Source organism: Alligator mississippiensis, chromosome 8, assembly GCF_030867095.1.
Source record: "Alligator mississippiensis isolate rAllMis1 chromosome 8, rAllMis1, whole genome shotgun sequence".
Classification (NCBI taxonomy): Eukaryota; Metazoa; Chordata; order Crocodylia; family Alligatoridae; genus Alligator; species Alligator mississippiensis.
The window spans coordinates 61,629,071-61,700,380 of record NC_081831.1 but is presented as its reverse complement, the minus strand read 5'-3'; the positions used below and the strand labels follow the sequence as shown (position 1 = coordinate 61,700,380).

Here is a 71,310-nt window from a genome sequence, read left to right as displayed (position 1 = left end):
TGGCAGTAAGGAGAAAACAACTCCTGAATGGCTACTTTGCTTCGGTATTTCACCAGGCCAAGGGGAAGATCATGCCAGACAGGGTACAGAATGAGCAGGACAGGAACGACCACCTTCCTACTATCATCATAGAACTGGTATGTGATCAGCTAAAGAAATTAGACATATTTAAGTCAGCAGGACCAGATGAACTCCATCTGAGAGTGCTGAAGGAGCTGTCTGAAGTAATCGCAGAGCCCCTTGCAAGACTCTTCCAAAATTTGTGGTGCTCCGGAGAGGTCTCTGAGGACTGGAAGAGAGCCAATGTTGTGCCCATCTTCCTAAGGGGAAGAGGGAGGACCCGGGTAACTATAGGCCAATTAGACTAACTTCTATCCTAGGAAAAATCCTGGAAAAATTCATTAAGTCTATGTGCGATAGGCTTGCAGAAGGTAGGATTCTGAATGATAGCCAGCATGGCTTTGTTGCGGGCAGGTCTTGTCTTACCAATCTCATCTTTTACAATCAGGTAACTCATCACCTGGATAAGAGAGAAGAGGTTGATGCTGTATACCTTGACTTCCAAAAAGCCTTTGATGTGGTATCCTACAAGGTTCTTGTGAGAAAATTGGAGGATTGTGGGCTTAACTGTGAGACAGTTAGGTGGGTACGATGCTGGATACGGGGTAGGACCCAGAAAGTTATGATGAATGGATCTGTGTCATCCTGGCAAGAAATGGGCAGTGGTGTCCCACAGGGCTTGGTGCTTGGTCGAGTACTTTTCAACTTCTTTAGCCATTTGTATGTAGGGGTGAAGAGCTCATTGGCCAAGTTTGCGGATGACACCAAGTTACAGAGAATCATGGTCACGCTTGAAGACGGGCTACAGATACAGCCAGATCTAGACAGGCTGGCAAGTTGGGCAAGTCGGAACCAAATGAAGTTCAACACTGAGAAGTATTAAGTGCTCTACCTGGGGACAAACAACCGCCAACACACCTACAGGCTTGGTGGTGCCAAACTGCCCAACACCACGAACAAAAGGGACCTGGGATTAATAATAGGCCATAGTATGAATATGAGCCAGTAATGTGATGCTGCAGCCAGCAGGGCAAATAATACTCTAGCATGCATCTTCAGCAAAACCAAGGAAGTGATTCTTTTGCTCTACTCAGCATTGGTGAGACCCCAAATGGAGTACTGCATCCAGTTCTGGGCGCTGCACTTTAACAAGGACATGGTAAAGCTTGAGAGTCCACAGAAGGGCCGCCTGTAGGATCAGAGAGTTGCACGGCAAGCCATACGAGGAAAGGCTGAAGTACCTGAGACTCTTCAGCCTGGAAAAGAGAAAGCTGAGAGGTGCCTTGGTGGCAGCTTACCACTACATCAGGGGAGTGCATCAAGGGCTTGGTGAACAACTGTTCACCAAGGCAGCCTTGGGAAAAAACAGGAGTAATGGCCACAAACTCATGGAAGACTGTTTCAGGGGCAACATAGGAAAAACTTCTTCACAGTTAGGGTGTTCAGACTGTGGAATAAGCTCCCTCCAGAGGTGGTGCAATCATTTACCCTGGAAATCTTCAACAAGAGACTGGACAGTCACCTTGCTGGGGTCACCTGACCCCAGCTGTCTTTCCTGCCTGGTGCAGGGGGCTGGACACGATGATCTCCCAAGGTCTCTTCCAGCCCCTTACAATCTATGAATCTATGAAAGAAAGGTAAACCTCAGCAGAAATCTGACAGAATTTGAGAAAATATTGGTCTCACCAATTAAACACACGGGACTATTGTCTCTGTTATATAAAGCAATTTTAAATAGCCACATAGAAGAGAAAAAACACCGTTTATGGCAAAGTAGGCTAATGACACTGGATCAAAAAGTAGGGCTCAAATATGGGAGACCATCTGGGAAAATGGTCCTCACACATCCATCTGCACAATAATAAAAGAGAAATATTTTAAAATCCTGTATCAATGGTATCTCACCCCACTAAAAATTAAACACATGTATGGCAAATGTTGTAGAATGTGCAGCCAGTTGGGAGCGTAGAGCCAGATGGCAGCATATCCCTCGGCCTTTGGGTGGTTCACGTCGTCCTGGTGAACTTTTCACCCGTTGGCCCAATTATGAACGGAGCATATGCTCAACTGAGACTGATGTTTTGGTGGGAAAGGTCTGAGGTAAATGTTACCTACCTAACCAGGTGCCAAGTGCACAAGAATGTGCTGTGAGCAAAAGATCATAAGTGCCAGGTGCACAAGTACTGGGTTGGCTATGTGAATGAGTGACGAGTCAGCCATGAATGGCTATAAAAAGAGGTTCCTGCATGAGTTCTCCTGTCCCCTGCAGTGCAAGTGAAGGTGATTAAAGGTGGTGTGTCCCTCTTGCTTGTATGTATGTGGGACTAAGTGTGGCTGGAGGGCCGGGGTGGCCAAAGGCTAGTGCGACTGTCCATGTACAAGAGGTGTGTGAATGGCAGGAGATGGGCAGCCGTGTGCTTGGTGAGAGCTGTGGGTGAAGTTGTGTTGTGTGAAACATTGTAGTATGTAGTGTGAATGTAGTCCCCCACAAGTATGCAGTGTGAGTGAAACATGGGAGTGGTTGTAGTTGTAAATAGTTTTAAGTCAACAGCAGACTTGTAGATGGCACTGCCCAAGAATGGCACTCCAGGTGGCACAAGCTTGCGAGTCTGTGGCTGCAAGTACTGCGTCTTGGCTGTTGCAATGGTTATAATTGTGATGGAGACTTTTTCTGTACCAAAACCCATCAAGGAGGGGACTATTGAGGCTGAAAGCCATAGTGTGTCCCCCAGGGTGGTCAGCAGGTGAACTTCTGACCTATTACTGGAGTTGACCTACTTAGAGAGAGTTCTGCTCCACAACAGCTGAGGTGGGAGGAAGAATGTTGCAACATCTGTGTGAGGTTATGTGAGAGGTGATTGGTGTAGAGTGTGAGATGACTGACAAGTGTCAGTCTATATGAAGTGATTGCACCTGAGAGGCATGATTGGGGTGTGGGTGAGAAGCGCTTGGTGAGGGAACGAAGGATTGAGTGTACTGTTGGTGTGGGTGTCCAGGGGACGCTGACCCGAGATGGGGTCACCATACCTATTGAGCGAGTGATCAATCATTGTACGTGGGCCAGAGTGGGTGCGGACCCGGGGCAGTCGATCCCCTCTGCTTGTGTATGTGTATGGAAGTGAGGGCCTGGGAGGCCAATATCCTCAGAGGAGTAGATACTGTGGAGATAGCGAGCATCGATTGGTATGAGTGGTGCGGCTGTCAGCTGAGTCCATATTAAGAGTTGAGTGACAGCAAGTTGATTATTGTTGTAGATCTTGTTATTTCAATAATACATTTATTATTCCTCATATTGTGCATTGTGTGTGTTTTATTTATTAATTAGTGTGGCATTAGGTGGGGCCAGGCCACAGGCCAATGCCTAGCAAAAGCAGCCTGCCCACTTCCTTAGAGAGGCAATTAGAGTGGGAATTAACAACTCCCATTTGTGTAATTAGTTTGTGTCCTCTACAATTGGCATCCCTGGGTGGGCAGTGCCTTATCTGCATATTTAATTAGTATAACTAATTAGTGTTGTTTTGAGACCTTAAAAGAGGTCCCAGATTGGGTGATTCCCTGATTCACTGCCGACCTAATTAGCAAGTTAGTGTGGCTGTCTGAGGGACCTGGACCCGAAGAGGAGTAGCCAAACCTTTGTGTAATTTTGACTGTGTGAGATCCGAGGAAGCGTCATTGGTTTTTTTTGTCACTATGGATAGACGATCCAACTCCAGTTTAGAGGAGTTAAAAAGTCTAGGAAATCTTAGAGCATCCTCGACTAGATGCCCAAGATAAAAAGTATTTGAAGATTTAGTTGAACCTGGAATTACTAGAGTTTCAACAACTTAGGAAACACCTTATTAAGGAGGGCAGATATGGACCTTATGGCAATCCCATAAGAACGTTAAAAGAGCAGCTAAACCTTTGGAAAAAAGGTACACCAGTATTTTGGAAACGGGTTGAAGTGGTCAATAGTTTACCATCAGGAGGTGACTATAGCAGAGGCTGTTGTCAAACTGAAAAAGTGTTAAGCACCCTCTCCCCCCAAGTTGGAGACAAAGAGAGTAACTGTAATGTGTGCAAGTGATTCGGTGTGTGTTTGTTCTAACCCACTGGAATGGAGTGAGTGTTTGAAAGCTGAGTCTGTGGGATCAGCAGAGCAGAATGTCATGGCAGCAGCTGGTGGCTCCAAATTGCTGACCAATGGTTCGGAGGCGAACACTGAAATTCTCGCAGATCCAGATAAAATCTACCACGTTGTTGTCTGAAGTCAATGCAGCAATTTTGACAGAGGATTGGAGATAGGGTCATTGAGTGGAAAAAGTGAGAACAATTCTTGGGGAGCTGTGTTATGGTGCTATGAGAAACTCAGCAATGGTTGTGCAGTTTCATTAGAAGTCGACAAGGTTATCGATTTCAGTAGCACTATTGAAGTTGACAAGGTTATTGACTTCAATAGCTTAGGAAAGACAACTTTGTCAGTTTCACTGAATGTGGCAGTAACTTCACCAATTTTGCCAGAAGCAATGCCAGTTTTGCCAATTTTGCCAAGCGTGATGACAATGCCAGCGAGATCAGAAAGTCGGGAGCAGATCACCTCTGAAGGGGGACTCTGTGACTGTGATTTGTGATCCCCAGACTGAATAGATATACATCCTTTTCAGGAGTGGGGAGGAACCCTTCTTCTGTGTGCCCGTCTCTGTTCGATGATCCATTCTCGCGCCGCCTTGGCATGGGCAGCTGGTCTTGAGCGCCAAGTAGCCTTGTGGAAACCCTGGAGAGTTCCTTGATCACCTTTGGAGAGGACCCCAAACTCGCCTGCCACGACTTCGGATAGATCTTCACTGTGCGGGGTCCCCGTTGAGGATGCCTCCAGAGTTGTCATGTCCCTTGGCAGATGTCCACGGGGCTCCAACCTCCCCTACACCCTGGCCATGCACCAACCTTTGAGACGAGCCTCAGGATCTTTTGCGGCTAGCCCTCAGATGATGTCTTTCTCGATTCCTATGCTTCCTCCTTTGCAGACAGGTGTCTGAGGCTCCAACTAGACCTGGGAGGGTTGAGACACTTTGTCTTCAGAGACGTCCCCTCTGATGCTCTGGATATTCTCAGATGGATGCCACTGATCGCCACCGCATTCCCGTAGCGCCCATGATCTCCCGTCAGGATCTTTGTTTTCCGAGACCCAGTAAGGGACGGCTGAGTAAGCCTGTGCTAGGCGGGGAAAGAAAATAAGACCAAAAGGAAGAACAAAAAGAACCACACCAACACAAGACAAACAAGCCAAGGGGAACCCAAACAAGGAAGGAAAAGGATCAGAAGAGGAAAAAAAGAAGGTAGAGGAGGGGAAACCGTAGAGCTGTAGGCTCTTCGCTCCCCCCCCATCCAGTGCCCTAAGCAAGTGCATCCCTTGGGCTGGGATCCATGCTTCCACTCCAGCTGGGGTTGTCGTCAGCTCCTGCCGGAACTGCCTCTAGCCTGGCATCTCTGCGCCGGCCAACACTGAAATATTCCATTTAATTTAATCTGCCCTCCTTAATAAGGTGTTTCCTAAGTTGTTGAAACCCTAGTAATTCCTTTATTTCACTCCCAACTTTGCCTCCTCGATCCAAAACTGAATCAAACAGCCCAGTTGGTCTGTGATAAAATTGATACACTCACAATGCCCAGCTGGCCTGTGACAGTAGTTCACCTAGTCCTGGTGAACTTTTGACCCATTGACCCAATTATGGATGGAGCGCGTGCTCAGTTGAGACTGATCCTTTGATGGGAAAGGCCTTGAGTAAATGTCAAGTGCCGAGCGCACAAGAGTGTGCTGTGTGCAAAAGAGCATAAGCACCAGGTGCACAAGCACTAGATTGGCTAGGTGGATGAGTGAAAGATGTCAGCCATTAATGGCATAAAGGGACTGGAGAGGATATTGTTGTTGCCTATTATTGTTGTATGATATATATTTGTTATCACCCCCTATTTTGGTGTCTTTGGTTATTCACTAATTAATTATTGTTAGCAGTGAGGTAGCACCAGGCTGCAGGTGTACACCTCATGGAGAGCAGGCCACCCACTCCTTTCAAATTACTGTGGCTAATTAAGCACTTCACTAATTGGTCCTTCAACAGGAGAATATTCCCTCATGTAGTGGACATCTCTCACAATTAAACTGTCCTGTAAGAAGTTTGGAGACATAGTGAAGGAAATAACAGGGTGCCAACCATAGGCAACTGGTGCCGCCTTAGGGACCAGTCAGCAACCAGAGGCAGAGGTCCCCCCACAGCCAATCTCACTGACTGGGGGGGGGGTCCCGCCAACTATCAGATAACCCCTTAGTGTTCCTATTGAGCTTTCCCGAGAACTCTGCAACATAGAAATGTCATAGGGAATTGATCATTCATTTGTTGTGGAAACACACACAGAGTACTTTTGGGTCAGGTCAGCAGAAGCTTTTATTCAAAAGAAACTACAGCTGTAGGGGGAGTTCCAAAATGACATGGATTTCCCAAGCACTTGGAAGGGGTCCCCCCCCAAGAGCAAAATCAGGAGGCTTATATACTTTTTAACAGTTGCTTACAACTCATGTGATTATATAGTGAAATTAGCATGAAAAGCGGCTATAATATTACTTCATTATTTCTTTGCTGTTATCAGGATGGGAATTATGGGGGAGATAGGGTTAGTTCACAAACCTGCTTCTTGCACCTGGAAATCTACTTTGTACATACTTTTTTTTTCTACCTTCAAGGCCGCGGTGAGCGAAGCATTTGCAGAAGAGTTACAAAGAACAAACACTTGCCCTTATCTGTTCTACTGTACCGAGCCAGCAATTCTACACAAAGCGGTTATGTCATCTTATAACTAAAAGAATCAAAGTTTAAGGCATATATTTTTTCTGATTCCACACATTTTATAGTGGCTGCAATAATTACAGTTGCAAAACCTGGGAAAAGTGACACACTAAAATCAGGGGTGTATGTGGTAGCCGTGTTGGTCTGAGACAAAAAGACATGCAAAAAACTAGACCTCTTGGTTCCAAAATGATACCTTTTATTAGACCAACTGGAAAATGGCAAGAAAATGTTCCTTTTCTGCAAGTTTTGGGATCAAAGTCCCTTCATCAGTCTCTGGGAAAAGTGTATATGGTACAAGATGGTAAAAAGTCCCCGTAGGTAGGAAACAAACTTCATTTTGGCACAGAGAGAGCTGAAGATGGAAGTCTGTCCCTCTGGGTCCATGAGTGTCTTTATGAGCTGTGTTGAGTAGCAATTCGATGTGTTGATCAGGTAGAATTCCTTCCCTGGAGGTGTCAGATGGCTGGCAGGGAGGCAAAAAAACCTCCTTGTTGTTCTGCAATGAAGTTTAAAATCCAAAATCAGCTAAAATTTGGCATCTTCCATGTTTCAGGGGTGTACTTGGTAGCCGTGTTGGTCTGAGACAAAAAGACATGTACTAAAATCATTGATTTATTTCAACATGTTTGGGAAGTTTTAGTAATGGAAAAGTTGTCATATCATGGTAGTGTTTTGCAGGAGAGACGGCAAACAGATGCTTGCTTGGAAAGCTGGTGGAAATTTTTGGAATTTGCTTAAAAAAAAAAAGAATATTACTCTGCCTCCAAACCTCTGCCTCCAAACTGAGAGATTTCTTTTTTTTTACTATTGAAGTGCAAGGTGTATGAGCTAAGACTTAGGAACAAATTTAGAATAAAATTAAAAGCAGATGTGATTAGAAGATAATTAGATTGGTAGTATGCAGAGTTCTAGGGACAAGAAGGGGATGAATTATTATATAGGGATGAAGAAACACAAAAGCTTAACGTTGAGGGAAGCATTAAAGAGCTGACAGAGACCTAAAGACAGAGAAGAAAAGCACCCAAGACTTTTGTGGACATTGATCTGGGTTATGGTTACACTGCTGACAGAAGGTAAATATAAGTTTTTATGTATATTTTAGGAGAGAGGATATATCTTTAAATGTTAAATCTGTTATTTGATAAGTTGGAGTCATTAATAGTTTTAAAAAAAGAAAGAAATGAGCCTAGACAGTGAACATAGCACCTTCTTTCCCTAGGCACGATGACCTCTGTAGGGCACAGAACAGCAGTGTCAACCTGAGGACAGGAGAGCAGGCTCCTGAGACCTTGTCTCACTGTCCCCAAGTGTGATCAGCCGCTTTGCCAAAGACAAAGACAAAGGCATCCTCAGGTGGAGGCCGCAGAGGTGTAGCTGTCCACAGGTTCTTTCCTGCCTTCAGCTGTCTCAGTGGAGCAGAGCCTATAAGCTGTCCCGGCTGCCATTCTCCCGCTATCAGACAACAACTGGGAGGTGCTGCAGCCACTTCTCCAATTCCTAAGCGATGCTGCCCCAGTGGAGGGGAACCAGATGACGCCATGTATTTGGCAGCGTGTTTGGCTCCATCCATCTTCCACTGGTTGACTGTAAAATGTGAAGCAAACCAGTGGCAGAATACTCATCCAAGCAAGCATGTTCTAATGAAGTACTTAGGTATCTAGACTGTAGCTGTATTGGTCTAGAGGCAAAAGGAATTTTTTTTAATAAACAATTTTTTAATAATATAAAAATAAAGAGGTTTTTGATAAATAATTTTTTTTTGTAAAGTTGGTTTAATAAAAGGTATCACCTCTACCATGAATGCAGTACTTAGTAAGACACACAGGGGGCGCTTTAGTACTTTTGGAAATACTAAAGCACAGGGTAGCAGAAGCCTGTACTGTGCTGTATGCTGGGTGCATGGTTATTTTTAGCCACTATTTTGCCGTAGCGGTGTGCTACAATGAGGGAGTGCACCGCTATGGTGAAGTAGCTGCTGGTCGAGTGTAGATGCACGTGTTTGCTATGTTGTGGTAGGCATTGCTACGGTGACGTAGCATCATTGTAGACGTGCCTAGTGAGTCACACAGGTCAAAGAGCAAAGTGTAAATCCTCCCAGCTCCCAACTCAACTTGTTGCTTGCTTGTCAATGCAAAAGAAGTGGATACAAGCTGAGGCAACTGCAGCGCTCCTTTCACCACAGGATGTCTCTGGATGTCATCCTCTTTCTCTGCCGCCTGAAAGTTACCCACAACTCATTTCTAAAACAATCTCTCTTACTCTTTTGGTGTCTGTGTGACACCAGTTTCTTTTTTCTCCTCTAACTCTGCCTCCTAATGCCTCCCTTAAAAAACATTTTGAATTCTAAATGGTTTGCTCCAAATTATGTTTGCTCTTCAGCTTCCCAGCGTTTCCTCACTCATAAGCTTTCTGCACTTCACCTTCAAAGCGTTATTCTCCATGAACTTTGCAAAGAACTTTTTTTCCAACTATTTAGTTGGTCTAATAAAAGATATCACATCTCCCCAGAGAAACTTGCCTGCTTATATTTCACAAGGCAAGCTGTTCCAACCCAAAACACATCCTATGGGCACTTTATCTTGGGTTTTGTAAAATAAACCTTTGCAAATAGACCTCCAGGGTCCCTCATGCTCTTAAGAGTAAATGGGTCCCAGTGGATTCCACCTCTCCTGGATACATATTTATCAACATCAACAGCTAAGGGGCTGATCACGCTGACTTTTTTTTTTTCCTTGAGTGCCTTAAATGAACATGCCTTCAGGTAAACAGCTTGCAAATCTGTCACCCCAAGTTGCTGCAACTCCCTTTGCTAGTGCTTAACTTAATCTGTCCCTTATCTGAAGTCTGGCCTGAGCCTGGAGTCCCATCTGGGTGGCAAATAAAATGACGGAAAACAACATTTAGGAACGGGTTTGGTTCTTCTCCCAGTCCATGGACTGACTTCCCAATGACACAGCTGTCCACAGAGCAGAGCCACCCCCTCCCATCCCCCTCAAAGTAACCGATGTTACAAGAATAAGGTATACATCAAAGCCCACTGGCACCTTAGCCCTGAGGCTCCCAGAGCTTGCTCAGGGTGCAGCCTCCTTAAATACTACTGCCCTTGACCCATCCCCCTCATTTGTATGCTCTGCTGTGGACCAATCGGGTCCCTGTTGCTAGGCCTCAGTCTACTGCCTGGAGCAAACCTGTTGCAAACTCAACTCCTGCTCAACTAGCAGGCTGCAGCCCACCCTGGTAGCGGTGCAAACCAAGTCCCTGTGGGAGCATTACATGCTCAGCATCAGACACTCCCCTGCACCACTGTCTTGCAAAAGCTAGGCCGCTGGAGGCACTGCTGCCTCTGCAGTCATGGCATTTGCCGAAACCTTAGTTCTCGCTTTGGAAAGGAGCCAAGAAGAGTTGTGTAGCAGTAGCAGGTGCCATCACCTTTTACTGGGTGCTTATTTGGCTTGCTCCCTGGGCCAGCCTGGCAGAAGAGTGCCAGTCTGGAGCTATTGCTGCTTGGATGGCATCTAGCTGGGTTAGGAGGCATTTCCCCTCTGAAGCCATTTGTCAGGGCTCTGGGATCACCATGGAGTGACATGAGAGGATTCTCTTCCCTTATGACCCTGAACACAGGCTGTCTTGTGGGAAAAATAGCTCTGGGAAAAATAGGCCAGAAGTCATAGTTAAGCCCACAAGTGTCTCACCTGCCATTGCAGAGCATGTAGCACAGGCCACAGGCACAGACAGACCACGCGGGGGGCCTGTATCTGTTTCTCTACTCTCTGCTGGCCATATTACATGTTTGCAGTTACCAGGTACCTTCCAGTGCATCAGTCCCAGGGGCTGGCTAGGCCAGGATCTTGGACTTAACGGTGCCCAGAACTGGAAACTTTAGAGAAACATGCTGGAAAAGAAACCTCCCAGTGGGCAGTTTTGCAATGATCTGCCATTGAACAGCATGAGACAACCACAGACTCCAAATGAGAAAGAAACAAGAACTTTATTAACAACGGAAGCTTACTACAAAGTAATGGACCCTCCAGCTTTTCCTGTTCCCCAATGCTCAAATGCACAACACAACCTGCTAGAAGGGACTATCTCTAGTCATTCACTTGTACATCACCACAGGAATATTTCTGTCTAGCCTCTTCACTTAGTGGTTGCCTTCTTTCCTCTATTCGACTTTTCTGTATCCTGCTTCATGTGACTGCTCCAATCTAATATCTAGGGCTGGCAGCTGGAGAGAGAGATACAGCCAGTCAGCCTCAGAATTACTGACACTGGTCTGTCCTAAGACTTGGGGTTTAGCAGTGTTTGTGACAGAGAACTTAGCACTGCATGAGCCTGTTACTACATGTAAGGGTGAGGTCAGAGCTTCCAGCACAGCTTTCAAGAAACCAAGTGTGTGAGGAATTTGTAGCAGCCCACGTTTGCTGTGTAGACCCCCAGGACATGATACTCCAGCTGGGGAACTCCTACCTGGCAGCAGATGCACCTGTGCTCTCAGAGGCTGATAACATCTAGCATCCGTGCTGTCTCTTGGGAAGTGTAAGTGGTGGCTTAGCACACCAGGGCCCAAGAGATCATGCAAGAAGGTAGCTGCCACACTGGGAAAGGCCTTGCACACATGGGTGGGCATGGGGAAATCAGTGGCCTGTTGGCTGGTGGTTTCCCCAGGGAATCTCAGGTACAATGCAACGTGGTCGTGAGCTGAACTGCTTAATCATCAAATTCTGATGCTCTTTTGACTGCGTAGAGCAGTTAGCAATCCTTTCCAGCACTTTCCACACCCTGTACCTGCTCGGTGAGGGGTTGAGAAATGAGTGAGCCAGGGGGAAGCACAGGGTCCTCTGGATCCAGCCTGCTTAATAGTTCTCTTCATGGGCACTAGACCAGGGGAGACTTGATACACGTAGGCCTCTCTCCAGGGGCCAGAGGAGTAGCTCCTCAGATTCTCCAATTACATTTAGAAAGTTGGGTCCCTTATTAGAAAAAACAAAAGCAAAAGTTTCTTACTTTTGCATGTTACTGGCATGCTGCATGTTTCTTACTGTTAGAATGTTAATATGTGTCAGGCAGTACAGCTCCGTGATGTTCACTCTTAACAGATGTGTATTTGTATATAAGGGACAAGGGTTTTGTACTGACACAGAATGCAGCTTGCATTTGCTCATCCATGCAATCATAAAATAATGGCATGCACTGCTGGGTGGTGAAGTCTTGCTGCTTGCTGCCTGCTGCTGTTTATGCATCTTTCCTATGCAGCAACATCCCAAAATGGGTTGCTGCAGTAGCTCATGTGGCCCCTGGTAGACTGAAGATATGAAGATACCTGGGGGATGCTGGGCTTTGACAGGCCCGTTTGCTGTCTTGGGCCTTACGATACTGGACCCAGCACCCAGGCTTAGGCTTAGGCTGTAGCAGTGCACAGAGGATGCACTGAATACTGCTCCTAACTGAGGGGATGACCAATGCAGCGGCCCCAGATGCCACCTTTGGGAGAAGCGCAAGAGTAGTCACCACTGCAGTAGCAGCTGACTGTGCCACCACTACCTGCACTGCAACAGATGGTGCTTCCCCATGCATTGCTGCTGCCCAAAGGGTAGAGCTGCCCTGCTACACCCCTGCTGCAGTCCTTCCTATGGCTCTTCCCAGGCTGCTTCTGCTAATTGCTCTTGTTCCCCTCAACAGGACTGCAAAATTGTTGCAATCAGCCAAATCTCCAGCCTGCCCTCTCTTCTCTCAACCTATAGGCTGCCAAATCCAGGGTTTGCAGCTCTTCCAAGGATTGCTGCAATGTTTAGATAGTTTGCCAGCAGGAAAAAGGTTCTGTGAACTGTAGAGACCACACCGTGGAGAGACAGATGATTATGAGATGATGACACCCACTCACTCCGCAGCAGCTGGTTCAGCCTTGTAGCAAAGACCAGATTAGATGTTCCTGCTGCTGATAAACCCATACCGTGAGAGTTCCTGAGGCAAGTAGTTCCAATGCTGCCACATGGGTTACTTTATGGAGCTGATCCCAGTTACAACGGCACTGATGAGAAGACGATAGAAGGGCGGCAGAGTTCAAGTCCCATAGGCCACCAGTGATCACTGGACAAAGTCATGATGTTTTTGTACCCAGCGGTTAGGCCTGGAGTGCATAAGTCAGGCAGTGCTGGTGTGTATGGATACTAGGGTAAAGCTCTTTTGGGATCCTGGTGCCTCTTGTAATGACTGTTGCTTCGTCTGCAAACACAGTTTGACCTTCTCCTGGAAAGAGGTGGTGGTGATGGTGTACAGAATAGGATTCAAGGCACTGTTGATGGGCAGGATGAAAATAACCACCCAAGAGGTTATGGTACCTGTTCCAACAAGGAGAGTAGGTTAGTAACCACAGAGGTTGGTGCCTACTTCCCAAAAGCCTCAGCTCCCCTATGTCTGTGGGGACCCTTATGCAGATTCTGTTCTCAGACACACAGGTGTAAGGACGATAAAGTCAACAAGAGGTATTCTACGCTTACAGCTGTGTGAGTAAGCAGATCTACAGGGCATTTATAGCCAGGGGCTGAAAAATGGAAGTTTCCCCTTGAAGCTTAGGAGGCCCCAAGCCCCCAAGACTTGGCATTTCCCTTCACAGGTCACAGTGTTGCCAGAGTAATGGTGCCTCAAGGCCCTGTGCTCAGAGCACAAGCATCAGCAGCAAGGAGCAACCACCAGCATGGTGTGCTCTTGCCTCTGTGTATGTAATGATAGCAGCTTGGGCCAGCCTGAGCTGGCTCTGTCACCTGGTATTTCCACCTGGAGCAGAGAGAAGAGCTTGAGGAGGAAGATGGGGATCCAGCAAAGGGCATCTGTGAAAACAATAAAGAAGAACCTCTTGGCAATGGCAACCTCCATGGAGAAGACACTGCGCTCCACCGCCTTGGCCGCTGTGGTGTGGACAGAGTAGAACATGCTGGTGTAGGCGAAAACAATAATGATGAAGGCGACGAGGTTCAGACCTATGGGGAAAGGATTGTGAGAACACTCTACGTTGTGCCAGAGAGACAGCCTATGCACCAGGGACAAGATGGGCGATGTATGTATGCATGCATGTATGCACGTGCATGTTCAAGGCTACAGGTACACTGAATGAAGGAGCAGCCTGTGGGCCCCCCCAGCCTTTCAGAAGTTGGATAGCCCTTCTTTATAGGGACAAGCTTGGCAGTGGGAGCCAGGCTGGCACATGAAGAAAGACCAACATTTTGGCAAATAAATTATTTCTGGGCAGAGAAGACAATTGGCACATACCACATGCCAGTGCACTGCAAGGCTGGTGGGGAGCATTCATCCCTTGTTCTGTGGCCTGTTGGCCTTGCTAGCAACAAAATTCTTCTGGGAGTGATTTGCTAGTAGTTTTCTCTCCTTCCGCTAAAAGCAGCCTCCCCTCACCCTACACAGTTTATGCAGGTAGTGTCACATTACCTTTATTTCATCACCTAGAAAGCTGGTTTCAAACCAAGCCAAAGGAGATGGCAACAACAAGCAGTCTCTGGGCCCATGTGGGTAGTTGCTGTCTATCTGAGACTGTTACATGACCCCAGTCCTGCAGTGTGTGAGCACTTCCTTGTGTAACTATTCTCTTAGCACTCCAGAGAGGTCACATGGGCAGTCTGTAGGGGAAGGTGGGAGCTGAACCTGGCCTCTCTAGTCTCCCTAGGCTAGTGGTCTGAGCACTGGGATTTCCTGCTGCTCAGTGCAGCTTTTTTCGCACTGTCCTGACATAGTGGAAGAGCCACCAACAATTAAAGCACATTCTGATCCACTGTGCAGAGTCCATGTCTGCCAGCATCACCAGAGCAGAGCAGGTGCAGAGTGGCTGTGTAGTCATGCCCTTACCTAGATAGATTCCAGTGGAGTAGCCCCTGGCTCCTGGTTTCTCAGTCACATCTGACTGGAGCGGGAAACAGACCCCATTTCTCCCGTAGTAGTTCCCAAAGGATTCCTTGCACCAGAAGGGGACAAGAGTGAGGGAAAGTCCTAGCAGCCAGATGATGACCAGCATGGAAATGGTCTGCTTTCTGCCAGTTTTGTAGTGGCTGAATGGGAAGACAATGCAGAAGTATTTCTCAAGAGTCATATATGTCAGGAGCAGGACAGATACTTCTGAGGACAGCATGGCCAGGCTGCCCACCAGCTGGCACTGAATGCTTGCCATCCACACCTGGGCATGCTTATTGTACTCGCCAGAGTATTTGAGGTCAAAGGCTCCAATGAAGAAGAGGTAGATGCCCATCAGACAGTCTGCACCTGGAACAGACAAGGCAACGAACACCAGCTCACAGAGTTTGTTCTTTGCACTAGTACCCTGGAAGCAGGGAGGCTATTATGAAGCTATTGTGAATACTGGGCCAAATTTTCTCCCTGAATATACAAAAGGCTTCTTCCATTGAAGTTGACAGGAGTGTTGTGCCTGCTGCTGGGAGCAGGGCCCCCCTTTAGTCTGCCCATAAGGCATAAAAGTATTTTGAGTCATTATTAACAAGCAGGCTTGAGTGCCTTTGTGCCCTCAGTGCAATGAGGAGTGAGGCAGCAACTGGGATGTAAAAGAGGCTCAGGAGCTCTGAGGACATTAACAATGAGCAGGCCAACAGCCAGCAGCAAGTTTACAGACAAGATTTGCTCTTGGACTGGGGAAAGGGTGGCCCATTTCAGGGATATTTGCTGATCATGTATTTGCTGCCTGTTTCCATTCTCTGCTTGCATGCACACACAGAGCAAAGACAGAGCCCAAACCAGATCCTCCCTTCCCTTGATCCCAACTCACAGCAGAGTGACTTGATGGCCATGGTGTGCTGGCTGTTCTCCGTGATGATGAAGGACCTCATGCAGATGACAAAAAGGTTCCCAAAACAGGTGATGCAAGCAATGACCCAGACAAAGACCCGAAGGATGATGTTGGCTAGGAGATTCTCAAAAGAGGAAATGCCGTCAGTGTTGGGCTTGCAACTGCGCACGTGCGGGGAAAAGCTGCAGTACTGGAACTTCTTGAAGTAGCTGCCAGATATAGAAAACTTCAGTTTCATGTCCACAGGAGAGGAGATCCATCCCAGTAAAACTAATCCTGTCCTCTTGTCTCTTCTCTTTTCACATCCTCTAAACCAGTGAGGGCCAACTTTTTTGGTAGGAGTGCCACAAATTAAGTCCCGTTTCCTCCCCAAGTATCACTCTGATTCCTTTTCCTGCCCAATGCATTACTCTGCTCTCTGCTTCTTGCCCTGTGCTCCCTGCCTGATGTGTTGCTCTGCTTTCTGTTCCCTCCAGTATCTGCCACTGTGCTGCCTGCCCCTTCTCTGATCTGCCACATACCACACACAAGTTGCCCATGCCATATATGGCATGTGAGCTACAAGTTGCTGCTCACCCCGATCTAACCCCCCACCACTTCCCTGCACTATATTCCTCTTCTACCTCCCTTTCAACCCTTTTCACCATCATGCAGCAGAGTCAATCTAAACTTACAAAAAATGTTCCAATGACTGGTAATTTATAAGCATGGGGGAGATGGGCCAGGAAGAGCCAGAAAACAGGTGAAGAGCAAACCAGAGCTTCAGTGTGTCACCAGAGCTGAAGCCAGTGGAGTTTGCACAAAAGCAAGTAGTGTTCTGGGTTCTAACTAAAGACCCAGCTCTTCAGTTTGGCAAGCACTGAATCTACTCACAAAACCATCAAGGGTGGTAGAGAAATTTGTAGGTAATGGCTCTGAAACATCCTCCAGGCCAATTTTATTAGCAGGGATATCCTAATTAGTTAAAATGGTTTTCATCCTACCATGCCCAACCTGCTTTCATCATGCATTCAGACACCAATTCAGTAAAGAATATTAGCACCTGAATAACTCTAAGGATGTACCTAAGAGCTTTGTTGCATCTCTTACTCTATACAGGTGCTTTTTGATCTACAATTAACCAGCACTTCAATAAATACAAGGGCATTTGCCTCCACCACTCTTACAAACAAAAGTTTAGGAATCAATTAAAATTTTTAAAATGTCATTATCAAGGATTCATCTTTCATGCAAGGATTATTTCATAGGAAATCCTTTCTTTTGAAGCCTTGTACAAGTAATCCCATGTGAGCTTAGCAAAATTCTATATTTTAAAAGGTCTTGCAAAACTGCAACGTGTGGTTCATTTCTGTTCCAATTACACATAAAAGGAGAGAAAATTATGCCCTTCTGCTGTTGCTCATTAACCATACCAGTACAAACTTACCAGGTTTTTAATCAAAACAGGCCAATTACAGAAAGCAAAACGCACAGTCATCTTTCATTACATGTGCTGTAAAATTTGTATCTGGGGATAAGTAATGGCATTTTTCTCTGACAGAAAAGATAAAGTAGCTCACTGTTTGCCGGTTAGTTAAAATTTCCTCATTTGCTAAGACGCTGCTCCTTAGAGAACACTCTGGTTGGTGTATCTATACATCAATATCATGCTAACTCGTTATCTCAGAGCAGCGTGCAAAAGGATCATTAATTGGGTTACTTAGCAATTATTTGTAGGGAATTTAACAGCTTTATATTTGTTGGCCTGAAAATGCGCTGTTTTCAGCTTCGCTATCAAAGGTGATCAAGATGTATCATCTCCAAACACACAACTTGCATACAGGCTCATATTTCTATCTAAAATACTTTACAATACAAGGAGACTATAAGGGCCCAGGATTTGGGCTTAGGGAGTGGCGTGAGATGCATGGGTGAAAGCCCGTTGCGCCCCCGCAACTCAAAGCCCCCCAGCGACCCCCAACAGCTGCAGAGCGCCCCCACTGACCCCCAGCACAGCCGGAGGTAAGTGGGGCCCGTGGTGGGAGGGGACTAGCCTAGCTCAGCTGCGGGGAGGCGGTTGATTCAGAGCTGAGGAGGGTCTCATCCTGCCCTGGCTCCTACTTCACCCAACCCCCGCAGGGAGCCACGCAACCGGACCCTAGTGAACAGGCTGCGCAAACAGGCACGCTTATCTGCCCGGTGCATGAGTTAGTGCAAAGTTTGTGCAGGACGGTGAGCGGTGGGGCCCGAGGCCCTGCCTATGCGCCCTAGGGAAGGCAGTCCCAGCCGGAGCTGGCCTCCCAGTGGCATCATGCGGATGGGCATGCACCGCACCCTGAGGATCCCCTTAGGGTCTCCCCCCCGGCTCCCCCCTCCCCCTTTCTGGTGCCTCAGAGGCCTCCACCCCGATGGATTACCTGGCTCTCGGCTGTGGGAGCTGCCTGTCACTTTTTCAGGCTCTGGGGTCCGGGAGCATGGCCACCTCCCCTTGTGAGGTCTTCTCCCTTTTGGAGTCTCTGGTGTGCCAGGTGGAGGAGCTCCAGGCTGCAGTCCAGAGACTGCGTGCCAGCAGGGATGGTGAGCAGGAGATAGACTCCTACTGCTAGGCCCTTCTCCCCCGGGAGGCAGAGGGTAGACCACGGTCACCCTCCAGGACAAGGGAGGACTTGGGGACCTCCCTTATTGTCCAGCCCAGGGGTTGGACCAAGGTGGTCAAGGGCCCCAAGGCCCACCACACCAAGGTCCCCACCCTACTGGAGCTTTGCAACAGGTACAAACCTCTTGCAGTCCCAACAGAGCCTGCTAAGCTGCCAGCTCCTGCAGGCAACACATGCACTACTGTAGCTACAACCCCTGCTCTCCCTAAGACAAAACTTCATCCTGAGGGGGACTGAGGGGGTAATCTGCCGCCCCAACCCCTTAGCCCAGGAAGCTTGCTGCTTCCCGGGAGTACTTATCCAAGACATTGCGGAGAAGATCCCTGAGCTCCTCCAGCCCACTGACCACTACCCTACGCTCCTTATCCATGTGGGCACAAATGACACGGCTTGGAGCGCTCCCAGCCGGTTCATGAAGCGCTACAGGGATTTGGGAGTGGGGCTTAAGGGGTGGGGGGCACAGGTGGTGTTCTCTTCAATCCTCCCAGTCTTGGGCTATGGGCTGAGGAGGGAGAGGAGGATTGAGGTAGTGAACCAAAGACTGCAGTGCTGGTGTCATCGGGAAGGCTTTGGCTTCCACGACCACAGTTCGCTCTTTCGTAAGAGAGGCAGCGAGCTGCTGGGAAGGGATGGCCTCCACCTCTCTCCACTGGGGAGGAGGCTCTTCTCAGCCAAACTGGCTGACCTGCTCCACCGGGCTTTAAACTAAGCCCCCTCAGGGGATGGGGGGACTACCGCCACTGCTGGCCCGCTAAGCAACCCGTGCAAAGCCAGCAGGCCATGGTACTCTAAGAGCTCACCCCTGCCCCAGCCCTGGAATGATCTGTGGGCAAGGCAAGGGCCCCCAAAGGGACACTTGCATGCCTGTACACAAATGCCAGGAGCTTGGGGAACAAACAGGAGGAACTTGTCCTCTTGCTCAACACAAACTATTATGATGTCATAGGGATAACGGAGACCTGGTGGGACTCCACCCATGACTGGGCCACAGGTATAGACAGCTATACCCTGTACAGGAGAGATCGAGTGGATAAAAAGGGCAGGGGTATAGCTCTCTATGTCAAGGAAAGCTATGCGTCCCTGCAAGCCAACATTGGCGCCCAAGGTGGATGACTAGAGACCCTCTGGGTTAAAATCGGTGGGGAATACAGCACAGGGGACACAACGGTGGGAGCCTACTACAGACCTCCAATCCAGGTTCAAGAGCTTGACCAGGAGTTCACCAGGGAATTGGCCGAGACCGCACACTCCCAGTCCATGGTTGTCATGGGAGACTTCAACTACCCAGACTTCAACTATCTCATGGGAGCACTCAGCCAAATCCGAACAGTTGCAAAGCTTTCTCACGTGCATGGATGAGCTCTATCTGACGCAATAAGTCTAAGGGCTGATGAGAGGCAAAGCACTGCTCGACTTGGTACTGGCAATGGGGGACAACCTTATCAGTGACCAAATGATTGAAGGGAAGCTGGGTGACAGTGACCACAAGCTGATCACCTTCACCATCCACCGTAAAGCTGGCAAGTCAGTCAGCAATACAGAAGTCCTCAACTTCAGGAAAGCTGACTTTGACAAGCTCAGGAAGCTTGTCAGTGAGGCCCTAAGGGACCATGACCCAAAGGGGAGGGGAGTTCAGGAACAGTGGTCGCTCCTCAAGGGAGTGATCCTGGATGCACAAGCCAAGTCTATCCCATCTTGGAGGAAAGGCAGCAAAAGGGCACAGCGGCCCCCTTGGCTCTGCAGGGAACTAGCAGACCTCCTGCATCTGAAAAGAAAGGCCTACAAAGGATGGAGGACAGGATCCACCTCCAAGGAGAAATATTCTGCACTGGTCCAAACCTGCAGAGAGCGAACCAGAAAAGCCAAGGCTGCGACTGAACTCCAACTAGCTACAAGTATCAAGGACAATAACAAGCCATAGATTTCATAGACATTAGGGCTGGAAGGGACCTCGGAAGATCATCGAGTCCAGCCTCCTGCCCGAAGGGCAGGCAGTCATCTGGGGTCATAGGATCCCAGCAAGATAAGCATCCAATTTACTCTCGAAGGTGTTCAATGTAGGTGCTTGAACCACCTCCAGTGGCAGGCTGTTCCAGACCTTGGGGGCTCAGACAGTAAAGAAATTTTTCCTTATGTCCAGCCTGAAATGGTTTTACAGTAGTTTATAACCATTAGCCCTCATTATCCCTTGGGGCGCTCTGGTGAACAAACATTCCCCCAGATACTGGTGGTCACCCCTGATAAACTTATAGGTGGCCATCAGATCACCCCTGAGCCTGCGCTTTTCCAGGCTAAAGAGTCCCATGGCTCTCAGCCTGTTGTCGTAAGGTCTGTTTTCCTGACCTCTGATCATGCGCGTGGCTCTTCTCTGGACTCTCTCAAGCTTCTTCACATCCTTTTTGAATTGTGGAGCCCAAAACTGGATGCAGTACTCCAGCTGCGGCCTCACCAAGGCCGAGTACAAGGGGAGAATGTTGTCCCGGGATTTGCTTGAGAAGCATCTATGGATGCAAGCCAGCCCATGGTTGTCATGGGAGTCCTTTTCTAGATATGTAGGGAGCTCGAGGAAAAGCAAGGGCAATATTGGACCCTTGCTAAACCAGACAGGACAGTTGTTTACTGACGCTCAGGAAAAAGCCAACTTGCTAAATGGGTATTTTGTATCAATCTTTCACCAGTCCCATGGGATACCCCTGCCCATTATGGGATGGGAAGGCCTGGGTGAGGGAGATTCCTTAGCCTCCATCAATGCTAACCTCATGAACACCTTGACAGGCTAGACACCTTCAAGTCAGCAGGCCCTGACAGCTTACACCCCAGGGTACTCAAGGAGCTGGCAAGCATCATAGCTCAGCCCCTGACATGGATCTTCGAGAACTCTTGGTGCTCTGGTGATGTGCTTGAAGATTGGAAGATGGTCAATGTGGTGCCTATCTTCAAGAAAGGGAAAAAAGTGGATCTGGCAAACTACAGGCCCATCAGCCTGACCTCTGTCCCGGGGAAGATCCTAGAAAAGCTTATCAAAGAGACCATTCTCAACAGACTGGCCGATGGCAAAATCCTGAGGGATAGCCAGCACAGGTTTCTCATGGGTAGGTCTTGCTTGACCAGTCTTATTTCTTTTTACAACCAGGTAACCTATCACCAGGACAAGGGGGAAGAGATTGATGTTGTTGACTTTAAAAAAGCCTTCTATCTGGTATCCCACGATCACTTTTAGCAAAACTGGTCAACTGTGGCCTCAGCTTCACCACAATCTACTGGCTGGGAAATTGGCTCCGTGGTTGGACCCAGAGGGTGGTGGTTGATGGAAGTCAATTGTCGTGGTGCACTGTGACCAGTGGGGTCCCTCAAGGCTCTGTCCTAGGGCCTATATTATTCAACATCTTCATTAATGATGTGGACGTTGGTGTCAGAAGCGGACTGGCCAAGTTTGCTGACAACACCAAACTTTGGGGTAAAACATCCACACCTGAGGACAGGAGGGCGATCCAGGCTGACCTTGACAGGCTCAGGAAATGGGTGGATGAGAACCTGATGGTGTTTAACACCGAAAAATGCAAGGTTCTCCACCTTGGGAAGAAACACCCGCATCATGCTTTTAGGCTCAGCAGTGCTATGCTGGTTAGCACTACAGATGAAAGGGAGTTGGGGGTCATGATTGACCACAAGATGAACATGAGCCTTCAATGTGATGCTGCAGCTAGTAAAATGAGCGAAATGCTGGCTTGCATTGATAGATGCTTCTCAAGCAAATTCCAGGGCGTCATTCTCCCGTTGTACTGACTTTGGTGAGGCCTCAGCTGGGGTACTGCATCCATGTTTTGGGCTCCACAATTCAAAAAGGATGTGGAGAAGCTTGAGAGAGTCCAGAGGAGAGCCACACACATGATCAGAGGTCAGGAAAACAGACCTTATGATGACAGGCTGAGAGCTATGGGACTTCAGCCTGGAAAAGCGCAGGCAAGTGATCTGGCGGCCGCCTATAAGTTTATCACAGGTGCTCACCAGGATCTGGGGGATTGTCTGTTCACCAGAGTGCTCCAAGGGATGACAAGGTCAAATGGTCACAAACTCTTCCATGACCATTTCAGGCTGGACATAAGGAAGAACTTCTTTACTGTCTGAGCCCCCAAGGTTTGGAATAGATTACTGCCAGAGGTGGTTCAAGCACCTACTTTGAATGCCTTCAAGAGACATTTGGATGTTTATCTTGCTGGGATCCTATAACCCCTGCTGACTTCCTGCCCCTTGGGCAGGGGGCTGGACTCAAAGATCTTCTGAGGTCCCTTCCAGCCCGAATGTCTATGAAATCTATGAGATGGCCCCTACTCTTTCCCTTTGTGCATGGCTCTGACTGTGGTGTGGGTCTGAACTCAGCTTGCTGGGGTACAGCCCTCCAGAGGCCTTTCTGCCCATGAAAGACTCCAGAAGCACAGTGCCTTTTGCCTGGTGCAGCTGTTAGTGCACTGAATGTAATTCCATCTGCTTTCTGGACCCTTTGTGCATGGGAGCTGAGCAACCTGTCCAGAGCAGGGCTGGGGATTGAGCCTGGTTTATCTCATTTCTCCTTGTCCCACCTTCCAGCTCAGCAGTAGCATCTCACAACACCCTCCCCACCAGCACTCACATGTGAGACAGATTGGTGAGTTTCTGGAACATGCGATTCTGGATGTTGGGGATCTCCAAACCTTCAATGCTCCTGTAAAATAAATGCAACAGAATAAATGACCTCCCCTTGCCCAGTCAAAAGGCATGGGGCTGCAAAGGGCAGAGAGCTTTAGAGCAGGCAGAGATGCTCAGTGCCCAGGCTGCCATACACACTTACAGAGAACGCAGATGGGGCAGGCTGTCAAACTGGTCAGCAAAGATCTGCTTCAGCGGGTTGTAGGAAATATTCCTGCAAAAAACAGAGTTCATAGAGTCTTTTTCTTTCCAGACACCTTCACAACACTGGAAAGCAGAGACATCCCCATAGGTAAAACTACTCCAGTCCTTCCCTGGACTCTCAAATTCTTGCTGTTCCTTGGGAGCTGGATACTACACTACTTAATAAGATATGTATTGACTGCTCTGGGGACAAGATGATCACCCTTTAGTGGTATGGAAGTGAAAGATTAGAATTTGTCCTGTATAATGGATAGTGCTGGAACTGGGAGAGGAACCTTGGGGAACAGGAAAAGCAGAAGATGCCATTTTGTGATAGTTCTCCATGACCATTCATGAGAAAGAAACCAAGAAATTAAACCTTTTAATGGCTTATGTTTTCTCATGAATCTTAAAGATCAACCCATCAATATGCCTCGGTGCTACTTAGCGGGACCAGATAGAAGCTGAGAGAATCACACTTCCACTGCTCCTTTACTGAAGTTATACTAGAATGGGGCCAAACAGTGTCATGGACCTAGGCCACTATTTCCTTTCCATTAACCAACAGTTGGCCAACTCCATTGACTTGCAGGTGCTGATGGATATGCACTGGTGACTGGGAGGCCACTGTTCTCAAGAGCCACAACTTCTTCATGAATAGTTGGCTGCCTAGGATGATTTCCTAGGTCCCTTCTCCCTAAATACCCTTTAAAACACCACCACAACGCCAGTTAAGGCCTGTGGAGTTTGAATACGCCACTCACAGCTGCTGGAGGTCATGGAGGCCAGTGAATAAAGATGGCAGGAGTTCCTCTAGTCTGTTGGAAGATAGGTCACTATGCAAACAGGAACAAGAAAGCAAATTAATACAGTTAAGGCTATGAGCTCTCCTCCAACCTGCACTATGACAAATTCCCAGCGCTCACTGTACCAGTGCCAGGCAGAAGAGGCTACCTTAGGGATGAAACCATAGAGACTTACAGCTCCACGAGTCCATTCAGCTTGGAAAAGGTCCCTTCCTGGATCCATCTGATCTTGTTCCTGCGCAGTATTCTGGAGGAGGTGAGAAAATCAATGGTGAAAACCAGGCTTTTAGGTGACTTGTTGACCTCAGAACTGGCCATAGTGTGAGGGAGAGACTAAGGCTGTAAAGACGTTCTGCAAATCCCAGAGAGGAAGGAGATAAAAGGCACAGTTAGCCATGTCACCCAAGACAGGCAACACAGCACAGCACAGCACAGCAGGCAAGAATAGCTGAGCTCTAAGATGTGCTGTTACCAAAACTTACTGTACCTGACAACAGTGGTGCTGATGTCTCAGGGACCCTCCCCACACTCCAGAGCCATGTGACAGCACAGCGCCCCTCAGAGACTAATTGAAAACTGCAAATTAGTTTAGTTAATAAATTGGTTATACAGAGTTCTGATTTGTTTGCTAGGCTAATGTTATTTGTTTATTGCTTTTTGGCAAGGAACAAACGATGTGGGAAATGTACATTTAAGAGACCCTGGCATCAATCAGTGCAGCTGACTGTTAGCCCCTTCTGAGGCTCATATGCAGTCCTGGTGTGCTAGGACACAGAGGCTGAATGAAGCAAACTGTTGTCAGGAGCCCTGATTCCAAGCAATCACCTAAAACAAAGCTCATCTCCCCCAGGCGGTGGGGCGCTGAGTACTTTGGGACACTGAGTAGTGCTTGAGGCTCCACACTGCATGAGGTTTACTCATGGCTGTTGCATCTGTACACTTATTGTCTAGGGCAGATATCCTTCATCCCAGGATCTGACTGCCCTCATTTGTCGTCCTGGCTCACAGGGAAGGGATAGGGATGCCTCCATGGGAAGGATGGCAAGAATGGCCAAATGTTTGATCTAGGACTGGATGGTCCATTCTGACCTCTAGTTATCCAACCCTGTGCATCTCCAGACCTCAGTCAAGCTGAGCGAGACTCAGAGAGGTGAGACGGGTGAGGGGAAAGTGCGTCTGAATGGGAGAGGTCGAGGGCTGTTCCCACACCATCCTGCTTACAAGCCTCATTTTGTCTGCTTCATCTCGTCATAAAGCTGTCATTGGTGCTGATGCCACTGGCAGGGCATGTTTACATCTCCCCTCTCACCCCTTCTTATGTTTCCATGATGCTGCTATAACAGTCCTTGGAAACACATTCCTGATCAAAGCCAGGAGCACTCAGCTGCCTGGCTTGAAGCAATGTGCTGTGGGGAGGGAGCCATTCCCTCTCCTCCCTTCGGTGGCGGGCAGGGCAGGGAAAACTCTTGCTAGGGGAAAAAGTGAGGCTCAGGCATCTTGAGATATGCTGCCTGGTGGCCTCCCCTTGTGAGCAGTACAGGTTGTGCTAGGGGCCTGCACCAAGCCTTCCTTGGCCAAAAATACACAGTCGGTCCTTTCAAAGCACTTGCACTCTTGAGAAGGTTACAGTGGGGTTTGAGATGCTTCCCCAGAAAACACTGCAGAATCCCAATGGGATTTTCATTTTGCCAGCTGCCTCCAGGTGAACAGGAGGCTCCACACATCCCTAGCAATGACTCCTAACTGGTTCCTCTCTCACAGGCACCCAGGGAGCAGCAAATGTTGGCAAACCCCACAGAAGGACTAGAGAGGGGGCAGAATCCAAGGAAAGATGAAGCTGCATGCCAGAGATAGGCCTCACAAATTGAAGGAAGTTCTGGAAGGCCGCTGGGGAGACCATATGACTGCCTGCTTTGGGGCCTCACCCTGCGCATTCACTACAAAGATGACTCAGGTCCACTGATGCTGTGGAGCTGAAGCCCTGCACAATACTGGAAACAGCAGGAGCTCTCAGGATCCAGATCCAGGCATGGATCTCAGAAGGAACAGGAATTCCAGGAACTGGTCCTAGCACAAAGCTCAGAGCAAAAGGCAAGTAATCCACACAGGCTAGGAACAGACATTCAAAAAGCCTGAACCTGAATTGATTCAATCTTTGTAGGTTAGTCTAACCTGCAAATCTTGAACTGATTTGGAGGTGGGTAGACATTTCTTTTTCATTCTAGAAGCCAGGCCGCACTAGAGCAGCCTTCTCTGCCCTTCCATAGCACTGAGCTGAGGGGGTTGTGGCCAAGCCTGGGCAGGATGCACTGATTAGCCCAGTAGGGAATTGATAACAGTGTTTACCATCCTTAACTCAGTGTTTATCACCCCATTAACAAAACAACAGAGGGACATTATCAGCTACCTATTGATTCTGCCTTTGTCACGGCATGGATGGTAGCCAGCATGTGGTCTGCTAGCTAATAGAGAGCTAGCTCCCAGCAAGGCAGAGGGGAGGGGGAAATTCTTGCTTAGCAGGGAGTGGTGGTGGTGGTAGTGGGTGGGAGCAGCTTGCAAGTCTCTGCCAGAGGTCCAGCTAGGGAGTAGAGGGGAGGGGCCAGCCCTGCTGTGGAGAAGAGAGCCCCACCCAGCCTAAAGAGCATGCCCAGATGCTGGGAGAGTCTGGTTTAACTTAACTGGTTGCATAAACCGGTTTGACCCAAATCAGTTAGGTATGATACTACATTCAACCAGGTTCATCTCAAATTGATTTCAGCCATTTTTTTTCAAACTGGTTTATGTGCACTGAACATCTGTTCTGTTACAGGTTTAAACCAGTTTCTGATCACTTAAACTGGTTTATGTGTAATGTCTGCCCCTAGCCACAGAGTCCAAACTTATGCAGCTCCACTCCCTTCACAGCACCATTACTGTATTATCCAAGACCAAGTGGCCACACCCACATTTGCATATGCTGAGGTCACTCTGGAAAACGTTAGTTATTGCAGTGAAAAATAGAATAATAATGGTATTTACAACTCCACTCTGCCCACCGTGGTGCTTGGTCACTCCACCAGCATGCTGCACTTGGGTGTGCAGTTACTTGGCTGAGCAGCTTAGATGACCATCTGCGCATAGGCTCAGACATTTCTAAACCCAGGACCAGTATATTCCAAGATTAATATTAGGCACTGAGGTCTTCAGACTTGCTTTTGCAGCTCCCAGGGACTGTGGTAGGATTTGAAAGCCATGTACCCTTCTGAAAGGCAACACAGGCCCAGTTTGATGAGCAAGGATCTGGGTTTTTCGTTTCCCACAGAAAAATGGAGTAAACTACAGATTTTACCTTTTAACAGAGTTTTACAAGAAAAACCCATGGATTTTGCCATTTTTCAATGACCTCCCTGCAGGCTGGCAGAGTTCCAGAGCTGCAATGTGTGGCTGCAGGGCCCCAGCGGGGATCAGGATGGGGCCGCGGGTGGCTCATCTGGGGAGGAGGAGGGCCAGCTTCCTGCTGCCACACGCACTTCTATGGGGCAAGGGGCACCCCCCAGATCTGTACCCTGGGCAGGCTCAGGCTACGGGCTTGGGATCCTGCCCTGCTTCCCTCCCCTGGGGCCTCTGGAGTTCAGCGGGCATGACCTGGCGTGGCTGGGGACAGTGACGCCACACAAGGATCTCCTTGCTGCTGCTCACTGCACCCACCTTCCACCCTGGCAACATGCCTACTGTGCCTGCTGCTGCTTGAAGGGGTGCAGCCCTGTACCGCTGCCCTCACTGCAGCCCCACGTGCAGGAGGTGTGTCGCTGGGGTGGGGGGTCAAGCAGCGGCAAGGAGATCCCTGCGTGGCCCTACTGTCCCCAGCCGCACCAGGTCATGCTCGCCAGGCTCTGGAGGCCGTGGGGGCAGAAGCAGGGTGGGAGCTCGAGCCCACAGCCTGTGCCAGCCCTGTGTACAGATCTGGGGGGCGTGGATACCCCCTCTCCCCCTGGGAGTGTGCGGGGTGGTGGGGAGCCCGCCTACCCAAGCCCACAGCAGGGCGGAGCGGTGGCAGGGTGCTGTGGACCCAGGTCCATAGCCCTGGCAGCTGGGGGCCCCCTCCAGCAGGGCTGGGGGAGCAGAGGGTGAGGGGCACCAGCAAGGCTCTTGGGGCTGTGGGTGGGGAGGGGCACTGGGGGAGGAGGGGGCTTTAATTTTAATAATGGATTTGGGGGGTTTTAGCAGAGAATTTTTTATTTTTTATCAGGGAAAACCAGGATCCCTGCTGATGAGTTTCATAAACTTTCCTGTGCTTACCAGATATGGTTACCTAATGGGCCTTCACCATTGCTAATGCCCACTTTTCTGTGGATTCATTATTTAAGCGTCCTAATTCCTTTTGAAGTGAGTCACTGGCTGGTCAAGGTGAAAGTAATGCCTTCCTAATTTGTGGGGATTAGCTCATTATTAACATGGAATCACTATGACTGTGCAGGGGGAGCACTTCCTATGGAGACCAGAGAGGATCTAGCCACAGCTAAGAAGTGGCTACTGTTTAGAGAAGCCCTGGATTTGGTTGCTGTCGCTGTCCTGACAGCTTTGGGAAAGAATCCAGCAACACATTCCCAATTCATTGGGTAATAGTCACCCCTTGCACTTTGGGACAGACTTGAACACACATTCCATTCTTTCTCTCATGCTGCTGTCCCATGGATGATTTGTAGCTTGTGTATCTGAGCAGCATACACATGACAAGTTTATTATCCATATCTCACAGGATTGCAGCAGCTCAGCTATGTGGGAAATATACAACCATCACATTCAGGAAAACTAGACTGGAGAACACAACTGCACATTTTCCAGGGGAATTTCTTGGCTTTGTCAGCTCCTGGAAGGCACCCATGCTATGGCTGGAAGCTGAACATGAGCCCTGTGGGCCAGATGTGAAGTGGAGCAAAAATAGGCTTTAAGGATGAGCTGAATAAACAGAGCTGGCTGGCGTTTAACAGGCTGAGAGCTGGCGAGACAATCTTTATAACATTCTTATTTAAATATATAGAGGAGATTTCAGAGGGTCTGGGGTGGCAGTGAGTCTGCTCATCCACATGATCCTATGGCATAGGTAACAATAAGAAAAGCTTTCTCCACATACTTCCCCCTGCTGTCCTGCCTCAGCCTTGCACCCAAGGGCTAGGGACAGAAGTTACACATCAAGCGGTTTAAGTGATCAGAAACTGGTTTAAACCTGTAACAGAACATAAGTTCACTGCACATAAACCAGTTTCAAAATAGCTGAAACTGGTTTAAGATGGACCTGGTTGAATGTAGTATCAGACTTAACTGATTTAGGTCACAACAGTTTATGAAACTTCTGTCCCAGACCCCTTCCTGGTTCAAATTAAATCAGAGTCCCCCAGCATCCCAGCATGCTTTGCATCCCTGGGCTGGGTTGGGCTGTGCTGTCTGTTCCAGAGAGCAGGGTTGGCCCTGCCCCTTACTCCCTAGCTGGAGCAGTGTGGGCTGGCTCCCTGGCTTCACTGGCTGGCTCCCTGGGCCCCACAGGCAAATCTCAGCTGGGGTCTGGGGCCACTGAGTGGGGGTTAAACTCACCTTCCCCTGAGTACAGTGCTGCCCTGCCCTGCTGGCTTACTTAGTGCAACTGTGGACCACAAATCCCAGAGGCACCTGGAAGCAGGAAGAGAAAGTGACGAGCAACCCTGGACAGTCCTGCTGCTCTGATTCTGGACTGGAAATCCCAGAGGCCTTGGGGGCAGCAGGAAGAGTTAAGTGAACACACAGCTCAGGCTGTGTTTATAGTTCTTCAGTTTATAGTTCTTCAGAGAAAGAACTATTCTTGTTCAAGCTTTTCTGAATCCTCCTCCCGCCCTTTCCCCTGGCTCAGGCAGAGCGTGGGCTAGGGCCTGGCCACACCCCCTCCACTCCAGCAGGGAGTGGGGAAAAGTCTTGGAGGGTTTCTGTCTTCTCTCCCCTTTGGCAGTGTCTGGCAGGCATGCTCCCTGGCTCCTGGCTTGAGCCACTATAGGCATGTAGCTACATTTCCTGAATCAAAAGTGGGTACCTGTTCATTTGCTTATTGGTTCAATCTCCGCAGTTTGGACTACCCTGCAGAGTCTGAAGCAATTCAGCCTCAGGCTTTTTGAGCATCTGTACTTGGAGCTACAGGTAGTGCATTATCCTTTCAGGAGGTATCTTTTCTGCTGACAAGAGCCACTCAGTGGTAGTAAGCGTGTGGTGGATGGGTACGGTAGTCAGACCCTGAAATGAAACCAGCCTGCCTTATAGCTGTCAATAGATAGCTGTCAAGTGGCAATAACTCCTACTCATGACTGACCTAAGCTGATATCAAACCAGTGAACCAGCAGTGAAAGGCTCTGGGAGCCCATCAGGAAGTCCAAGATGCACTTCCACAATATGTGTTTAAATTACTACTAAACTGTCTCTTCCATTAGTGCCATTTATACATATAGATGGTGTTCCTTGAAACACACTTGAGATGTGGGGGACAGAGGGGTATAGCTCTCCTGAGGCCACTGGGTCTGCATTGATTTCTACCGGCTGAAGGTCCAGCTCTAGGTCTTTGGTGTTGTGCTTCAACCAGTTTCTACAGGTTGCAGCATCCCCTGTATTGAGTGGGCATGTGTGATTCAACTTACACTTCTGAATCTTACCTGTGTGCAGGAAGTGGTTGTCCCTAGAGCCCAGCTAGTTCCAAGCCCCCACCCTGGCCTAGTGTGAGGCAAGGAGACAAGTTGTACTTACAGCACGGTGAAGGTGCCACACTCCTGGAACACCGAGCTCCTCAATGCATGGATCTTGTTCCCTTCCAGCTCCCTAGGAGAGAGAATTCATGGGCTCTCCTTGGGTGTCACTTGTTCACACTATTCAGCCCCTTCTGAACAATTAAAATATGGTGTTCTGCCTGGACAGAGGGCCATGAGACCACCAATGAGATGCCATCCATATGGCAGCGGGGGTGAGAACTGAACCCATTCCCTGTCCCATCCTGTTGCTCAAACCCTTATCTGTCCATCATGTGCTCCAGCATCCTCTTCTCTGGGCTCCTCATCCCTCCCCTCCAGTTCATCTATATCACTTCAAGCTAAGATCGCCCTCTTTTCTGACTGCTCCAACTGTGCTCATCACCTTCCCTGCACACTGCTAGGAACCCTCTCCCATAGCATCCACATGGACTTTCAGTCCTACTCTGTTGCCCTTGCTTATGAAAGTTCAGCCAGCAGGCAGAGTGAAAGGACTGGGGCAAGATGCCTAAACTACCCCAAAGGCAGCTTTTGCTATATCTGCTAACAGACTTTTGTTCCAGCAGGGTACTCACAGCCAGCTGAGCTTGGGTGTTTCTGCACAAATAGAAGCATTAGGCAGTTTCGTCAGTGAGTTGTTCAGCATATACCTAATTAGGAAGCACAACAGAAAAAAAGCCACCATCAGTGTGTGGTATTGTGTACTACATCCACAACAGAACTGGAAGTGTATTCATGGTACAGTCACTATATTTCAAAGCCTGAGATACAGTCACTTGTCTGAGTAGTTTCTCTGTCTCTGGTACATCTATACTGTAGTCCCTGTAGTGGTGGTTATATTGATTAATTTTCTTTAAGGTGCTACCACAACTGACTACATCATTTACAGATGAAGTTGATGGACCAGAGCCTCAGCTACAGCTTGACCCACAAACAGTGCAAGTCATGCATGCATGCTTTGAGGAGATGACACCCATGGAAATAGCAGCAGGTGAACCTTAATTATACCCTGTATCATATTGTATACACAAGAGGACTGCTGCATCGTAACATATACATAAGACTGAATTCATCCTGGCATTTCCTAACTTTTGAGTGTTTATTTTGCAGACACTGGTCTTTGTCAGAGTGTTTTGTTTGCTGTTTCCTAGTTTGTTTGTTTGTTTTAAAGCCAACTGTAAAAGCAGAAATGTCACTATAAGGAACCACACTGATGCCATCAGTAAAGTAGGATAACTTAGATCAGTGGTTCTCAACCATTTCAGACACACTCTGTCCCTTCCTCCCACATTGCTCTCTCTGCATCTCTCCCCCTCCCTCATTGCACGGATGGGCGCACACCCCCCCTCCCGCTCCTGGCCTTGGGGTACCGGGATGGGCCTCATGCTCCCACAGTCCAGCAATGTAGCTGGGAGCTATGCGATGCTGGAGAGGCCGGTGGGCAGGGAAGTGGGGAAATGGCAGCTACAGGTGTTGGGGAGTTGGCAGTGAGCAGACATGTGGGAGCACAGGGCCCACATCGGTGCCCAGGGGCCAGAGCTGGCGGGGCCCAGAGCGGGGTGGCAGGAGCACAGGGCCAGGCCAGCAGGGGCTCTATGGGCACAGCCCAGCCCAGCTCCACAGACCCCTGCTGGCCTGGGCTATGCATTCCTACTGCCCTGCTCTGGGCCCTGCTGATGCTGGCCCCGGGACACCGGCATGCGCCCTGCACTCCTGCCCAGCTGTAGCTGTGCTCCCGCATGCCCGCTCGCTGCGACTTCCCTCTGCCTGCCACCTCTTTCCCCACTTTACTGCCTGCTGCTGCTGCATTCCAGCACCACATGGTTCCCGGCTGCATGGCCACAACCACAGGACTCAGCAGGAGCTGGCCCAGCCCCGAGGACTGGGGCAATCTCCCACGGTCCTCCCCCTGGCCCCCAATCTCTTATCTGAATTTCCCTCTCTGGCAGAGGGAGGCAGGAACAGCTTCACAGCCCCAGTCCAGAAGCTTCTAGCAGGCAGAGGTTTCTAGCTGGGGGGGTGGCAGTTGCAGGGGGGTGTCTGGGGGTAGGGTGAGGCCCGGTGGCCCTTGCTGCTGGGCTGCTGGGTCCTGCCACCAGCTCCCCCTGGGTCCTACTGCCCCTGGCTCCTGTCATCTTTGACAGGCAGCCAGGAACAGATAAATATTAATTTTCCAAATTTTTAGGGGCCCTGTGAGCCGGATAGAATGGCCTGGCAGACTGGATCTTGCCTGTGAGCTGTATTGTACCTGCCCCTGCATTAGAGGGAGATGGGGAACTCTGCTGGGGTGCTTCACAGATACCTTCTGAGAGCAGGAAAATGTTGGGATTCAGGGAACTTGTGTTCCCTGCAAGCTTGTATAGGGGACTTTACTGTGGGATTCACAGTCCCTTCTTTCATTGGTCCCTGTAGCCTGTCCTGGTTGAATCTGTCTCTCATCTCCCTCCCAAGCAACTCATTCAGCCCTAGTCTCACCCTTCAAGTTCCCTATCCAAGTCTCTCAATTTCCACTGACAACCTTTCTTCTGGTTGCCCCCAACAAGCTCCTTGTCCCTGTACCCTTGTCCCATCAGTCCCAGATGCACTCCAGGCTCCTCATCTGATCAGTTTTTGTGCAGTCCTAATCCCAATCCCCATCTCCCACTTACCCAGCCTTAATTTCCCCCACCAGTCCCTCCTTTGCACCAAGGTCTTTTCAGAACCTTTTTCCTCTGTACCGCATCTCTCCCACATCTAGCTATTGTCCCTCTGAGCTGGATTCGCACACCTGCCCTCTGCTTGCTACCTGGCCATCTGCATTGAGAGCTCAGCCCTTGCAGCCTGGTGCCAGAGTATGCTTAGTCCCAGAGGCATAACTATCAGAGTCTGCACTCTGGGTGGCAGCAGTAGTGGCTGGGTTAGCAAAGGTGGCAGCTACTATTCTTGCACTCCCTTCTAAGTGGGTGCCCAGGGCTGGTCCTCTGGTTATGCTACATACTTCTCTGTGCAGACAGAATCTCTACAATGCAGCTGCCAAACTCAAGTAACTGTTTCCTGAGCACATGCAAGCCAAAATTTCCCTACAGATTAACACTTGGCCAAGTGTGGGTGGCTTTTTATGGGAACAGCAAACAATCACTGTCCTAACACCAGGGCCGGACTCTGCTGAAGTTCCCGTCCTTACTCCAAAGCATGGCTGTGTCAAAGCTTCTCAGTGAATTGACTATACTTTTTTTTTTTTTAAACATGGTTGAAACAGAATACCGTTCTCTAACCCCATTCTTTGAACTGGCCAAATATTTATGCCAAAACTTCCTAAAGGAAAGCTCATCTGGAGTCATGCACCTGGCATGGAAAGTTTCAACCCAAATGTTTATAGTCTGGCAAAACAGAAGAGTTTGCTTTCAATTACTTCTAAGTGGAAAGTGTTAGGCAACCTTAAACATAGGCAGTACTACCATCTCTTATATAACTCTTATATAATTATAATTATATAAGAGTTGGGTTATAATTATAAGCTAAATGCTAAGTTTCTTTTCAGGTCAAACTCCCAGCATAAATCTGTGTGTATTAGGACAAAATATAAATGGTAAGAATTGGGCTTAAATCCAGTACACTAAGGAAAAGATGTTTTAGAGCAGGGGTTTCAAATTTACTCACCCCCTCCCCAGGCCAGATCCTGAGGGCCAGATCCAAACCCACCTCAGGTAGTAGGGTAAGCTACTAGGATTAATACAGCTGTTGCTTGCACTGCTGCCAAAACAAACTGTTCCCAGTGGGGCTCCCTACTCTACTCAGACCATCAGCATCTTGCCCTGTCCTCAAATTCCCAGCCCCTCCTGGAGCCCCGCAGGATAAATTACACTGCAGTATAGGCCAGATTCTTTGACTACTCCAGGTTTATGCAGTAGTCTGAACACACAGCTTGTGGGCAACATATTCTGAGACATCCTCCAATGTTGCTGATAGCCACAGAAAGTTGAAAAGTCAAAGCTGAAGTCATTAGGGAGAGCAAAGTATAATGTTGCCCTCAGTGAGCCACATTCTCAGCTTGATCACCCAGTGGCTAACAAAGGTTGAAAGCTCAGATCTAGAGCAGCTCTTCTCAACTGATGGCTTGCAACCATTAAAGAGGTCACAAAAGACAATCTTAGAAAATGAAAGACATTAGACATTGTATACAAATTTAAAGCAAAGAAAATTTTGTTTCTGTAACCCCATGCAGCCTTCTCCTTTGAGGATACAACGTGGGACACTGAGGAGCTGGAAGTCTATCTTTCCCAGAGAACCTGTTGCACACTTACAGGAAGTACAGGGACTTTAACCCCACAAAAGCAGCTGGGACAATCTTGGCAATGTGGTTATTATCCAGCATTCTGAAACAAGGAAAGGGGAAGACAGTTACGCTGAAAGAATCATAGTTTAGATGGAGAGGTAATTTCACAGGAACAAGGTTGCTGGTGTATGGGAGATACCTTTTCATAGTCATAAAGCATTTACTTCTAAATTCCATCCACAGAAGAGGTGGGATTTTTTCCTTCCTGACCTCTGGCAGAAATCCCCAAATGCTGAGCTTCCTCCTCTTTCTCACTGCCTGTCTCTTTCCATCTACCTTCTCCCCCACTCCATTTCCGGGAAGACAAACTTACAGGCCACCCCTTCAAATTCTACCTGCAGGCTTTTGGCGGAAATGCTGGCTTTGAGCTCACAGTCTGGATTCTCTCTCGGTTGAGGGGCTGCTGTATTGTTTTTTTCTTCCCTTTTGCTACAAAATGAGGTGATAAATTAAAAGTCCACTTGGGGAATTTGAGATTTGGGGCTATATCTGGCTATGTCTCCAAAGACTCTGAGGCTGGTTTGCAACATGGACCACCCTGTCTGAGTTGCCTTTCAGTCTTTTTTCCAAGCTATTTAAGGAGGAAGTGGCAAATTAGGAGGAAGAGAATCTGAAGGCCTGGCAAGGTCTCTTTCCTGGCTGCACTAACAAGAATTGCTCTTTTAAGCTTAACCAGGAAGCCATCTTGCAAAGCAGACGTTAAACATTTCTCCTCTCTAGCAATCCTTTTATGAGCTCCATATGCCACACTCTCATCAGGCAGGCTCGGCTCAGCTCAGCCAGAAGCAGTGAGGGCCAGCTGCAGAGAATGGCTTTTTTTTTAATTTTTAAAATTTTGGTTTAAAATTTAGTTGGAGAATGGAGCTAAACTGGGGCTGGGTACCTCAGGGCTCACTAGTGCACCTCAGTGCTGCTCCAAGCCTCCCCTCCCTCAGCTCTGGTGATGCCTCTCAGTCCTGATTTGCAGCCATAGGACTGGAGAGCAGGGGGCACTCACAAAGAGTTTGTCCCAAGACCTGTAACTATAAGCTGACAAGCTTCTCCCCACCCTGCCTACTTTCCCATGTATGGCTCCATGGTGAATTTTGTAGGCAAGCCTCCATGAATGACTGGACTGAGAAAAAACAAACCTGTTATGCCCCTGAAGAAAGGTTCCCAGTTGTGAGCCCTCCTCTGGTCCCTGTGCTCACACCTTCTGAGCCAAGAGCTGCCTCAGTCTGACCTAACATTTCTCAGAGCCCCACAGACCTGATGCAGTGTGACAGGCACAGGCAACGTGTGATGGTTTCTCTTTTTTTTCATATTGGGGGTGTAAGAAGGCATTCTGCTCACCCAAAAGGGAAGAAGAAATAAAAGTTGGGGTGGAGGGGGACTCAACCAAGCCTTCTCCCCACAACAGGGGGTGATATCAGCACCCAGACACTCTGAACATTGGGAAAGATGAACTTGCTCCTCATTCCCCTCCTCCCCCATTTTCTTTCTGTCTGTAGCCAACTCTGCAGCTTTCTGCCTCCTGCATTTAGTTATGTCACACACCATTACTTCCTTTCCTTCCTTCTTCATATCCTTGTAACAAGGTATTTTGCAGAATTCGCCGATTCATTAGACTCTGACAAGGTTGTGCTGTGAGTGCTTCTGCTATGGCCTCGATCTTGCAAACTCTGGGCTGTGAACTCCATCACTGATGTCACACTGCAATGAATCTCAGCTCCCACCATGTGCCTACATATGCACACACAGTACCTGCAAATTGGTAAAGCGCAGCTGTTTCTATACCACATCATGCTAGGGCTTGGTCTACCTTGTCTCATTATTCCTCATTGTCCTCTTTTGAATTATCCAAGAGAAAGAGAAACTTACAGCCATTCAAGGTGATGCAGGTCCCTGAAGACCCTAGGCCTCAGCTGAGTGATTTTATTGTGACTCAAGAACCTGGAATTATTAAAGAAAAGAAAAACAACCTTAGATGAAAGCTCTTAATTACATGTAATTAAATCATCAACTGTTCTTTTTCAGCAGCACTTTTGATTCTTATTTTGGGGGTGTGAAGGAGAATCATCCTAAGGCATCTAAAGGTACAGACAGAAGTGCAGCTCCCCACTGTAACTCACAGTGCTTTGCAGGAAGCACTGTGAGTTACAGCGGTCCCTCAGAACCAACAGACCTTTGCTGTTGGGTCCTGGAGGTTGAGGAATTCAGCTGCAGTTTGGAGTGCCTGCAAATCTGGCACTCTCCCTGCCAGTCCCCCATCCCAGCCCTGGCTCTGCCTTCAAAATGTGAGTGGGGGAGAGGAGCGGAGGGAGTTTTGGTATGGGTTTTTTTTAGCTGGCACTGGATGGCGGAGTGGGTGGATTGGACTGGGGGAGTCTGATCTGGAATCATAGATATGGGAAGAGGATTATAAAGCAGAAATATCTGGAGGATGCTGAGGTCCCTTGCTGCATTCCTCCAAAATAGGCTGCTCCAGTTAAACACATTTTTGTACTGAGGTGTACAGGGACATTTTTTCAGTTCCTGGACTCTAGTGCCCTAGAGAAAATGCAGAAAAGAGCATCGAAGTCCACTGGCAATTAACTGAATGTATTCCAGCCCCGTTGTGAAGGGGCTTGTGATGGCCAAGCAGTTATGTGCAGGACTTCATATAAAGAGCTATGCACTGTAAAGCATTAACAGTCTTACTACTGCCCTTGTGAGAATCTGGTGACTGGCCTTGCTGCTTACTGGACACACTACAATCCCAGGAGCACATACTTTATGAGACATCTCTTTCCCTGTGCCCTGTAACATGAAACACTTCACTCACAGCATTTTCAATCCAGAAAGCCCTGCAAACGCATGAGTGGATATCGACTGGATTTTGTTGTGCTGTAAGAGCCTGTATGAAAACACAATGGAGAACAAGCACCATGAACTTAGCACTGAAAACAAAGTGTGCCCAGCCCAGGCAGGCCCTGAGGGAAGGAGAACAAACTTAGGCTGCTAACAAAGAAGTGCAGACCTGCAGAAGAGCAACAGTAGTGCCCACTGGGCAGGGAGATGATAGTTAGGAAGGGAAACAGTGTCTTGCCCAGTAACCTTAGCTCCCAGGGAGGACTGATCAGGTCCACCACATGGAGGGAAGTGGGGTCCTGGACAAAGTTCTAGGCTCTATCCCTTAGCCTGCCAGAGGTTTTCTATGCAACTCTGGGAAAGACAGCTCCTCTGTCTCTGCTTCAATGTCCCTTGCTAAGGGGAGAGAGGTTGAGAGCACAACTGCTAGGAAATAATTAATGGCTACTCTGAGATCCTTAGGCACTAGAGACAAGTGCAGTATTATTGCTTCCAGCTTGTAGCGTGGGCTGGCATCCAACCTATAAGAATGAAATCTGTTCTCTTGCATTTGGAGTGATCTCAGATCATAAACCAGCCAGCTGTGTCAGACTGGAAATGTCTTGTTTACTCAAGTGAAATGACTTGCAGAAAAACTTCAGAATCTTCCAGAATAGAGACCTACTATTTGCTCTTCTCTACTTGGTCATTTAATGGACATTTTAGACTTGGACCCTTGCTTCCCCTGTGCATGCATGACATGTTATGTGGGCAAACATTAATTCCACTTTGCTGGGCCCGTTTGATTACTGAGTGCCAGCTCAGTGCAGCAGAATGGAAGCAGTGCAATAAGGGCCATTGATGCCTATAAAAGACATGCGGTGGCCTCAATGGGCACTGGGCAAGCAAAGCCCACAAATTACTTCAAGAACAGCAGCAAAAAAAGGGCTTACCCAGCCCTCACATATTCTGCTTGTCTACGTCCAATGGCAAGTGCTTTACCACGGGAAAATGGTTGGGCTGTTACTAGAATCAGAAAAATTGCTATCTCTGGACACAGAGCTTTGGTTACATGAAAGAGGCCAGAATCTTCATGGCTTTATGTTCTCTTATACACAGCCCCTTGCTGCTGACTTGACATATTGTCTATGCTGTACTTCCAAAGGGTGGTACTTACAGCTTCTCCAGATTCTTGTATGCAACAAACTGGTTGTCCACCAGCAGGTAGATTTTATTGTTCTTCAGATCCCTAGGAAGAAGAGGAAACAAATCAGGGACAAATACAGGAACTAGAAAGAGACAGATTTAGAATTACATGTCTTCCTTGCCCCTGAACGTCTTCTCTTGGTAAAGCAATTCCTGTCTTCTTTAGCAGCCTGCAAGCCAACGATTGCTCAAGACTTGCATTTGCAGTCACAGTAGCAACAAAACCTTTTTACCAGTACTTTGCCAGCATCATTCAGTACATCTGGGCCTTTTGAGCACTCCAGCTTCACTGAGTTACCTATGCAGGTGGCACCTGTGTGTGCCTAGATTGAGAAGACTGTTGTCTGGAGTGGTGATGCAGGGCTCATGCTAGCACTTGCACATGCCAGGGAGATGCTAAAGGTGCAAATGGCCCCCAAACCTGGGCATGCACACCTTTAAAGCTAGGTTTAAGGTTCTTTGGACATGGGACTGTGACAAGAACTTGTACCATATTCATTGCAAGAGGAGAGGGGCTGCAGAAATTCAGAAGAGTTAACTAATTCTAACTATTCAAGTAAAGATGCACCAGCCTGACACAAGGAAAAGAAAGGGAAATTCATATTAATCTTTATCTTCTCTATATAGAAGACACTTGTAACTGGATCTACTGTGGGAAAATACAACCTGGGTTTTGGCAAGAAGAGGCTTAGAAGTTGCAGGGCACCAACCCAGCTATTAATAACTGAAAATCTCTACAGCTTCTCCTCCTGGCAGCTGCATCATATACTGTTCCATGTGGAAGCTAGGGGAAGGTAGAGATTGATCACCTGGGGTTTCAATCAGGGGCATCCTTGATCAATAAGACACGTTCTTCCAGTGAGCACACCCAGATAACTTAGCAAGGTGACTGGCACAAATCTCCCCCGTTATCCCTGACCAAGGTTCCCTTGCAGCCTTACGACTTGATGGCACTTTTCCTGTGATTATCCAGCCCAGTCAGAGTTATAGTGTGAACTGTCAGCATGAATTTCCCACCCGTTCACACTGAAAGGGACACATTTATCCTGTGGTAGCCACCATTACTCACAGCTTTGTCACATTGGAGGACACCAAAGGGACGGTGTGCAGGCCCTGGCCGGTGCAGTCTATATTTTTCGCCCAGCACTGGCATTGCTCTGGGAAGAGATCAAGCACTGGAACAAGCACAGGAGACAGTCTGAGACTGGAGACGGACAGGATGACAATGTGTGGACATGCAGATAGGCAGGCCAAGGGACACAGGTGCAGAGAGGTGGTACCATGCTGATTAGGCATGCGGAGGTGTAAGTCCCAGGGAAGGGAATGGCCAAGAGGCTTCTAAAGAAAACCTGGGGAGGGCTAGGAAGAAGGGGTGGGAAAGGAGAGGCCAGATTGTGTGAGGGGAAATGAAAGCAGAGAAGGGAGGGATAAACGGTGTCATGTCTGGGCTGAGAATTTCATGAGGACATCCCTTGGTTGAGGTACTTCAGCATATTTTGTCCTGGCTAGAATCAGGGACTGCATAAATCCTGGGTCATATGCATGGGAGCTGGGAAGAAGCAAGCCAAGCTTTCCCAAGCCACAGCAAAGCTCAGTCTGAGTTTGGAGCAAGACTTCTCTAGTTCCCAGGACTGGCCTGTGCCACGCCAGTGGGCAGTCCTGGGAAGGATGAAACTGGGTAAGTCTTTCCTGCCCAGTGCTGTTGACATGTTCCAGAGCTGAAGTTCATGGATGAGGAGGCTCAAGGCTTATCCCCAGTGCCAGCTTCAGGCTCACTGGAGGCCAAGGACTCGAGAGCCAGGCACCGGGGACAAGGCTCGAGCAGCCTTGTTGACAAACTTCTGGCTCTTCAGTGCATCAGTGGACTCAGGTGGGCACGTCATGCTCAGTCAGACACTCCTGGAACATGCTGCTATCACGGTATAGACAAGCCCCCAAGGGCTGACAACTCCCTGCAGAGTCACAAGGTGACACTGGAGACATAGGGTGAAAAGGAGCGAGAAAGAGAAAGTGAAAGAAAGTAAATCAGGGGAACACAGATGAGGCTGCAGGGAGAGGCACAGAGGGGTTGGGGCAGTAGCATCATGAGGAGAGAGAAGATGCTCTGCTACGGTATGGCAGGCAGGCAATGTGAGGAGTGTACTCACTGCAGTCCGTGGTCTCCTCTTCCTTCCTGGCCTTGCTGCTTTTAGTACTGAGCATGCCACCCAGGATCTGCAGCCACCCACTGTTATCCACTGCAACAAGAAACAGCAAGGACAGCAGTTAGATCCGGGGGGAAGCAAGTGGGTTTGTCCAGCACTTCCCTTTCTCACTTGTTTACTCCTCTGTGCCCAGTTTTCCCCAACCTTGCTCAGCCCAATCCAGTTCTTGAATCTAAATCAGGAAACCACCTTCTGTTTATGCCAAAGACCTGAGAGCAGGGTCTAAAGTGAAAACCCATCATGGACATGCTTAGACAAGGAGGGAGTTTAGCATCTGAACTGATCCTGGTTTCTGAACTTGGAGTCCACACCAGACTCCCAGATCCAATTATCTTGAAATACAGGGCATTCCTACTCTGCCTCAGACCCATAATATGTGACTTGGGGCCACCTCTAATTTATATCAGGTCCTGTCAATGTGTTTGTGAGATGGGAAGCAGTAGCAGACAACAGGTCCCATGCCCCAGATCCTACTGCACCCTTGACTTTCTCCTGCTTCTGGGTGTGGGAATCCTTCCACTGAAATTACCAGTGGTAAGACATTCAGCCTTGAGGTGTTCCCTGGCTGATAACCCTTTTATCTAAACTTCTGTGTGATTATTAGAAGGCCAGAAGGACCTTTAGACCTTTGGCATGTTTACAACTTCAAGGATAACCTGATTAAAAGACTCTATGGGCAGTCTTCCAGGCCCGCATATTCTCAATGGGCTGCATCTACTCTGCAAGCCACACAGTGGTACATCCTCTGGCCTACTAGCAAGTTATGTGATAGTTAAGAAGCCTGAGTAATAAGTTACATAGATAAAGTCTGCACAAGTGCTGTGAATAAAAGGTCCTGAAGCCTCGAGAATAAGTGAACTTTCTATCTCTAATAAGGTACTGACCTATTACCATATATTAAGCATGCACAGTAGGGGCTTAATGACAGGAGTTTTGGTGCCAAAAAGGTGGCAAACATCTCTGAGATAGAATGAACAATGATTGGCCTAGAGCATAGGAACTGATCGGTTTGTTTCGAAGAGACGATTGATGGACACAGCAGCTGGCTGAGCAGATGAGTGACGTGAGCCCTAGAGATGTGATTGGATGGCATATGTGGTGTGATGTAGGGACATAAAGGGGTCTGGGCTCAGCTCCGGTGTGTGTGTGGAGTGAGTTGCGAGTCTGTATATGTGGTATGGTGCGAGTCTGCAGGTGGTGAGCCTCTCTGGATCTGCGTGTGAGCGAGTCTCAGAAAGTGAGGTGTGTGGTGACGTGCAAATGGGTTAATGTCTGTGGAGAGCTTGGATCTGTGTATGGGCTTCTGAGGAGAGAAGGGATTGTAGTTGTGTGTGTAATCTGGGTGGAGCAAGGCTCCCCAGTAACCACTTGGGTTCCAGCAACAGACCAGTACCGTACTAGATGGCCAGCACCCTGTGAATGGTGAAGTATTACCCTTCCCTTAACAAAGGAGAAAGAGTACCTAGAAAAGGGGGAAATCTCCTGGGGAGTCTTCACAGACTTAATTGTGAGCACAGCAGTTGAGAGCTGGTGTCAGTGAAGCTGCCTGTGTGGGTCCAGCCACGTAGCTGCAAGTGCATGGACAAGGGGCTGCTTTCTGTCTCTGTTTTCTCTCTCTCTCTAATTTTCCACTCACCACTGTAACATATTTCTTGTATATATTCTTATTGTTGTTGTTATCTGTTAGTATTATAATATATTCTTGTGGTTTTCACTTAAATGAGTCTGTTCATTTTCTACTAATTACTTTAGCAGTGGGATAGCGCTAGGCTGTAGTTGAACACCCTGCTAAGAGGTGCCTGCCACCATTAAATATCCTTTCCTGGGCTGAATTTTGGGAGGAGTAACGCCTTCGATTGCATAATTAAGAATTCAGCGTTAACAACTCATTAAAGGCCCTGGATCTTGGTGTTTCCAGATCTAGCAATTCATTATTTTGCAGGACATTTTCCTAATGGCAAGAAGGCAAAGAAAGAGCCAGAAGGCTACGTGTTTTGCTCATTACCACAGTTCTCTTCGTCAGCACCGTTGTCACAGTCCTTCACCCCATTGCAGTGTAGGAGCTGGGGTAAGCAGACAGATAGGTTGCCACAGGGGAACTGTCCCAAGGGGCAGGTGTGGCCATCCAGCCTGGGATGAATCCTAAGAGAGTCTGCCAAGGGAGAGCAAGACAGTTAAAAACAGCATTCCAGTAGGCTTCTCCTCCTTCCCTGAGCGTATTTTATATGAGAATGACGTCACAAAGGGCCCCTTTGTGTTATTAATTCTGTTAATACCAGAATGCTTTAATGCCTCTCTGTGTTACAGGGGTATAGGTTGTAGCTGTGTTGGTCTAAGGACATAGGCAGACACGGTTTTTTGAGTGAATCTGATATCTTTTATTAGACTCACTTAAATACTTAGATGAATTTTTTTAGCAACCTTTCGGGTTTAAAAACCCTTTGTCAGGTTGAGGAAGTCTCTGCAGTTGGTGTACCTTTCCACTATTTAACTGCTACATTATCCCTCTTCTCCTTACCCCCATCTCACCCACTGACTCCTCAATTTACATCCTCACTGACTGCCTGTCTTGCATGCAAACCAACCTCTGGCTTCTTTACTATTCACTCTATTCAGGAAGAGCACACACAAACTGCAGAGACTTCCTCAGCCTGACAAAGGGTTTTTAAACCTGAAAGCTTGCTAAACATTTTTTTCCAACTATTTAAGTTGATCTAATAAAAGATATCAGATTCTCCCAAAGAACCTTGTCTGTTTAATGCCTCTCTGAATGTCAAGCCACTCCTGTCTAGCATGACTTGTCAGTGGGACTTTCTAAATGCCAGCCCATCTGGATCATGAAACCTTCATAGTGCAGCTGTCTCTCAGTCTTCCAGTAGGGTCTAAGAACAGCAGATGGGGGGGAACTTGGCATGGTTGGGGCATGAGGAGATGTCTTGCCACATCTATGAGCTATTTAATACAACCCTCCATTTGTCCTTCTGTTTATTGGGCAATTCTGCCTCTCTCCACAGAGTACGCTTGCCTTTGGTCTTCATACATCTCATAGGGGTCACACTCTTTTTAGTGCTAGGCCCTACAACTCCATCTTTCACACAGGAAAGCCCCAAGACTCTGGTGTTCCAAGCCTGGACCCTTGCCTTGGCTTTACCATTAGTGTCTCAAGGTGGCTATTTCAGCAAGTCTGAAAAAACCTAAATTCCTGCTCGCAAGTGTTTCCCTTTGGGAGCCCAACAGCCAGCCTACATTTACCACAACTCAAGACAGTCTTTTCAAAACAAGATGACATATATTAGGCAAGAGTAGCAAAGCTTCTGCATGTGTCTATATTACCTCTCTGGTCCAAACTGCACCAAGTTTCACCTCCCTCAATGCATTAGGTCTTAGTGTTTTTATCACAGTGTCCACAAACTTTAGTTATTTGTTTCACAGTCTAGTCATGGTGTTTGCATATGTTCTGCATCTCTTGGCTGCTAGACATGAAATGAATGGTCCAGTTTTTACGCGTCATAATATGTCTGAGATAACTACATTCTTTAATGTTAATTCAGATCAATATAGACATGCCCACCAGCTTTCCCCCTCTGCTCCAGAGTAGATATGGACTCCCTCAGCCCTAGTAAGTATCAGTACAAAAGGGAAAGGGCAAACTAGGTTATACATATATTTCATAAATAAACAAAAATTCTTCACATTTTCGATGCTCCCAAAAGAGAGAACAATTTAACAGCCCTTCACTACTTCTCCAACAAATAATTTGATCTGGGACTTTGGAGACCATTCAGGAAATATCCTCCAGGCTTTCAAATGCTTGCAGAAAACTATTCCAAAACGTCTTTGCTTTGAAGAAGAATTCAGCATAAGTCATTAGTGACCAGAACATGATCTTCTGACAGCGGTTCTGTGACTACTGTCTTGGAAGAGGGAAGCTTTTGGCTTAAGCAGGGGGGCGGGGGGTGTCTCATAATTCATTTTCAAAGTCATTGTTATCTGCTAGGTGAATTACTGCTGAAAAACCTCACAGGAGCAGAGAGAACCTGCCAGAGTATTTCATCTGGGCCACTGAGGTCAAATGTACCCTTTGTAGCTTAATGCCTTGGCTCTCCAGGTAATGGGTAAGGCAGTGCACTGGTAGGACTGGGTAGGGGGAACCCTACTGCTGCCCATGCTCTGCCTGTTCTGAGGATAACGTGAGCCTGTCACTCTCCAGCACTGTCAAATCAGTTCCTTTCTCTACTACCCAAAAGTTTAATAAGGTCCACAAATGACACAAAACCCAACACCAGCTTCTGGTCGGTGTCCCCTCAGATGATCGAAAACATCATTGCTGTTGGCTTTAGGTGTCAGGCCTGCTGCATTTTCCCAAATTGAGTGATGCAAAAGTGAAGGTGACTGTCAAGTGAATGACCCTCAGCCAGGAGGTCATACAGATACTGTTTTTCCTGATCTGTTCAGAGATATTCCAAGAAAGCATAAAATAAACTGGTGTTGGATTAAAAATCAGGTCTCCAGAGCTGGTCAGAACATTTCCAGCCAATTTTCCCATCTCTCCCTAATGAGACAAAAAAGTTTGTGATGCATGAAACTATGGAATGGTGACTTCTGTATCATTTAGGAGGAGGGAAAATGCTGATGAGTAGACCATGGGGAATAATCTTTCGCTGAGCATGGGGAAGGACTAAATGGAACCAAAGAGGATCAGGAGGGAGACATGGCTAAGCTAAGTCTTCCTGCTCCTCTAAGATGTTGGTGGCCTCAAAAGGAGGTGGAGTGGGACCTTCTGCTCTAGGGACTGACACCACTTCCCTTCTCAAGAATGGTACAGACGGTGGAGGGAAAAACTACTGAAGTGCACAGGGAAAACTGGGAAAGTCCAACATGAGGAATGCCAAGGAAAACAGGAGAGACCTGGGCACGACTAATTCCAGCATCACAAGCCAGACTCCACTGCTCCCTGAAACTTCAGTTTTCTCTGAGGTGCAGTTCATTGCCTGCAATTAGGACAGACTTGATAATTCAAGTCTCCACTTTGCTGAGTTACTTTCCATCAAACAGCTTTGAAAAGCCAGTTGGAGCATCAAAGAGATCTCACCATGAGCTTTGTTCTCTAATACCCTGCAGCTAATTATGTCGAAACCATACTTCAGCTCAAACTAAATAGTTCCATGCTCTCCCCTTTTATGAGGGCCAGGGAAGCAGTATCAGTTAATCAATTACTACTATGGAACACAACGCAGTGTGAATGGCCCCAGATTGTCATTCAAGATTTTCCTACCGCTAACACACCTGTAGAAAGGCACTTCACCTCAGCTATAGCACATGCTCCTTAGGACACTTGTTCATGTGACACCATTACCGTGTACACATGAAGAAAATGTCACTTTGTGTGGCTTAATAGTGTCACACTATACACATGCAAGTGTGTTGGGGTTTTTTAATGAGTTTGCATAGTTGCAAACTAAACTGCATCCTAATGCAATTTAGTTTGCAACACTGCAAATTGCAATGATGCAGCTGTCAGCTTCCCCCCCGCTCCCCAGCTGTGGGAGAGGTGGGCAGGTTCTACAGAAAAAAAGGATCATGCCGTTTGCTGCTTCTGTTTTCAGTGGGCTTCTGCAGCTGGCAGGACATGCGGGGCTGCCAGGAACGGGCTGGGTTGCCCCTGGGGCAGCACAGGGAGGTGGCAGCAGGTTGGCTGGGTTTGTTGGCAGCCAGAGTAGGTGGCAGGGACAATGCATCAGATGCTGGAAGCTTGAGCGGGCTCAAGGAGGGGTTGGATGAGGAGCCTCCAAACTGGCTGCACTTGGCCAGATGTCCTGGGCTTCCAGCAACCCATGTGCCATCCCTGTCTCCTTCTCTGGCTACCAACAAACCCAGCCACCCTCCTGCCACCTTTCTGTGTTGCCCCAGGGACAAGCCAGCCCATTCCTGGGCAGCCCCAGGTGTCCTGCTGCCTGCAGGAGCCTGTTGAAGGCAGAAGCAGTGAGGGACCCGATCCTTTTTTTATTTTTTTTTTGGCAGAGCCTCCCACAGCCAGGGGGCCAGCTACCTGCTGGCTGAGTGGCCCCTGAGCTGCAGGGGACCCTGGTCCTTCCCTCTGTGGCACCAGCGCCCTCTGGAACCATCTGGGTGGGTGGCTTGTGAGCTGGGTGCTGCCTCAGCTTGGGGTTGGAGAAGAGTTGGATCGGGCTGGGTCCTGCCTTCAAGTTGGGGCAGCACTTGGCCCGCAGCAGCCTGCCTGGGTGGCCCTGAGGAGTGCTGCTGCTGCGGAGGGAAGGACAAGGGCACCCCGCAGCTCAGGGGCAGTTTGGCCCATCAGCAGCTCACCCCCACAAAGGATTGGGCCCCTTGCCATAACATGATGGAAAAATTGTAATGGTGGGTTTCAATTAAAAAAACACCATTTCAATTTAGGGTTCATAGAATAAAACTCTGAGGACTAAACCCCTGTCATGTGTACAAGCACCGTTAAGATGTTGTGGCCTGTGGCTGAGTAATTTTTAGTGCTTTTCATTGCCTCTAGCAAAGATGGAGCCTAGGATGAGTGGCTCCATTCACTCTTCCACCCCTCTTCTGCCTTAGGGACCCAAGCTTATGCATTCGCTTCCCCTGATTTTGAACATAGCTGTAACAAGAATGTGAAGACAAAGCTCGAAGTAGGTTCAGGAGTAAATGATGATGTGTTCAGGAGATAGGACTGCAAAGCCCCTTCCTTTTCTTGACTGTCACATACTCTAGAAGTAACCTCCAACTAACTAGCTTCACAGCGAACATATCCTGTGAGCTGCAATGAATATCATTAGTTGCAGTGCTCCAAGTCTGCTAGACACTTTATTCATGATCCCTGTTTTGAAAAGATTACAGTCTAGCTGTCTGCCACGCCCCAAGCCACGACTGCCTTATTTTTCTCCAGGCTGATATTGCTTGTATTACAGGTATTTTTCCAAATTAAAGGAACAAAATCTTGTTCCATTTAACAGCCAGTTGGAGCTAAAAAAACCCAGCAAATGCTGGCGATGTCCCTGGCTATCTATCTGCTGAATGAGCCCTGGGGACTGACTAGCTTTTTATCAGATTTACTGGTATATGTGGGGCATGTGTTCTGGGGAAAGTGAAGGCCCTAAATCTTGGCAGAACTCCCTGGAGTAAATCAATGTGATTCAAAGTGTTTAAGAGCTGAAGCAAAGTCCATGAATCTTTCCTAAAAATTGGAGCTTTCCCAGAAGCCTCTGGAAGAGATCTGCATCCAGCCTAGACTATAAAACAGATCCAAGGGACACTTCTAACAGCTGCAGACCATCATTTGTCCCCTTGCTGCATCTTAAATTACAAGAGGGGGCCACTTGCAGAAGAAACTGCAGTTCCTTGGATTGGCTCTAGGTTGAGTGTGGGCTTTTCAGGCACATTCCAGCATCTGAGAAGTAAACTATAGGCTGGGTCAAGGGGGAAAAACAGGCAGCTGTTTCTTTTGTGCTGAAGGCAGAGTCTGACATGTTAATGGGGAAATATTCAGCATCACATGGCAATGTCTGGGTGTCTAACAGCTAGGTCTGCTTTCCCTTCTATCAGAGCTGGAGGTACCTCATGCTCCTATTCCAGCCTAGCCTTTGCTAGTAAGAAAGCAGGCTGTTTCGGAGGCCGTTGGGCTAGGTCAGGGCCTCCAGGCGTGTGTATTTATTCTGGTTCAAAACAGACATAAAAAAGTACCTATTTTGAGGTTGGGGACATCTCATGACAACTGTAGGTGTGTTGAAGAAGTCACTATACAGTGGCAAACTGGGAGTAGCATGGATTTCCTCCAATCGGTTAAGACCTGTGTCCTTACAATGGATCTGGGGATGGTACTTTGGAGTTTTCCTTTAGCAGCGATGGTGATGTGGGCTGAAATGTCCTCAACAGGACGAGCATGGCTGAATGTAATCCTAAATCAACAAGCCCTGTGACTGGCAAACAGCACCAATCTCGGGAACAATGTTCTGCAGTGAGTAGCAGCTGGCCAGTGAGGACATCTGGACTGCATGAGCGTATACACTGTGTAGAGGCTGCTAGCTTACTGGAGAGGTCATTACATGTTTTACGTTTGGCAACTGTCTTCTTCAAGTGTTCAGGAAAGGTCAAAGTTCAAGCTAGGGTCACACTGAGGTCTATCTGATGTAACTCATGTTTCAGATGCTGCTCCTTTAGATTTGCATTCAGTTAATGGGCAGTGGAAACATTGTGTAATTGGAACCTACTTGACCCTGGTATGGTGTCAAGATGCCACCTGTTACCGAGTTCAACCAGCATAGCTACATCAGCATTTAAGGTGGCATCCAGGTCAGAGAACAACCAGCTTGGGGACTCGGGCAGATGTCATCTGTGCAGGCACATTTTCATGGGAGAATGGTAGCTCCCATCACCACCTGGTACCTACCAGGGAAACTAATGATTCTGGCAGTGGAATAAATTCACTGAATCCCAGTCACACAGACCCTACTAACCCCAACGAAGTGCCACATGATGGCTTCAAGCTGTCAGGCTAGCCCTTTAAATTCAGCAACCTAACATCAAGGGTTTGCTGATGGCCCAGGGCAGCTTAATCAGCTGATGTCACACCAGAAGAAAGTCATCTCTCTGGTGTGCTTAGCCCAAGCTATTCAGGGGTTTTCAGAAGACAAAGCCAGAGAACGTTGCGCTCCACCAGGAAACTAAGAGGCGATAGGTAATACGAGGCCCAGGACACTGGTGTCAGGTGCTTTGAATGAGACACACACTAAAGAAGGGAGTTGGGCCGAATTGGGCCAAATCTCCTCTGAATCAAATCAGCACCCGAAGCTTTGCACAGCCCTACTGCCTGCAGTGCAATGGACAGGTTTCTACCCTCAACTATATCAAGTCATTTAAGGCTGAGAAAAAGGGTATCTCCATTGCCAGCCTGGTAAAACCATCTGGTCTGAAACCATCTGAAACCATCATCATGGTATCCCAAGCTAAGAAAGCATTTGTGCAGTAGGATTTTAGAGTAACCTTCATACTTACCTTTGCAGGACAGAGTCTCCGTTCAGGTTCTGCTCCTCCCACTGACATGGTGAAGCACTGAACAGAAGGCAAAGACTCTTTGCATTACCTACAAGCATCATTACCTGCCTATATATGCTGAGAGCTTGTCTTAGGCATTTTACTTCACAGCTGCCAGTTCAGATTTGCCATTGGTTAGCAGAAGCCCAAAGTCATTACCACTTGTTGTCTGCCTGCAATCTGCTGGTTGTGCTGTACCTGTCCTAAGGGGAAGAATATTTCTTCAGTGGCGAGGACTATCAGGCTGGCAACTTTCACCTTGTGCTGCTCTTTACTCACTTAGAAGACAAATTAGTGACCCAATATTCCTGTAACCTCATGGCCAATGAAGCCCCACAGTTAACTTTCCAAGCTCATTTCAAATCTGATTGTGGTGTCTGGCTCCCCAGAGGCTGCAGCCCTGGAAGATCAAATGATCTTCTTGACTGTCTGTCTCACTTCAATGCAAAGATAAAAGGAAGGGCTGAGCTTTGAGATTCATGCCTACTTTCATGGACTGCTGGGGCACACAAGAATGAGAAAAAGGATATGGCCTCAGATCTGATGTGGTAACACATATTTGCTTCCAGGAAAACTTACTTTTAGTGATTATATACCACCCTATGGATACTATAGATTAGAAAGACTACAGCTAGACTTCCTATATGGCCTTGGGCAAATGACTTGGCCTTTCTGTAGTCTGCATCTACAACATGGGAATAATAGCACTTTTCTATCTTACCAGAAGGTTGCAAGGATAAATATTTAAAGGTTATCAAATGGTCAGCGCTACTGGAATGGGGATAATTCACTTACTTAAGACAGGGAGGCACATTGCAGATACAATTAATATTTAGGATGTATACTATCGCCCAAAGTCATCAGGCAATCTTATAAGCTGTGGTTCCTTCACTCTATGTACAGTTAGATCTTGAAGAAATGCTCACTTTTAGTTGTGGTGCCATTCTTTTCACAAGCTGAGCACAATCCCTAGTTCATGGTATTGTGGAGCATCTTTGCCGGTGATGTGACCCAAGCCACACTGTGTACAGGTCAGATTCAGCTGCCCTCACAATCTGTGCAGGGCCGGGTAGCTGGTCACAAGTGCGTGTGTGTGTTGGGGGGGCAGGGGCAGGGGCAGGGCAGGGAGAAAAGGGAAGGGAGAACAAATTCCATCATTTGCTTTCAAAGGTAAAGCTTTTAAGAGAGCTGATGGGGAAGATCAAGCATGAAGGCCTGAGGATCCCAGAATAAACACAGGTATAAAAATAGTTTAAAGCTGTAAAATGGGTTATTTAATAGCTTGCAGGAAACTCTCTAAGGCAAGTCAAAGCAGGGACAAATAAAACTCTTATCTTCCAGCAAACTAAAGCTGAATTACTGAAGCCTCAACCTAGGGCATGAATCAATAGTCCCGGAAGACCCAAGAACATACATTCAAGAAATGAGTAGAGATAAATAATAAAAAGCTTTATTAACTATATATATGAAACAGGGGTTAGTGCCTGAAATTGACTCAGGATACAAAACGGTATGCACTAGAAGGCTGAGCAAGGCCGAATCAACTTCTGCTGGCTGCCTTTCATTACCTGAATCATTTGTCCTTTTGCCTGGTCAAGGCATCGAATAAAATCAGAGTTGAACTGGGTGGAAATGCACCATTCTGTTTCTAGAGGTTGCTGAGCCTTAATTTTTCTTCTTTAGAAGAGCTTTATCTTGTTTATTAAAAAATACTTTGGGTTGGCAGATAATAGCTGATAAGAAATGTTAACAGAAACATTAAATAAATAAAAATGACATTGTGTCAAAACAGTGCATGTTTGCACCATATACTGTAAAATTTTATGGACAGCTGGAAGCCATGCCTTGAAATGGGTCCTTGGCCAAAGCCTGCTTAAGCTCATCATCATTTTGATATATGAGGGACAGCAAGAAAAATAGCATTTTGTTCTGGATGCTGGGGGAGGATCGTAGCTGCTTTTTGGGAGGCACAGCACAGAGAGGCATTAAAAACCACTCTGGTGTCCCTGCACTTCTGGGCTGGCTGGAGATGAAACATCTCTATTTGCATTCTGGGGCTGTCTACAATGGAAAGTTTCACCAGAACGTGCCTCACTTTACAGCTGTTGATGTTACTGTGCCACTGGAGCGGATCCATTCTGGCATTATGCCAGTGGCTGCATGCCTATTGCAAGTTCATAGCCTTCAGGGAGGTGGTTTTATTCACATGACAAAAAGGCTGGGGGTTGCCATCTTCCATCAGTGACGTGTGTGGACACATGGAAACCAGTGCCCACAAAAGGCAACTTCTGTTGACAAAAGTGCCAGTGTAGACTAAGCCTTTGTTACAGGCATAAGCGGTTTTGCGGAGATGGCAAGCAGCCCAACGTAAGGCAAGGGTTGCTTGGGGCTTTTGCCAAGAGATGTATCAGCCATCATCCCTTTCACAACATCCCTCGTATGAGGAACTTGCTGTGGTTCTGAGCAGGTCCAACAGTAGCTTGTGCTGTGTTACAATCTGTGAGAGGAAGCCCCAAAGGCTTTCAAAGACATGGCCTCCTGTCTACACAGAGTCATCACAACTTGGGTTTTAGCTGAACTACTAGTTTTGATGCGTGTTCCTGAGACTGCAGTAATTAGAGCCCCAGCGTGAGCGCCGTACAAGCGCTAAATGAAACAACACATCAATTAAAAATTAACCACTCCATACTAGGAGTAAGACAACCCCTTAGGAGGTTCTAACAAGCGTAAAGAAACCTGCCAGACTGCTGGCCTCTCTGCCGCTCTTGTTTAGGGTGGTTCAGAAAGCTAGGGGAAGGGTTAATTGAAGTAGTAATGAGTAACAGATAAAGCAAGCTCAATCATCTCCACAAACTCCTTTCATCTCCAGCCCCATCATGGAAATGTAACTTGAAAACAACTGGGTAATGCTTTTAGAAACAAAAGAGGAACGTGAGCTAGCAGTGAAACCACTTTGTCCCTGCTGCCTGCACATTCGGGACTACTGTTCATGTGCTGGGGGGGTTTGGCATTCAACTTTTGCAGCAAGTCATTTTTCCATACCTGAGAGCTGGGTGGTGCTTGTGATTAGTCAGTCTTTATAAAGCTTTTTTTTCTCCCTTGTGTTTCACTGAGTTACTTCAGATCTCCCCTTGGACTTTCCCAGCTCCTACCATGGCCTCACCAAGACTGCCAAGGAGCAGTTTCCAGAGTGACCTGCACAATCCATGGCAGGAAATCTCAATTCCATTGACTTAAAGCATTCCCAAGAAAAAGCGGGGCATGAGGTGGCCATTGGCCATCAGAAATGCTCTAGAGCAGTGATTCTCAAACTCGAAAATTGCTGAGGGTCTCGGCAGACCACTTAATAAACTTTTTTTTGTTCTACAAATCAAAGCACACAACTCATATTTTAATATCAGTGGTCTTATCTTACAAGTACAGATATTCTCGATTGTTCCGCAGCCTTTCTGCGCACCACCTGAATGGAGCTTGCAGACCAGTGGTGGTCCACAGACCACAGTTTGAGAACCTCTGCTCTAAGTTTCCTCTTCTTCTGAAGGAAATATAGCACCTGCTCAGAGGAATACAGTTGTTAGCCCTCATTCAGGGGAAGCAGTTGCTATGCCAAGGAATAGCAATATTTTATAAAGCTTAAAATGTGAGGTGTCCTGATCTGCCAGTTATTAAGTAAAACATCCTTTTCAAGATTCACTGTATCAATGGGGATTGAGAGAGAAGTGCCATCCAAGAGTAGACACAAGTTAGCTGTGTTACTCTGAAACCAAGCAGAAGGCAGAGAGAATTTGCAGCTTATGGACTAAATTAGATCTATGTCACAATGGGGATTTTCACTTCGTTTAGGCCAAGACTTGACTCCCAAAACACATCTGAGCCTTTAGCTACTGAAGTACCTTCTGTCTAAATACTCTATGCGTTCATTTAAATAAAAAAAGAAACAGGAGCCTCCTGTTAGCAGATGTAACCCACAAATGTTTTTGCAAAGCTTTGCTTGTTGTATTTCATTTCCAACATTCCTGTCGAACCTGCGTTTATTCATGGCTTGTTTATACCCCTTTGTCTTTGCATCAACATTGTCTTTTGGCTTCAGTAGTTCTTTACTTTCCCTGGTTTGTACCTCCCACCAATGTATTTTACAGACATGCATTAATGCAATTTAGTTAATGCACATTAAAGCTAGTACCTCTGGGTGCCTCTACATGAGCGTGAGGCTGCTCCAATGTGCTGGAATTCCAGCACATTGGATCAGACTTAATTAATCCAGTCTGCTGACGTGTGGCAATTACTGTGCTCCAGCAACCTCCTGCATTTCATGTATCAGTGTCCCCACGCTTAAAAATGGTGGTGGAAGCACTTGGTCTAAAGCTCATCAAATGAGCTTTAGTTCAAGTGCCCCCCCCACCATTTTTAAGTGTGGGGATGGTAATACATGAGATGTGGTGGCACTTTAATTAGAGTGGTTCTCAGAGCCACTCTAATTAAAGTGATGCCATCCCCACCACCAGAGCATGTGTAAAAGTGTCCTCCATTGTGAGATACTAGGAAAATGCACATTAGCCTGTCTTAATACACTAAAGAGCACAGTTTTTAAGTGATGCTTAATGAACATTAGCCTATTTTAATGTGGATTCACTAAAAGCATAGGGCGTTTATAGATGCACTTTGGGGGGAGGGGAGGCGCTTTAATTAAAGTGGCTCTGAGAGCTGCTGTAATTAAAGTGCCTGAAGCATCAGGTGTACCAGCATCCCCATGCTGAAAAATGGTGGTGGGGGTGCTTTAACTAAGGCTTGTGGAATGACCTTTAGTTAAAGCACCTCACCACCAGTTTTCACTGGAGGAACGCTGATATAAAGGACACTGGAGTTTGCTGGAGCACAGTAATTACCATGCTCCAGCAGACTTGTTTAATCGAGTCTGCTCAGATGTGCTGTAATTATAGCATGTCAGAGCAGCCTCACTGCATGTGCATAGGTGCCCATATTTTTTTAGTGATGCTTTAATGCACATTAAAATAGCCTAATGTGTATTAAAGTGCACATATAGATGTGCCCACTAGGTAAGCAGTATCCCTTGAGCCTTCATTTTGTTAAAATAAACCAGTTAAACTTTCCTTGTAAAATGGGCTCTCCATTTTCTGGTCATTTTAATATACCTTCTCTGCACCTGTTCAAGATGGAGAGCTGAACAAACAGCTGGGAACTCCCCATAATGCACTGGGAGTGGACGTCTGGAACCAGTGGGAACAGGAGGAAGTATTGCCCTACCTGTACTTTGGATCGTGTTTTCATTAACTTTCTAACCCAGAAGGCAGATCTCCCCTTCACCTCCCAGTGCCTACTTTCATAAAGGCTGGAATATCATATACTATCATGATATACTGGCCAGGACAGGTGATAGTGTCCCCAGGCTCAATCACCCCTCACCATGACCCAAAGAGTATTGCACTGAACGGAACTTATTCAGTGTCTGGCCTGTGATTACTCAGGCACAAGTCCCAGCAAAGCCAGGAGAGGTTTGTCCAAGTAAGGACTTTGAGGTCTCAGCCATAGTGCTGGTAGGTAGCATTTTGGACTCCCTGCAAACACTATTTTTTAGGAGAGCAGGAGTTTAGACTGGTATTGACACTGCAGACTGCACTTGCAATGAAAAAGGAATTTCTACTGTAGCCAGCCTTTCCTCACCCCATCATCCAAGGGAAGCCTCCAGCCCAGCTTGATCTCTTTATTTTCACAAGCAGGAAACCTGTTTTTTCCCCTCTCCATTAAGGCCAGCGGAGAAAACAGAGCTACCGTGTCTCAAGGGGTGCCCACTGCATAAATGAGCTGCTTTGAGGCCAATGCCACTTTTGCATCATGTGAACTCTTTGTGCCGGTTTCAGCATTTCAAAGCAATTGCAAACAAAACATAACTAAACAAGTGCAGAGAAAGGACAAGTGGATGATTAAAGGGACAAGGAGAACTAGCCCTAGGGAGCGATGGAAAAAACTGCAACTGCCTCAGCCCTTAATAGATATAATACTTTCTCATTAACATTTAAAGCAAAAGGCTGGATTTAGAGGAGAGTGCATCCAAAGATACAAGGGAGAGTGAGAAGATTCAAAAGAGAAGCCATGAAAACAGTTCTTGACTCTTGACCCTCAACCCTCTTTCAACCCCATTACTTGAGGCATTCCAGGGGGACAGCATATACCAGCCTTTGTTTGTCTTGGATTAAAGACTGGTCCAAGACCAAATCTGAACCCTGGACCACAGCAAACTATTTAGACTTTGTGCCTCAGGCCCATTTCGAGTCACCCTTCCAGGCACTCTACTGGAATCACTCAAGTTGGTTTATGACCTAGTAGCATTAATGGAAAATTTCTAAATTCCTAGTGACTTCAGAGGAATTGGATCAGGACCTTATTTGCTCAGTTCCTGTTCTCAGATGCAGCAATATAAATAGAAATGAAAACAGTTTATTAAAGTGGGGTTTTTCCCAAGAGTGTAGATCCACTCACCATCCCAGGCAACACTGAACCCTGCAGTTGACCTTTTCTGGGATCAGTTTTTATGCTCCAAACCAGGGCACGCTAACTAAGACTTATAGGGAACATTTCTTATGCATGAGGGAAATGCTGAGTTAAGAGACTGTAAAAGAATGAGGATGGGTGGGGAGGAGATGAAAGAATAAATGAATGGAAGAAGGCGACAAAGCCAGTGAACCATCTGTAATGAATAGGATAAGGGGTGTATGAGAAAATCAATTTCTTTTTGACTATTTCTTCTGCTTCCCATGCTTGTGTCTTGGTAGTGGTAGCTTGATTGTTATGTGAACCTGGCATTATAGCACAGGATCATACTTTGTACAATTGTCAAGGTCAATGTGGATTCAGGTTGGAAACTGCTGAATTCCATCTGAGGTTCAGGTTGTACACGTGATGGTTGTCACAATGCACGTGACAAAAATGCAATTTGTGCGGCCTAACATTACATGCGTACCAGTTTTGGGGGTTTTAAAGGACTTTGCATCATTGGAAACTAAACTCCATGTGGATGTAGTTTATTTTACAATGTTGCAAAGTACAACGATACAGCCGTCAGCTTGCCCCCCCGGCCACGATGGAGGCAGGCAGGCTCCACAGAAAAAAAGGATTGGGCCCCTCGCAGCTGCAGCCTTCAGCAGGTGCCTGGCTGCCGCAAGCCTATCAGGGGAGCACCTGGAAGACTTCCAGCAGGTGAGCTCGGGGAAGAGTTGGATTGGGCTGGGTGCTGCCTCTGGCTGAGGGAGCACTCACCTGCTAGCAGCCTACCTGGGTGGCCCCAGGGGAGTACCGCAGCTGCATAGGGAAGGACTGGTTTCCCCTGGAGTTCAGAGGCTACTCTACCCAGTGGCAGCTTCCCCCTGGCTGCAGGCAGGCTCCAGCTCTGACAAAAAAAAAAAAAGAAAAAAGACTGAGCCCTTTGCTGTAACATGACAGAAAAATTGAAATGATGGGTTTCAATTAAAAACACACCATTTCAATTTAGGGGGCATAAAATAAAACTTTGGGGATTAAACCCCTGTCACGTGTACAAGTGCCCCCAGACACTAACCCCACTCACTGCCAGAACCTCGGTGTAAATTCAGCCCTGGCTTTGACAGGACCTTTTGTGGCAGCCATGCAGCAAAGCCAAGTTACAGGCTTACTTTTATTGCCTCATTCCCTGAGCCAAAATGAGTAGGTGAAAAACAAATTCAGCCATAAGCACTTGTTAAACAGAGCAGTGCATTATAAAGGCATAAACATTGGGCTGGAAGCCAGACACACCTGAGTTCCAGTTCTGGCCCTGACATTCACTCATTGGATGGTCTTGAGGAAATCACTTGACTTTCTCACACTTCAGTTCACACACCTGTAAAATAGAGACACTGCTGCATAGTTCTCAGGCAGCTTAGTGAAATATTATTTGGTGGGTGAGCCTATGTTGATGGATAAGCCTATGCTATAAAGCACAGCATATTATCCTTTCAGCCAGAGATTCTCCAGAACAGCTTCTCATTTTGGGGGACTTTCCAGAAACAGATATATGGCACTTGGGAGATCCCTGTCTCTGCTGCTAGAAAGTCTGTCCCTACAGAGCCAGAACCAGAACTAGAACCAGAACCAGAACCAGAACCAGAGTACTCCCTGAGTTATGGTAAAATGAATTTATGTTTAGTTCAGTAGTTCTTCTCTCTCCTCTCCTGTCCTGCAGAATCCTCTCTCTTCTGTGGCCTCACAGAACAACCCCCTAGAGAAAGCACATATCCCTATAAGCCAGTGCAGAATCAGCAGCTTGGAGATAGGCTCAGAATATACACAACCTGGCACACAACCCTTTGGGAATGATGTCTCCTCTCCAACACATACTTTGGTCCTTGTTTGGATAGCTCTTTTGAGTACACATATCTGTCCAGCACACAGTCAAAGTCCACATGCCCTGCACACCATATATATAGTTGCTTTCGTCCTATATATATGCTACTAACAATGTCAAACCTTGCAACTCTCAAAGGATTTTGCTTTTGCAGCCTTTTGCCCTACCTCAACAGTGAAAACAAATAGCAATTTGATTTGAGGCAGGAAGCTTTCTCCTCTCACAGTTGGGTGTTTTCCCTTCATCTCACATCTCAGGGCTGCTAGGGAAAGAGAAAACTTTGCCTTGTCCCTGCTAAACAGTAAAGCACGACCTATCAGATTGACACCCAAACACTGATTAACACCCAAACACTGATTAACACTCAAACACTGATTTCTGGCTTTGGACCTTATCCCTTTCCAGAACACAACTGCACGGTGTCCCTTCATCATCTGCTCCTTATCCACCCTGACGCAAATCTTGTCTGTGTGTTAAGTCCTGTGAAGAGTGGGCTTCTCTATCTGCTCTCACCGAAATCTCATGTTCATTCTCTGCTCCATTTGGACAAGTGACAAAAGTGCAACTTGCAGTTGTTTCCCCCTCTCTCAGTCTCCAGGTAATGTAGGAGCCCAGAATAGGTTACAGGAAGGACAGGAGCACTCAAAGATAAAGACATGCTGCTAGATGTGGTAAAGATGTAAAGAGACACAAACACTGGTGCAGATTTTCAGAGACATTACCATTCCACTCTCTATCCCAGCTAACAAGTGCCAAACTGATCCTAAAACCTTTCTTAAAACATCTTACCACAAAACATATAGCTATTTGCTTCACTTTGAATAAAGTGAGCTGCGAACACAGTCACTTACTTGTAACAGCTTGGAAAAGCGAAGGCAGAATAATCAGGAACAGCTTCATGCCACTAGCTCTTGTAACCATAATCCCAGCCTAGAAGTGATTTAGGAGTCGTCGGCGCTACTGAGGAGTAAGGGGAAGGTGAGGCAGGAAGGGGATTCTGGAGATGGCATGGATGTCCTTTAGCTATTGATTTTGAGACCTGTGGTGTCCTCCGCGAGCACTGCTGCAGGTTCCTCTGTCTGAAGCATTCTTAGGCTCTGTAAAGTCACGTGCCATGTTCCATCCTGCCCTCCAAACTAGTGGGGAGAGAGCTGTCCCAAGGCCAATCAGAGCAGACCAGCAGCTCCTTGCATCCTGAAATCCTGGGGAATGAAAGAAAGAGGGAAAAGAAATGTAAAGATTTAAGGAGTTAAGACCATTTCCCCCCTTGACTCACTTGCCTGTCACGTGAACCAGGGAGAATCGAATTCAAGAAGGCAGAAGGCTGAATGGTGGAATTGTTTATCTGTCCTCGTCCCTGCTGAGGTTGATTTCGAAGGCAGGCAGCTCTGTTAGTCCTTGCCGTCGCTGTCTGTTGTTGTAGGTGGTTGCATGGTTGAGGGGAGCTGGGTGGAGTTGTTCCCCTCTACACTGCCCAGGTCCTAAGTAGGAGATGAGAAGAGGAGGTGGGGATTTTTTCAGTGGGCCAGATAAGACCTGGCCAGAGGGCCCTCTGCTGGAGACAAAGCTTAATGATCACTACAGCAACTTGGCAATCTTTCCTGTCTTCGCACAAAAATGTTGCACTCCTAGTCGTGTAATTAACTCCATCTCCATCATGGGCACAGTTAAATTAGTGCAGCATAAGAGGGCATATTTCAGTAAGCTATCACCATACTTGAAGCGAAATAAGCTACAGTGGTCTAAATCACCTTTATGCACCTACGCAAGGATTGTGCCAATAATTAGATCCATTAAAAACAAAATCACACTTTAATCAACTTAGTGAATCTGTGAGTTGACCAGACCCGAGGGCTGGATTCTGGCCAGTGCTCATAAAAAGCTGCCTGGTTTTTCATTCACAAAAATTTGAATGTACAAATGTCTGCACAAATGTCTGCAAATGGCTTCAGGGCTATAGGTTTTAGCCATGTTGGTCTAAGGGCATAGGCAGACAAGTTTTTTTGGGTAAATCTTGTATTTTTTATTAAACCAGCTCAAAAGGGCTTAGCATGCTTGTTTAGCAAGTCAGCCAAGCCTTGCGCTGGGAGCCAGGAAGCGCTAGGTCCTATTCCTGCCCCTGCTACTGGTCTCAGTCATGGTTTTCACTTAGCAGTTTATAAACATTCCTCATTTATGACTCCTGAGACCTCTGTAAGCCAGGCTTGTATGGATAATGACAGAAGGAAGCATGGCTAGATTAAGTGACTTGTCTAAGCTCACCCAGTAATCCAGAAGCAGGTTGTCTTGCTAAGTGAGAGAATTGGCAACCAAATCAAGGAACTCTCCAGTTTTGCTCAGCTAACAGGCAGGTGCAAAGTGTAGGAGTGCTGCCCAGTCCTGGAGGCACAGAACCTCCTGCCAAAAAATGTAGTAGTGAGTTTTCCTCTCAGTCAGGGCAGCACAGAAAGGAATGGATACCTGCTCTCTTCCATCCCATGGGCAGTCTGTCACATAGCCAAGGGAGACCTCTGCTTGTGATATCACCTTGAATCGTGACTGTTGAGCCTGAACTGGAACCCCCGGTCCAGACACTGTGAAACTCAGAGGAAGTTTGCATTCAGAGCTGGATGAGTTTGGGACAAGACTTGGTTGGGTCCATGCAGTAAATGCATCCTGAGCTCCACACCTTGCAAGGTGTTTTGGGGTTGTTATTTAGCTGGAGGAAAGCAACTGTCTCAGGGTCAATGGGAGAACACTGACTTTGGCCCAGCACGTAGAAGAGCTCAGTGGAGAGCAGAACAGAGTCATGTTCCTAAGGTTTGCACTTTAGAGATAGAAGCTCATCTCCTGGACACACGTGCCCAGGGATCTGAGACAGCAGCAAGGGGCTGTTGGGAGGGGAAGCAGGTGAGGGGACACAGTAATATGTAGGGACTGGAGTGAGGTAGAATCGAAAGGATGACATCTCAACACAACCCTGGGTTACTTTCCTGCTTATTTCACTACCCGGTACAGATCACATTACATCCAATGGGCCGAGCTATTGCTGATGGGCACAGGTCCATGTTGGGGACAGACAGGTGAGGAAGGCACTGGGAAGGATCATGCCTCTGCTCCCCTGTACATAGTGCACACACCATTTTCCAATGTACATTTATGATCAGGGATCCTGGTTTTCTTTGATAAAACAAAATCCCCAATTTTTGGATTAAAAAAGTAACCCCAAATCCACATTTTTTATGATTAAAATGAAATGCTACTATTTATATATCTATATTTCATTTGAATCATGAAAAAAATAGAATTTTGGGTTACTTTTTTAAATCTGAAAATTGGGTGTTTTTATCAGAGAAAACCAGGATCCCTGTTCATGACCAATGGTGGGTAACAGCAGAAAAGGAAAATGTGCGAGGTTTTTAGCAGCCCTGCAGCATGCACTAACTATAAGGCCAGCTATTTGCTTCCTTTGTTAAAGTAGCTAGATAGCAACCTAGACTTGGATGGAGTGTGCTTAGCACCTAGATCTTAGAATCCAGCACCACGAGCAGATTCCTGAAATTCATGTTGGTATGATTGTTCAAGCTCTATAACTTTAAGAGTTGCTGCTCCAAGTGATCAACTGTGGTCAGCATCTTTATTGAAGCATCCGCACACAGCAAAACTTCTAACAAGGTGACCAATTTAAATGTCAAAGAAATCAGCCAGCCATCACTCAGGTGGGGCTTCACCTTTCTGGGCACTGTCTACAGTGGCCATAAAATCTTGTAACCATTTCTTTTTCACTCTTATGGGACAGGTACACCCAGCTGCAGCAGCTTAGGGGGGAAAATATCTTCTTGGGCTAGGAGGAGTCTTCTGGTTCAATGCTTATCTACCAATAGCCAAGGTAAAGTACTTGCTTGTTTACAGTTTAACCATAATTGCCCATAATATGTTTGTCTCTTTCCAACCTCTTCTAGTCTAAGTTCCCAAAGCTGTTTCTAAACAATACTATAACTCATGCCATTCAGTAAGAAGCAGGGGAAGTGCAGTAGAAGCTTTGCAAATGGTTGAGCTGATGGTAAGGAACATGGTAAAGGTCAGAGAGCAAATTCTTTGCAGTGTGGGGCTAAAATCTAGAAGCTCCGACCCCACAAATTTCTGCTCTAAGCCCATAAATCATACTTATTGCAGGGAAAAGGCTCCTCCAAGTCTCTTTTCCAAATGCCTCTTGTGGTACCAAAATGCTAAATTCTAGAGATCAAACACCCAAGAGTTACTAATTAAAAGAAGCAAATATATCTGTATACTGTAAACACCAGAACCAGCACAATGGGTTGAAGTTCATATCAGCAGTGCATGGAATTAGCTTATACAAGGGATATCAAATTTATCAGGCCCTATGGGCTGGACAAGTGATACAGGGTCGGTCCATGGATGTAGCATGTGCCTTAGACTGGCTGCACATGCTTAGTGCAGTGCATAGGCTGGGCCAGGACATGCTACATGCAGTATGTGGGTCCAGTCTGAGACCCATGGGCAGCACCATGGGTCGGATGACAGGACTCGGCCCACCAGGCATATTTTTGACACCCCGGCTTCCATGCCCATGACTATTTTATATGGGCATTCTTAATTAATTTCAGTGCCTATTTTAAACCAGATCAGATTTCTTTCTATACTAGCTTATAGGCAGCACTGCAGAGAAAATCCCTGCTATTTTCACCACCTTGTGCCCAAGGGCAGCAAGTACAACTGACTGTGATGACAGCTGCCGAGGCTGTAAAACGAGACACCATGTATGCACAAACTGCTGCACCAAGCACAGGACTGTGCAACTTCAGGGGAAGCACCCATGTGCTGATGCTGTCCTCTGGGGCACTGGGAGCTGATTAGAAAAAAAAGTTGGTGGCGCTTCCCCATACAATAAGTTGCCATCCCAGATGAGACACTAGAGTGGAGAGTGGGGACATATGGAGTATGAAAGAGTATGCTGTTGGGCTGTTTATGCTCATATCTCTCTTGCTGGGGATCCAGTATACCTCTAGGCTCTATTTGAGTTCTTGGGCTCTCTCTTTTCAAAACCATCAGGACACTGCTCACCTGCAAAACCCAAATGTGATGTTGCTCACAGTGAATTGTGCAGGCCTTTTATCCTCTCTCATGATCAATAAAAGAACAGCAGGGTACATGTTGAAAATGGTCATCCCAGGCCATTGGAATTACACATCCATGGAGGTGAATGGGGTTCTGACTCCAGGCTCAGCTCTGTGTCAATAATTCCTTCAAACTATGAAACAATAACACGTAAAGCAGTGATTCCCAACCAGGGTGCCGCAGATCCTTTCATGGACGCCATGGGGTGCCACACTAGGTTAGCAATGTTGGGTGTACAAACATGATTCACAAAATAAACCCAGAGGGTGCATCCCAATGAGCGCGTATATGCAGGGGCACACATTTCCCATGGGACAAATAGCAGCAGTACATATTTGTGCTGCTGCTATTTGTCCCTAGGCATGCCCCTGCACACACATTCCAGAGCATGGCAAAATGACTCGGGTGGGCTAGGGGAGGCTGAGGCCTGCACCTGTGCTGGCCCTAGCAAACTTACCTGGAGTCCTGGGGGCTCCCAGGGCACCAGTGGTACTGAGTTGGCTGCTTGGAGTCTGGCTAGCAGACAGAGCATGGCTCTAGCTGGCCAAGCTCCCTTTCTAGCAGCATATTCTGCTCCCATGTATGCCATGCTGTTTTTTTCAGAAGCAGTTTTTGTGACACTGGGATTTCCTGGTGTCCAATAACTCACTGTGCTGCAAATTAGCAATGTGCTGAATGGGTGTATGTGCACTGTGTATGTGGTTTGTGGCACCTCAGACTGCTTTGATGCACCACAAACCACATATGTGTGCTCATCTGGATGTGCCCAAGGATTTTGAATGGGAATCTGTAGTGTCAAGAACATTCTGACCTGCAGTTGTCTTTCTGAGTTCTTTGCAATGGAAGAACTGCTCTATTATTTTTCTGTAGTCTAAAAATGAGTGAAAACAAAACACTGGCTGTGAAAAAGGCTTACCTTGTGAAGCTGGGAGGCGGTGGGATGCTGCCCGGAGGAGCGGAGCTGGCAAAAGTGAAACTGTGGCGGGCGGAGCCGCCGCAGATACACTTCAAATAGGAAAAAAGCAGACAAGCCAGAGGGAGCCGGGAACGGCTCCCGCATCGGCTTTGACGCACTTTATACAGGCATGCCAGGACTGATTGGCTGGCCAGATGCCTGGAGCCTGGCTAAAAAGCCTGGTGAACCACCAACCTGGGGGACTGGAAGTGGAGTCCCCAGAGCAGCAGGGAGGGCGAGAGCCCACGAAAAATCCACAAGGGAAGCCCTGGTGGGCACCACAGGAAGGGGTCGCCTCAGGACTGTATAGGCAGCCTAGATTGGAGGCGCTGTCCACAGAGCCACTGTGGACAGCCGTGACCTCTGACGAAGACTGGAGCCTGGTGGGACCCAGCAGCACGGCAGGTCAGCCGCAGCTGTCAGGCAATCAAATGCAACCCCAGAAGAGGGGCAAGGCACCAAGCATGGAGGATATATAGACAAAGAAAGAGGGCCACCAGAGATGCCCACGAGGAAGGGCGGCGTTGCTATGGCCATCAGACCCAGTGGACTTGAACGTGGCGAGAACCCAGAACAGCATCCTCGATGATGAATGGTTCCATCACGGTTGGCAGTAGGCAGGGTGTAGGGGAGGCGAATCTGCATGAAAGAGCCGCAAAGGAAGCGACCCGGGGGGAAGCATGAGGGGAAGCGAAACCAGAACATCGTCCTCCCAATTGAAATAAACCTATCATCAAAGATGTGGCAGGTGAGGCTCCTGGTGCATCACCCTAAAGTCGCCTGGCGACTGGCCCATTTGTCCCAAAGAAGCCACGGCCAAGCTCAAGTGGAAGTCGCATGCACGACGTCCAGTAGAGAGACATGGGAGGTTACACTGGCATTTTCCAAGGTGAGTCTCAAATCTAAAAAGGTTGAGAACCGATGATTTAGAGAGTTGGGAGGATGTTCCAAGAAAGATGAGATGTCGGCAAACAGGAGAGTAACTTTAGACATGTGTTATTCTAGCCCTGTCTAGTAGGGCTGTGCAAAACGCCTGCGTTTTGTTTCGTTTTGGATTTGGCGTTTCGGAGGGACAGTATTTCACTTTGGCACTTTGGAGGGCTGTCTGAAACGTCCATGTTTTGTTTTGATTTGGAATTGGCATTTCAGAGAGATGGTGATTTGTTTCATTGTTTTGAATCACTGTCCCGTTTCATTTCAGCCTAAACTGTTTCGGAGCTGTTTCGGAAATTCGACAGTGTTTTAGTCATAGGCTATAATGGGCAATCACAAAACTGCCTATAACTTTGTTATTTCTTGCCTGATTCAGATGAAACATGCAGGGATGCTAGCCCCTTCTGAGGCTAAGAAGCCTGCCAAGTTTCAAGGAGATAGGTGCAGGGGGTTCTGAGAAACTGCACTTCAAACTATTCAAAGCAAAACTTGTGATGTGCGAGTGTGAAGGCAGAGCAGGATGAAAACTGCAGAGACTGTAGCCCCGGCTGAGGCCATGGAGTCTGCCAGGTTTCAAGGAGACAGGTACATGGGGTTTCTGGGAAACTGCACCTCAGGCTGCTGGCAAGCAAAACTCATGACATGTGTGACTGTGTGTGTGTGTTAAGGTGTACCCTCACTGGTGCTGGGGTCTCTACATGACATAGTAGTGTGCCCCAGTGAGGTCTCCTCCTCTTCTACAGCCTCAGCCTGGTCCACCACTTTAAATAACAACAGGTAATAACTTAGTGAGCAGCACAGTAGCACCAGCAGCATCTCAGACAGCCAAACTGTGACAGAGCCATTCTTTCCTCTCCTGCAGGAGCTTCACACCACTTTTCACAGCTGGGCCTATGAACTTCACTTCATCAACCTTTTAGATGCAGAACCTCATGGACTCAATATAGACGTTGGATTTATGACACATTACAACCTGCCTGATGTCTGACTCCCCAGGTATCTCTCCACTTTTACCTGCTATATCCCCCTCCTCCCTACCCCAGCCTGTCTCTCACACCCTGACGCCTCCATTTCCATTTTCACTGAGTGGCTTTCTTGCCTGCATTGCATGCCAGCTTCTGGCTTCTTTACTATTGCTTCCATCCAGGAACAGCACACACACCGACTGCAGGTGAAGAGGGTGGCACTCACTCTGTCTGCGGGTAGAGCTTGGGAAACTTGAGGGGGGTGGAGCACAAACTCAGATTTCTGCTCAGCACTCAGAATTTCTTTAGCTAGGGCACTCAGGTCCCCTGCTTCCAGATCCAGATCCTCCTCTGGCACTGGAAGGCTCAGGCTGGAAACCGAAATGGGGGTGGAAGAGACTGTCAATGACATGCTTGTGCTGCTTGTCATGCTGGTGGTGCTGGGGGTCATTATTATGGCTGGTGTTATTGGAGGAGGGGCTGCAAATGTAGGCACTAGTCCCACCTCCTTGCTGCCACTATCACCAGAAGAAGCCTCATGCCTAGGGAAGAGGCTACATCTAAGTTTGGGGCAGGGGGAAGGAGGGAACTTACAAGTCTCCCTCTCCCCTCTCTTCATCCCCGGCTAGAAGACCTGGCACCTGCCTTTCCAGCACACTTCATATTTCGTGTGCTGGAAACAAATTTGTGTGTGTGTGTGTAATAAAATTAAATCTATATGTATTGAGTGCTTTCCAGGCAAAGCATTGCTTTCTTTTTGTTTGGGGCGGGGGGAGGGGGGAATAAGAAGAATAAATAACAGGATTTTTGGGGAAGGGTCGGCAAGGGTAAATAGATAGGAAAGGATTGGTAAATGAAATGGCTACAACTGGGTAGCAAGGCACCAAGCTGCAAGCTTACAGAATTATGCTGCGGTGCTTTCAGTCTCTGCTGTTCTTGCTGAGACAGATGCAACTGCAAAATGGCAGGCTCAGTTCACAGCCTTTTATGCTACTTCTCTGTCTCTCCCACAGAGCACTGGGATTGGAAGGGACCTCAGGGACAGATCATTGGCCAGCTACAGATGTCAATATCAGAGCAGTCCTTCCCCCCTCCTCCCTCTCCCTCTTTCCCTGCAAACCCACCTCTGAAACAGCTCCAAAACATTTTGGAAACATCTGAATTGTTTCAGAAAATTTCCAAAATGTTTCAGATGGCTTGCTTTGTTTCGGAGCCTAGCGTTTCTTTTTGGATTCGGTGCTTTGACCGTCAAAACATCTGAATCCAACACAAAACGAAACAGCTGCCAAAATTTTGCACGTCCCTACTGTCTAGCTCTCCTGGGCTGAGTTACCATGCTGTTTGAAATGAGGGGAAGCTGCAAGTGGTGTTTGCACGAGGGGTACTGCAGATCCTCGAGGGGCTGAGGACCAGAGATAGACCAGACCACAGTTACGACTGCCATCATTGAAAAACAGGCAAATAACGCTAGCACATGCCACTGGGACCAAAGCCAGTTTACAGCTGGCCAGATAATGACAACATTTATTCAGGAATAATTTATTAGCCAAGAGAAGGGAACAATTAATTGAGAACGGTTTTCACCCAACATTATTCAGCCTTCTATGCAGCTGGTCAAGGAAGCAAAATTAGTTACAAATAATTTATTAAAAAAATGTGGGAGATAAATTTCATGCAACAAACAATAAATAAGCTTTAGCAGCAGGTAGAGAAGAGGGAAGTCAACTCTGACCCTGCTCATGCTGGTTTTTCTTAGGTTTTCATTAATATATGGGATGTATTCTGCTGCCTATGACTTTAGTAACAGAACCCCTTTCATGTTAAATCACCAGAAATAACAGCTGTTGGATTATTGTTTTACTTCAGGCTAAAACCTCCTTTTGGGGAATTACTTAGGTTGGTGGATCTGTTTGCTATAAGACTTCCTTTTGGGGCAGGTGTGGGAAAGGGACCAAGCTGCCACGTGCTTGCTACCAATCCCAAGTCTTACCAATATCACCCCAGAAAGTAAACAGCCTGCATGAGACATTGCTTTTGCTCTCTTGTTCTAAAGAGGCAGAGTCATGGTCAAAGCTCCATGTGAAGCTTTCTTGATATACTGATCACTAGTTACATTAAATGATGGCCTGCCTGAGATCACAGCACACTAGGACAAGCCGTCCAATGTGTTAGTAATTGCCACTAGCACTGCAGTGCACTGCAACTCCTCTGTCTCCTTGTTTGATCCCAGGAAAATAACCCTCCCATCACTGCAGGACCTCTTTGACAGCAACTAAATCAGTTGCTCTTACATCAGTTTTGTAGGGAAGCAAAGAGCAGTTTTCAAAAGGCCCCGACATAAAATGTTTGAGATTCTAAATTAAATTTATTTAAGATCTAATGATGCTTTGAAGCTAAAAGTGGGCTAGGGGTGAGGACTGCAGGGGTGGAATCAAAGAGAAACAAAATATTTTTCTCGGAGAGGGAAATAAATAAGTAATAGGGAAATTGGTTGAGGGCACATGTACATGGGTGTGAATGTGTTGGCTACACAGAGTTTTGAAGGACTGAGACATTACTTTGGTGAAAACAATTTAGACAAACTGCAGAGTGTACGTTTCAGTCTCTTTATGGAGGTTTCACATTTGCCCTATTAAAGCTAAAAGCCCCCAAAGCTAAAAGCACTCTTGCCCTCCCCAGCTCACCCTCCACAAAGCAGGCTGGGCTGGGTGCTGCCTATTACCCCCCTGGTGCTGGAGTCCCACAGCACTTCAGCACCTAGAACAGGAGTGGGCAAAATGCAGCCGGCAGGCTGGATGTGGCCCTCCAGGCCATTCTATCTGATCGTTTTACTGGGAAGACAAACGCATTATATGTGTGGATACCTCTGATCTGCAGCTGGGTGCATGACATTTTGGAACAGTTCACTTGTGTGTGTCTACACCTGCTAGTATTAATTTTATTTCACCTCAAAGCACTCCTTAGTGTTCACAACCCCATTAGCAATCAACAGTTCTGTCCTCCACTTATTGTCACTTAACATCACTGTAAGCTTTTTTTGTCAGCTGCTTCCTCTAGCCCCTGTCATTTCTACTGCCTTTCTGTGAAATTCTTCGATTTGCAACATCTTTTGTAGTGCTCTTTCACACTTACATTTCAGAACATGGGGTGTGTTAACAGAATTATCATTGAGGCCTGTAATTAAAGTGTGTTATTATCGCTCACTCTATAACACATAATCTAACAGAAGCACCAGGTGTCTGCCTAGTTCCTTTTAGCTAGAAGTGTTTGAGAGACAAACAGATGATACTTCACTGCAGCTAACTTTTTACTCTACCCCTGTATCTGTCTGCTAAGAGCTCTAATGAGAGCTGCTCAGATGTGTGAATTGAGGAGATTGCAGTTCTAAATCTCTATCTCAACAGGGAAATCATTGCATTGTTCAACAGAAGTCAAGTTTTTTGTTTAACGAATTCCATCTGTGCGCTTTGTGATTTGCTAATGAACGAGATGATTTCCATTAAACTCTCCTGTTGCTCCTTTCTAATTCTTCCTCTACCGTAGCAATAAAATCTTTCTTCTCCAGCCCTTTGGCAATTACCCTCATCCAGTCCTTAGATTTCTCTTACATTTGACTTTTCAACAAAATTCATATGGACAGCAGATATTTGCACACGTACATCAAATACTTGTTGCACACATACCATTGAACAAATTTCACCTCAACAACTGAGGTCTGTGCTTCCAGTGTGTTGCTTGGCTTTACAGAATGAAAGTTCCTTGAGATTGAGATTGACTTTCTGGAAATACTATACAGAAGTTTCCGCACCCAGTTATTAACCTAGCGACAGAGCCTATCAGGGTATTAAAAGAGGGATGGACAACACTGGCCAGGCCTGCTGGCCAGCCTTACAAAGAATAAAATAGTCAGATTCCAGTTATGAAAGTGTGATATAGAGAGACTGAATATTTCAGTCCTGCTCACTGGGCATTGCCTGATGTACAGTTTTGAAACAGGATTTTTGTAGATTTTTATTTTGTGCTGCTCTAAAAGCCCACTCTCACTGTGAATGCTATAGACACTAGAGGGAGGATTTTTTCCATCCTCCCTCCAGGAGTTTTCATCTCCACCATACACAGTAGAAAACTGAGGCATAGAGAGATTTGAGTGACTTGCTCCAAGTTGCACAGAAGTCTGTGGCAGAGCTGGAAACAGAGCTTTAACTGCTGATTCTCCAAACTGTCCTTCAGCTTCAAGACCAGCCATCCTCACATACTGTTGTGTAGCTCATCCTGACCTTGCACTCCTGGGGCCAGCTGCCAAGACCCTCAGAGTTCTCTGCAGAATGATACATGTCTCTCTTACTCTGGGCTGGTGTTGAATTTAGAGGTTTTAAAATGAAAGATATCTTTGAGCTCCCTTTGGACTTCTATAACAAGTACCAATCATTTCTCAGGGGACTTCAACTAAGTACAATCCTACAAAATAACTCTATAAGTTTGGGTTTTTTGTCAGGAATTTCCTGTATCATTTCCCTGTTCATTGCTGAAAAGGTTTGGTAGTTGCAGATAGTTTTAGTCTTCAAGGCTAAGTATAGACAGTCAAAAAGCTCAAGGCTGAATTGATTCAGTTTTTGCAGATTAGTCTAAGCTGC

General features: G+C 47.3%; 1 protein-coding gene across 4 annotated transcripts; it reads right to left on the bottom strand.

Annotated features, from left to right (window-relative positions):
• Positions 1-10,853: 10,853 nt before the first annotated feature.
• On the bottom strand, positions 10,854-59,905 carry LOC102564391 (relaxin receptor 1). Of its 4 annotated transcripts, none has more exons than XM_006274733.3 (18): positions 59,557-59,905; positions 43,277-43,423; positions 41,215-41,304; positions 40,137-40,242; positions 39,039-39,110; positions 37,857-37,928; positions 36,914-36,985; positions 35,022-35,093; positions 31,314-31,388; positions 30,740-30,811; positions 24,174-24,245; positions 23,957-24,028; positions 23,152-23,223; positions 22,954-23,025; positions 15,667-15,896; positions 14,739-15,149; positions 13,646-13,861; positions 10,854-13,222 (listed from the first exon to the last, which is right to left on the bottom strand). In XM_006274733.3, exons 1-18 carry the CDS (start codon positions 59,624-59,626, stop codon positions 13,026-13,028), a joined length of 2,190 nt encoding a protein of 729 aa, XP_006274795.3. In that variant the 5' UTR covers positions 59,627-59,905; the 3' UTR covers positions 10,854-13,025. The 4 variants fall into 4 exon arrangements, with proteins under 4 accessions (XP_006274795.3, XP_019343426.1, XP_019343427.1 ...); XM_019487881.1 differs by having other exon boundaries at positions 13,735-13,861; XM_019487882.1 differs by having other exon boundaries at positions 13,646-13,711.
• Positions 59,906-71,310: the final 11,405 nt, after the last annotated feature.

Bases quoted from the DNA above. Each gene is read 5' to 3' on its own strand.
- LOC102564391 (XM_006274733.3), bottom strand. From the start codon at position 59,626: ATGGTTACAAGAGCTAGTGGCATGAAGCTGTTCCTGATTATTCTGCCT. The intron at 37,929-39,038 runs GTAAGTACCACC...GTTTTCATACAG, and splicing joins TACAAGAATCTGGAGAAGCT to GCTCTTACAGCACAACAAAA. The intron at 31,389-35,021 runs GTAAGTGTGCAA...CTTCCTAATTAG, and splicing joins TTAAAGTCCCTGTACTTCCT to GTATATGCTGAACAACTCAC.